This window comes from Myiozetetes cayanensis, unplaced genomic scaffold (assembly GCF_022539395.1).
Source record: "Myiozetetes cayanensis isolate MyiCay16 unplaced genomic scaffold, myiCay2020 scf4, whole genome shotgun sequence".
In the NCBI taxonomy this organism is placed as follows: domain Eukaryota; kingdom Metazoa; phylum Chordata; class Aves; order Passeriformes; family Tyrannidae; genus Myiozetetes; species Myiozetetes cayanensis.
In genome coordinates this window covers 12,606,944-12,679,032 of record NW_026087631.1, presented here as the reverse complement: position 1 = coordinate 12,679,032, position 72,089 = coordinate 12,606,944, and the positions used below count along the sequence as shown (strand labels likewise).

At 42.0% G+C, this 72,089-nt stretch overlaps 1 protein-coding gene across 1 annotated transcript; it reads right to left on the bottom strand.

Moving 5' to 3' along the window:
- Positions 1-41,854: 41,854 nt before the first annotated feature.
- UGCG (UDP-glucose ceramide glucosyltransferase) lies at positions 41,855-71,791 on the bottom strand. Its single transcript, XM_050329356.1, has 9 exons — positions 71,683-71,791; positions 54,401-54,542; positions 50,767-50,869; positions 49,763-49,864; positions 49,258-49,370; positions 46,624-46,802; positions 46,269-46,355; positions 45,670-45,859; positions 41,855-44,319 (listed from the first exon to the last, which is right to left on the bottom strand). Exons 1-9 carry the CDS (start codon positions 71,778-71,780, stop codon positions 44,149-44,151), a joined length of 1,185 nt encoding a protein of 394 aa, XP_050185313.1. The 5' UTR covers positions 71,781-71,791; the 3' UTR covers positions 41,855-44,148.
- Positions 71,792-72,089: the final 298 nt, after the last annotated feature.

The window sequence follows — 72,089 nt, the reverse complement described above, 5'->3', positions numbered from 1 at the left end:
ATAAACATCCACCCCAGCCTGAAGATAAGGCTTACACATCCTCTGCAATGATCCTCTCCAGAGACTTGGAAGGAAACAAAACAAAATAAAACAGGAGGGGAAGAGACCTTGGGAGGTCTGTAAGACCAACCTCCTGCTCCAAGCAGGGTCATGCATGAGATCAGATGTGGTTGTTCGGGGCTTTATCCAGTTAAGATTTTAATATCTCCCTTGGTTTCACCTCCCTGAGCTGTCCATGCTACCCTCTAGGGTGCAAGTTGGCCCCTTTCTTGACCTGTCCCAGCCTCTCCATAGGGCAGCCCTGCCCTAGTGCATATTGACTGGTCTGTTTCCATTTGGGGTCATCTGCAGATAACCAGTATTTCCAATGAGTGTTTTTTTTCTTTTTTTTTTTTAAAGTATATAAAATCAAGGCTAAGAAACTTCTTCAGAAACCTGAAAGAAAATAAATAAATAATTAATTAAAAAAAAAAAAAAAATTAGAGAAAAAAGAAGGCAAAAGCAAATCACTTCCTTAAATGTGTCATTCATGACCAATTGCCTATTCACAACTACAGTAGTAGACATATGAAAACTTGTATGTTTTGAACAGAATCTATGCAAGCAATCTTGTAAAAAAAACCCAGGGGACCAGAACTCTATCATATAAATTCACACATATAAACTAAAGGCAAGAGAGCCATGTTGAATTTGTATATGCTACAGAAATGGCCACAAGAACTCTGTGAAATTCTGAAAATTTTCTTCCTTCTCCTAAACAAGCAAATCTCCTTGAAGGTAGTGTTCCTAGTTTAAGAACAACATTCTTAGCAAGCCTGTCTTCCAGTCTGAGAGATCTCATGAGAATTACAGCAGCTACTCAGAATTTCAGGAGGGCAAAAAGGCAGACACATAGAGAGGTATGGGCAGAAAGGGATCACTAGAAACCTCAGATCCAGCTTCCTGCACAGAGGTGTGTTGCCTTCAGCACCAGGTCAGGTTGATCAGGGCTTTATTCAGGCTGGTTTTGAAAGCTCCCAAGGGAAATTCCACTTCCTCTTTTGGCACTGTGCTCCACTGCTTCACCATCCTCAAGGCAAATTATTTTGCATTTGTGTCTAGCCAGAATTTGCATTACTGCAACTTTTCACAGTTGTACACTGCTGAAAAGTGTGTGGTTCTGTCTTCTTGGTAATGCTCTTTTAGGCTTAGCAGAGAAGACGGTAGTCACTGCCCCTGATCCTCTGGCTCTATTCCTGCCTGTACAGCCTTCATGCAACCATAAAACTTGAAGATATTCAAGGAAAAAAGCTCAAAGTCTTGATAGCAACATGCAACCTTGGCTAGAAGTTCCTATCTAAGCTCCTGTTTAGTACCCTACCTTCAGAGGGACGAAGTGCCCATATATTGAAGCAATGTTATTCCTTTCTGTGAGCAAGGACACATCACACCTCCTTGATCTAGAGCAAGCAGCCCTGGGAGCTGGGAGATCTGGGAGCCTGGGCACAGCGGGGTGCATTGCTGCTGGCCCTGTAACTGTGCTGCAAGACCAAGTAGTCACAGTTGTACAGTAATCATTCCTGCCCAGAAAATGGGAGAGCTTCACAGAGAACAGGAATGAAAAAGCTCAAATCCTTTACTGTCCCATCTCCGCTCATGAGCTGCCATATTCTTTGCAACAACGAGACAGGAGAGACAAGTGTTTCTTGTAAGGCATTTCCTTGGCCAGGAGCTGCAGAGGATCCAGCTCTTCAGTGCGTCCCCTGCCACCCCTGCCCAGGATCCAACATCTGCAGAGATACAACCCAGGATCCAATACAGCAGAGTTGTGCCTGGCCTCTTAAATCTCTGTGTTCCTGCTAGAGAGGGTTTGGGAACTCACTATGGCACTTTGAAATTACTGGAAGATGGCATTTAGTTGTACAGTCAGTCCTTGGACAAAACTCCTTTAGACTTCAGAAAGGGTTTGTTCCTGGGAAAGGGAGACAGCACACAGCATTTGTTAGTGCTGTATGTCTATGTCAGCCAAAAGAGGTTCAGTAACTCCATTTTTTTGAGTAGCAAGAAGTATGGAAATTCACACATTCCCTTGCAACTCACACGGCTTTCGAGGTTTCCTCAAAGTTGCAAACAGAGGCAACAACTAGTGATCTCTGTCTTCATGATCCTTCTTAGCTGTGGCAGGCTTAGGAGTCAGTAGCTGTGTGTCCAAGGTCTCGGATGTCTTGCTTCTGCAATAGGCTGTTCCTCATGTGCCATGACCCACATAGGAAGGTTCCCGCCTATCAAGTAGCCTTTTGTAGCTTTAGCCTTCCAGGTGTGAACATCCACTTAGTCTCCCTGCTGTCTGTGTAAGGCAAGCACCCATCTGCTATTCAGAAATGACAACTCACACATGTGCAGGTGATGATCCAGTTGTTGATGGTCCTTTCCCATGACTAGCTGCTGAGGTGTCACAGAGGGCTTGATTTCTGGATCACTGAGCAATAAGGGTGGCAGGAGACAGCTCTCATAGAGAAACTTCACACTGTGGGTATGCAATTGTGATTTTGCCACTGAGGAAATGGCAGAGATTTCCAAATCACAGTTAACTTTAAACACAAGCTTGAATTTCTTCTTTCCGCTCCCTCAACAGACAGAAAAAGAAGGTACCTGATTGGAAGACTTTTACAAGGATACATAGCAATCTGCTAAAGAGTCGGGCTCCTGCCTGCATGTGTACAGCCAGCCCGGCATTTTAACATCTTCCCTGTATAAATATCGCCTTTCAAATCCCGCAGACTCCTTCTGATCTTTTAGTAGAGGATCTTTGTTAATGAATTCTCTAAGGACTTGCAAACATTTCTGCACTTCATTATTTGCCGCTTCTGGATAGAAGTCTGCTTGGAGCTTCATTAACAAAGATTATCATTGTGAACCATGACTAATTCCTCCCCAAGCACTTTCATCTCTCATGATCATTTCTAGGTTTAAAAATAAATGCCAGCTGTCCTTTTGCTGGAGCTTGTGTAAAGTACAATGGCAGCCTGATAAGATTATTGCAGGGCTGATCACATGGTTTGTGCCAGAGGTTCCAAAAGGGGCTTTATTTTGCTTTACAGATTAGAGAAGAATTTCTTGAAGCTCTACAGGAAATAACAAGCTTGCCCTTTTGCTACCATACTGTCATGCTGTTGTTATGTCATGTTGTTACATGACCTTGTAAATTTGTAAAAATGGAGGGACCGAAAGGTAAACAATTATTGACTCACTGGAAACAAGACAGAAAAAACTGTGACTAGTTGGAGCATGCAATAATAATTCTTAAATTTCAGTTTGCAGTCACCATTATCCAAACCAATCTAGAACATGGAAAAAAAACCCATTTTGCTTTCTCACCTGCAAAGCCACAATCTTGGGCTTTATATTTTGCTATTGTTTTTTAAAAGTGCAACCTACATAACTACGTACAGAAGGTTAAGCCAAGCAGATTACACAGTGCCAGTTTAGCTCAAGTTCTTCACTGCCTGTAATTCAAGAATTGATAAGTTTGGGTAGAAGGGGTGCCCCACACTGTCTGCAATAGCTGATTTAACAGCAACTGAGTTGTCTCTTCTTAAAGTTGCTGTAACCAGGCTGAGTGATATCAACAGGGACGAGCATCTCCATTTTAAGATGCTCTTCAGCACAGATTTTCTGTTTCTTTGGAGAACTGATTCAAAGTTCCTCTCTGTCATCAGCTGCCACCTGGAAACAGGAAGCTGTTTCCTGCTGATGTGGAGATACCCATGTGGTTCACTGACAGACTCAGTGTACAGAGGGCTCTGTGCAAGAAGCCTGAACTTGAACGCCTCTCCCAAAAATCTGTGATGTTTAATCTTTCTTTTCGGATGTTTGCAGAAGTAATTTTCCCCACTTGTAAACATGAGTAAAACAAGAAAACTTGTTTTCTCCCACTACTTCAATAGAAACTTTAAAAAGAAATCTAAATCCTTTTTCTAAAGTCACAGTTTTCCTCTGGGATGGCCACTGTGAGATTTTCACCCTTCCAATTAACCTTCACACATTTTCAGGCTGTAAAACTCATGCTGAGTATTGAGGTGTCATGGTGCTGGATGGATACAGCAGAGTAACCTGTATCTCTTATTTGTTCCCTTCTTACCAATGTCTCCTGCTACATGCCACCCCCCAGCTCATGTCCAACCTTTGCACTACCCCAATATCTGCACAAACAAACCTTACCAGCCACCAAACAGGTTCTGTTATCTAATAACAGATATGTAGCTCTGTAACACAAACACAGCCTCTCAAGTTTCAGGAGGCTCACAAATTGCTTCTGCTCTCTCCTAAATAGCTCTTCACCACGTTTTCCTACTCTTTTTTTCCCATTTTAATTTGATTTATTTGTTCACTTTCTCTGGGGTGAGCCTTACGCTGCAGTGCTGAAGACTGTTCCTGCAAGTGAAGATGAGACACAAGCATGTTCAAGTGCTGTGGCTTCGATTTCCGCACCTGCAACAACTGCAAACTTTTCTCCACTTTATTATATTACTCCCTTTTCACACACACACACACAAAAACAATAACAAGAAAACTGTTTTCAGACCAGTTCTTTCAGGTTATCTCCCTTTCCCTGTTTCAGATCCACCTCTTCTTCTCTGCACTTATTTTCCCCCCAAGATATTTTCTTTCCTGGGAGAGGATCTGGAAGGAGTCATTTTCCTTGTAGATCTTTTAGATCTTGGTGTTCTTAGACATTGTCAGGCATCTCAGGGGAGGTTGAGAGAAACTACCAGTCCCTCTGGGCTAAATGTGCTAAAAGTCTTTGCTTCTCTAGCAGGCACTTGAGGCTTGGCCCTCCCGACTTGGTGCAGTGGGGCAGACTGTTTTCATGCACATGCGCCACATTAGAGGCTTGTGAGGGACTTGAACATCTATTGAAATAGCAATTTGGAGACAGAACAAGTGGACATTGTTAGCTTGCACTTTGAAAACACGGGCAGTTATGCAGGCAGAGAGGCAGGCTCTGTACCTTTGTACATGCCCTGGGAACTGTATTACATACATATATAGAGAGAGAAAATATACTAAGAGCTGTGATAGTGGGCAATCAGAAAGAGCCATGAAAACCAGCTCTTTCTGAAGCCAAGGTAGCCTCTGCCTTTGGTTGAGATGTAGGTAGGATCACTGAATCTTAAAAGAAGGCAGGTGAGCACCAAAATCACATCTGCCATTTATTCTGCTTTCACTGCCATGCTAGGATCAAAAATCTGGTTTGGACTCTGTGGCAAAAAGAAAGTGGTTACTTTCTGAAGATTTTCCGCTTTTACCACCTAAACAAGCCTCTCTTCTTAAACATCTAAGATTTTACTAACTTCCACATTGTTCTTCTTAAGTAGGTAAAAAAAGGCCTGTCATCTATTTCTCTGTTCTCTCTTGATTTTTATTTGTTTGTTTTGTTTTTGTTTGTGTTTTGTTGTTTGTTTGTTTTGTTGTTGGTGGTGTTTTTTTGTGTGGTTTTTTTTGGGTTTTTTGGTTTTTTTGGTTTTTTTGGGGGTTTTTTTGGTCAGCTTGCAGGAGAATTAACAGATTTCTGCTTTCTGTATTAACGCAACTCCATCCAAATGCTGGTTAGTACCCAATTCCCCCACATCCTTTTTCCCAGTCATCTGTTTTGTTTATATTTGTTTTATATTTGTTTCATATTTGCTTATCTGTTTGCGATATTCTCCTTTGCACAATAAAATTATTCTGTAAGATCAAAACATTATGAGTGACTCAATTTTCCCAGTTTAATCAGTCTCAGAGATTTGTTTCCCGTTTCTCAGAGTACCAGGTCTTACTGTACCACTCACTTACAGAGATGACACTGAGATTCAGCTGTGCAACGATTTCCTGATGTGAACTGGAAAGAAATCTCTGAGCAAAAGGATGCCATGGTGGGGGGAAGGTTCAAAGTCCCAAGGATGTTTGTGAAATGAAATTGTGTTTGCTTCATGACGTTGCAACTCATTCTTGCTTTCTGTCCCTAGCAGTGGTTCCAAACCACCACACAAAAAATTATGAAGTGGGAAGCATTTAACTTCGTCGCACAGCAAAATTCTTCTCCTCATTTCACAGAGTGCTTGTAAATTACATTAAAAAGCCTATGCAAAAGGGTGGGGTTGCTTCTTTTTTTAGAGGGGTGTGTTTGCTTTTTTTTACCTAACGAAGTTCAAGAAGGATTTCCTGGGGAGTTGCTAACTGTCCACACAGGTCCTTTTCAGCTGCTCCACACTCCTTTCTGCCTGGCCCCACCAGGGCTGGAAGCGCTGCAGGGCAGTCTCAGGCTGCTTGGATCCTCCAGCTCCTGTGGTACACACAAACACCTCTGCACTCTGGTAATTGCAGTTTAGTTGAAAGATATGCACTGTTGGCAACACAAAAGTGTTGTATCTGTACACAGACACCAGATCAGGTATATTGCAACATGGAAAGATCAAAAGCTCAGCTATCCCTAATGCCTGGCTTCAGTTTCATGACACCTCCCTGTTGATCCCAAGCTGCAGCTGAATGCAGATGCTTTGGGGAGATATCTCACCTCCACACTTCCAGCCCTCGGGTCCTCCTGCGCCCCGGGCACCTCCGTGCCCAGAGCTCGTGTGCCTTGCTAACGCTGCAGAAAACTACCCACCTCTAGGAGTACCTAACAAGCAGAAACCAAACAGCTTCCCTGACAAGACCAGCTCTGGGGGAGGGACGCCTTTTTAGAAACATTCAGAAGTTCTTTTGTTTGACTGGGAGGAAACCCCCAAGCTTTTATGTGCTTAGACAACTGACTTCTCACTTTTATTCTGGTCGTTTTAACTACTCCCTTGCTCTTCAAACAAAGCAGTTTTGAGTCTATGGAAATCTATGCTCTTTCAGTTTCCTTAGTCTCAGGAAATCTATGCTCTTTCAGTGTCTGTTTATTTTGGGAGCTGCCCAACATCACAGAAAACATTCATTAAAGATCCAGTGATTTCAGGGAATCTGGGATGGTCTGGGATTTTACTTCTCCCATATGGGACATTTAGGAATAAATTTTTGTGGGTCAGTCAGAAGAGTGATTCATGCACAGTGAGTCACCTGCACGTGCTTCTCTCTGGGACAGACAAGGGCAAACAAATGCAGATTGAAGAAAAGTCCTTGAGAATATTCTCTGTGTGACTGTAACAAACCAGAGTGCCAATATGCACTGACAGTGTCCTGGGATCTTTCACCTTTCATCCTTTACTAGGGGTCTCAGTGTCAGCTTGTGGCAATGTCAGCTTGTGACAGATGCTGAACAGTGGCTGCTGACTTCTGCTGTACCTCTCCTTGCAACCATCATCTTTCCCACTGAAACAGCATGATGGTGTTTGGACAGCCGTGCTATCACTTAATTAGCAGCCTGGGACGACTCATAACTAGGTTGTAATTTTGCCCTGCTTTCTGTACGAGGTTTCTAAAAGGTCTATTACAGTAACAGAGCCCAGGTGGCAGCAGGGCAGATATCTTTCCTGGCTTCACAATGATTAACAAGTTGAATCAGTGAAGCTGTCAATCTATCTGCCTAATGGTTGAGCTACTTTGTGAATGCTGTGATGACTAATGTAGGCTAAACACATTTTTGAGTGGGGAATGCTTGGGGAAGATTATGCTATTTTTAAGTGAAAAAGGTAAGAACTTACATTGCTTGGGACTGTAGACCCTTCGACAAATGCAGTCAACACTGCCAAGATGTGTTCAAGACACACGAATCATCAATGGGTCTCTGCCATTGTGTTCATCCAGTGTTAGACAGTAATGTGAAAACTCTCTTCTTTTTCCTTCCCCTTCTCCACATGAGAAGCTAAGAGAATTATTTTGCTTGTCATGTTTTTATTTGCAGGTTACTCCCTGGTGGGAGTCTCTTGCAGTGCCTAGAGCCATTAGCAACATACACTCCCCAACCTAACCCCCATTTATATTTTAAGAAAATCCTGTTTTGCTTAACCCCTGACTATAATTAACTAAAATATATGATGAGGATATTTTCATCTGGCCTGGACTTCTTCCTAGTCCACTGAAGAAAATTGTAAATACTTGGTGAGCTACGTAACCTGAGGACCCAGATCTTCAGCAGAAAGAGATACTCAAAAAAGATTGCCTTGAGATCACAGAATCATAGCGTATGTTGAGTTGGAAGGGACCCACAAGAATCACTGAGTCCAGCTCCTGGCCCTGCACAGGATTATCCCCAAGTCACACCATGTACCTCACATATCTGTCAGGCCTGATGCTGTGACCACTTCCCTGGGGAGCCTTTCCCAGTGCCCAACCACCCCCTAGGCAAAGAACCTCTTTCTAACATCCAACCTAAACTTCCCCTGGCACAGCTTCAGGCCATTCCCTCAGGTCCTGTCACTGGGCACCACAGAGAAGAGATCTGTGTCTGCCCCTCCTCTTCCCCTCACAAGGAAGTTGTAACTGCAATGAGGTCTTCCCTCAGTCTCCTCTTCTGCAGGCTGAACAAGTCAAGAGCTCTCAGCTGCTTCTCATACAGCTTCCCCTCAAGGCTCTTCACCATCTTCATTGCCCTGCTTTGGACACTTCTCTAGATCTCCAAGGTATTGTGGCTTCCAGAAAGGAAAGGGTAGAATTCATACATTAATCAATCCTAACTTTACTTACTGTTGATACAGCCTGAAAAGATGTAAATTAGTCCAGCTTCATTATGACTCTCAATCACTTTCATGCACCTCGACACCACAATTTGTAAGTTTCTTTTTGTTAAATCACTGTTCCAGCTGTGAAGGTCTTTCCAGCATAGATCAAGAACAGAAAGCACCTACATCAGACACTGACAGGAGTTAACTGCTTAGATTGTCAAAGCATTTCATTAACACAATTTAGAAAATGGTCTCCTTCTGAAAAAAAATGGTCCAAGACACAACCAAAGGTGTGATGAATTGCAGGTGTCCTCAAGAACTACAGGGTAGTCAGAAAAGAAAACTTACTGTACAAGCACATAAATACTAAACTTCGTGCCAGTGTGCACACATTAAATCAGTAGTTTTGTGCAACAGAAATGTACAAAGGCACATACACATTCAAGTTCTACCATACCTTTTGTTTAGCAAAGGAATGTTGTGTTTTGCAGTGTGGTAGCTAGGGAACTGCTTGGGGTTTACTGTCTGTGTACCACACCATTTCAAGGGGCTGCTAACTGTAGCCATTTCTGAGAGAAGATTAACTGACAAAACCTGTGGAAATAAGTGTATTCTATGCTTTTTCCAAAGAATTAGTTTCTACCTTCTCTGTTTTTTCATTTACTTCTTTTTTCTCAACCCAAATAAAAAAATCTTTCATGTAGAGGGTCTTACCCATTGCCTTGCTATGATTTTGGGGCACGAGATATTGCATAGCTATTCTGTGGCACTGGGCTTCTTCTATATATTCCTGTATTTTTGATTGCTGTCCTCTGATTTTGGCTCACACATGCCTGAGATCATGTTGCCTTGGCACAGCAGCAGCAGCCCTGTGGTGAGGATAAAGGGGGCCTGGCAGTGAGCTGTTAACATAATCCATATTCTGGTTATATTGGATCCTGTAAATCAGAGCCTGTAAATGGAAACGCGAAACTGCTGAACACTGCAACTGCTGCCATAATCCTTCCTTCAAACAGAAAACACAGGGTAGTGACAGATCTGAATTACATAGCTTGGACATCATCCTGACCAGGTTTGTATCTCATCCAACTTTTGTTTCTTTACTTGCCTATTTTACATCTGATGCATAATGTGGAGATAGGTCACAGAGCACAAAAAAATCCTCACTGAGATCAGCTGGATCATGATAAAACAGACTTTGTCCAATTCTTGAACTCTGTGGCTCCTCCTGCCCTCAGGGATGAGTATTTCTTTAGGTAGTGATTACAGGTGACACAAGGAAGCAGCAAGCCTAGTTTTCCTAGGAAGAGCAGACTGTGTTAGGCATGGGGCTCTGTGGGTTCATGAATTGCCTTGGAGAGGTTCCTTTCTTCTTTGGCATGGTTTTCAAAAGCACATTGTTCTTCCCATGCTTCCCATAGCACTTGGAAGAACCTAAGGGTCAGAACATGGACAGGTCTGGAAGGCCAACTGGATCACCCATCTGCTTCTTAAATTTCTAGCATGTAAAAAGTAAACAAACACAAACAATTAAATTCATCATCCTGGCGGCTGCTCAGGGAGCACAGGACTGGCATGGGCCTGGTTCCTGCCACCCCTTTGCTGTGTTACTGCTATAAGCATAGTGTGAAACTCATCATGTGAAGTCTGAAGGTGCATAAGGCTCTGCAAAACCCAGATTCACTCAGACAGCATAACTGAGAGCTGTTGTTAGCAGGTCTCTGGACTACAAGTGCATCTGGCAGAGCAGGAAATCTCCTGCAGTGAGGAACAGCTGTGCACAATCCAGCTGTTTTAGCACAGACTACACAAGAAGTGTTTGTGTGACACTGCATTACAATGCTTCTGGGAACAAGATACCACCAGAGCCACACCAAAAACTGTTTTATGCTCAGACATCTCGGACAGGAGGAACAGGATAGCATGTATAGGATCTCCCAACCTGAGATTGGGAAAGTCCAGATTGTTGCCCTGAGATCCTGTGGTCTCCTTATTCCAAAGAAACCTGCATGCTGGAATATGCCATGTAAGGTCCACATTGCCCTCACTTTGTGCAGTAGTGCGTGCAATTTTCCAGCTGGAGCTTTGGCGGAGCAAAGGCGGAAACATTAAAGGGTTTACGGTTCAGGTTTGGCTTTCTCACTTATTTTCTGGGAGTTGATCCAACACTACTGGATAAATCTTTGATTTACAGCAAATGCACAACCTCCCAACCTCAGACCATCTGTTGATTGAAGTCCTTTATCTCCACTGAATTGGTGGGGCAACACTGACTTGCATCGATCAAGTCGTGGTTTGATCAAACATAGTAGCTGGTGTCAGGCCCCATGGGACACCGAAAATGGACAGAGAACTCCAGATGACCCTATCAACTTCATCATAGATGTTACTAACAAACCACTGTGTTTTTTTCATGATGTCATGAAAGCTGTTCCTATTTTGCATGTGTAGCTCCAGAGATGCTCTGCCGCTATCTGGCATGATAGCAACAAAAGCTGCTTATTTTTAACCAGAATGTTAACTTTCTGTGATGGCTACCCTCTCTGGCACTCTTGTGCCATTTTTTCAGTGTTTGGCTCTGCTTGTTCTCCCTTGACAGAAAAAGTGGAGGCTGTGATAAGTGGATGGATAGATGAAGAGGGCTTAACAGCTCCAAAGAGGCATTTTTTTGTTCCCTAAGCAGAAACCTGTAGATTTTGTAAAGACCTGCTCTGAGTATGGATTAGCATCTCAAGTTTGTTGCTCTCACACAATCTGGACATTCCACCTATGCGGGTTCCACGACCTGCAGCACTTTGGGATTTGTTGTGACAATAAAAGATTGAAAAGGCTTCCTGCAACCCAAGGTTTGCCTAGATTACCTGCTCACCACAGGCCACGTGTCCTGTGGAAACCATGAGCACCTGCCCGCCTGGACCAAGATAAGAGTTGCCCTGCTTTTGGGAAGGGAAAGCCAAAGCGTGTGCTTAGGCTTCACTTGTACTAGATGCAGTTAGTCACCCTGGAAAGGCACAGTGTTTTCTGCAGCTCCATCCACCAGCTGGAATTATCAGTTTGCCTTTGTACCATGCATACAGTGGCTCTGCAGACAGCAGCTAAAGAAGACCTGGGAAGATCTTAAAGGGAAATGTAGACAGGCTTTGTAGGCTTCAAAACCTGAAAACTTGAAGTTGCTAAAAGAAAAAGAAAATTAACTACAGCACTAATATCTGGGGGCAGGAGTGTCCTAAGCTTGTTTATACTGTTCCAGCTTGACACTCAGTAAGATGAATTGAACCCATAGTTTGCATTTCTGATACTTTCACAAACACTTGTATTTGGCAGGTCACTGCCATTATCCATCATTCCAAGTTTCCAAATTATGAGCTTTGCATATGATCCTAGAAACAGCAGTTTTTCAAGGGAGGGAGGAAAAACATTGCAAGTGAACCTCTGAGTGCTGAGCCGCTTCTCTCTGTTGGTGGCAGAACCTACAAGCCTCTGAGTGAGGTGTTCCCGTGTCCCTGGGTGTTAGTGGGTTGGGAGAGGGAGCAGGCAGGACACCTCCCTGTTGTGATCACTGTGCGGAAAGTCTTTGGGGAAACAGAAAAGCAGTAACAAAATAATGTAAAGGAGCAGCCAAGTGACCAAAGTCATTGGGGCGGAACGGGAGAAGCAAATCAGTGACTGGAAAGCTGTGGCCAGCACATGCTGGTGCTCGTAACATCCCAGGCCAGCTTAGTGCCTCTGTTGCAATGTTGCCTTTCAGCCGCAAAATGAAAAACTTGTTTATTGGCACATTTAAATAAAACACAGCTCATGGTAATGGCTGCTGGCTTAGCAGAACAATTTATGGGATCAGTGTTGAGCCTGTGGTTAGCTGTTCTGTGTTTGTTGAACTGAGACCAGGGCTAACCTTCCTCACTGCACTGAGATAGCTGTTTCTCCTAATGAGTCTCAGTCACACCAGTGTAGGCAATTTGGAGATGACTGTCTTGTCCCTTCCTGTGATGTATATTAATTCTGTGGCTAAAGTGGGGACTTCCTTCCATCTGCTGGGCAAGGAGCTACAATAGGCAATAACACACAGGTGTAATGTGCATTAGCTGCTGTAAGCATGAAAGAACCCTCAAAATGAATTAGTCGAGGACCATAAATACTCCCAGTCCCTGCTCTGCTTTCCTCAGCTCAACATAATCTGACATAAAGTATTTCAAAAACCATGTGAGGTAACCTGCTTGGACAGGCAAAGTTAAGAAAGGTCAAGATCTGGAGTTCCCCTGGATTTGCATGCAACAAAGGAAAGCAGAAGTGAGACTTGCTAAAAACCTGATGATTAAAAAGATACAAATAGGAGGCAAAGATTAAACTCTTTTTGTTTGTTTGGTTGGTTTTTTTTTTTCAGCACTGACAATGGAAATCACCTCTGTTTTTTATAGGGACTGGATTTATATAGCTGTTGCTAAAGCAGTTTGGAAAGTAATACACTTAACACACAGAACGCCTTATCACCCCAGGCAAAAGGCAAACTGTGGGGAAACCCATGGGGCTTTTCTCGAGGATCTGTGATGCACCTAAAATCTACAGCAGGTCTAACCAATTGCAAAGTCATTGCCTTTGACAGTTCTGGGTCTTTGAACCTTGAATCACAGGGGGATACCCTGAGGACTTGCTGGGCATGGGGAAAGGGTGTGCTCTGTGAGAAAGGTGGGTGCAGAGAAGACAAAGAAGGACTGCTGCTCTGCTGCAAGTAAGCAGGGATGTGTTAGGCAGGGTAAGTGGCCATTTGGGGGAGGAAGCGTGCCCAGGAGCTGCACTGGGTGTGTGCACATGCCCCCACCGCGTGCATCCATTTTGGATGTGCACCTCCTCAAGGTAACAGCCATGGAAAGGGGTTTTCAGCTGTGTTTGTGCTTTTTGTGCTCTACAGCACTTATAGTCAAGAAGAGCAATAAGGATGTGTACCACAACGCTGCCTGAGAGAGGGAAAGCAACTGTGTTGGATAAAAGCCTGAGCCCAACTGATGTTGGAGAGATGGCAGCCCTGGGGGCTCTGGCTGAGCTCTGCAAAGAACCTCTGGGGTCAGACTGTCATAGTTTTGCCTGTGTCATGCTTGCTGTCCTGTACCAGTAGCCGCTGAGTGTTTGACAGGGATAACATTATTGGTCTCTGCAGCCTTAAAATCTCTGTTTCACACAACAGAGTCTGGACTGGTGTCCTCACAAGGAAAACTAGAATGTGTGGGCTAGTCCACACTCCGTGGCAGGGAGGGGATCCCACCTCGCTGATGGTGAGGAGACCAGCGTGCCCTGAATTGCTGCATCCCCTCTTCCTTCCTTCACCTGCAAAATCATCCTCTCTGTTGCCTGAGTCCCAGGAGCATCACTGAGGGGCAAGGCAGGAGTGCCAGGGAGCTGCTGTTTGCCAAAGGTAAAACAAAGGGACCCCAGGGAGCTGACGCTCCTCCTACCACCCCTTCTGCCTTCCTCCTCCTTTCTAGGTTAGCATCCCAGCCTTCTGCCCTTCCCGGACCTGCTGCCCTCTGCTGCCCTGACCATCAGGGTGGTGATGCACACAGAAGAGCAATGATGGGGAAGGGAGCCAGGGAGCTCCAAAAAGCACAGAAATATGTACATTAAATAGCTCAAGTGAAATCTGAAATCCTGAAGATTTATTTCCCAGTTTCTCCCAAGACTTCTTGTTCTTTCAATTTTCCTCCCTCACCAGGGTAAATGAGGTGCTTTATGCTTGTATTTATGAAGAAAAAGTCTGATCTTTCCCTCCCAACCCAGTTTTCAAATACAACATAATGAAAAAAAATCTTTTGTGCTTGTCCTGGGACTCGTGTTTGCAAAGGGAGGTGTGTGTTGGAAGCAAGCAAAGCAAATAAACACAAACGGAGAAAGAGGAGGAGGCAGGGAAATGCATGTTAAACTCTGTGGTGTTTCCTCTTGATCCTCTTGCAATCCCTCTCTTGTTTTCTTTTTACGTCCCTTATAATTTCAAAAATCTCTTTAAAATAACAAATTTTGGCTCAGTCAAATAAAGAGGCCTTGTAAAAACCAATAAACCATTTTAGAAAGATCAGATCTTTTCTGTTAACAAAATAAGTCACATTTCTTGAGTTAACAAACTTATAATCTTTTTATACCCCATGCCTTATAAATAGAAAGTTAAAATCTGAGAAAAAACATATAGGTAGGAAAATCAGAAATATTACAGGTAGAAAAGTTTGCTTGCCAATCCAGGTTATAACTTGTGATGAATATTTATCAGTGTTTAGACTGGCTACAATAAAACATGTGTGCCTTAAAGAATGAGAGCACATTAGCTACCCCAAAGGTTTTCTGGTGCAAACTACCCTATGACCAAACAACTATGGAAAATGGTACTGTTGCCAAGCTTGTAAGCCTCTCCTTCTTTTTATTAGTGCTTATGTTTCCTTTGAGTCATGCCCATAACTCACAGTGAAGCATCTACCTGCTTGTGAATCACAGAAATAAAAATAACCAAGGAGGATAATAATGACAGATAGAGCATGTCTGCCAGCTTTGCCATGCAAAATGGTCTGTTCTTCTAAGGCAAGCTAACAGGGAGCTTTAAAATCCCTGTAGATACACCAGAACTGCTTTACTCCACCAGAGGAAATCCCTGTTAATTTGGTCATGCCTGCCATGCACGGCATGTGGAGGGTGTGAGGGTATGGGGTGGGCAGCAGGTGGGCACATACCAGTGGAGCATCGTGGGTGCACCCTGCCCAGCTCAGCCAGCACTTGCTGCTTGCTGGCTCTGAACCCCAGAATATTATCCTTCCAGGGTTTGCTTTTCAAAACACTAGCCACAGTCCCTCTACAGCTCAAATATGTATCTGGTAGACTGAGGCATGTAAAAACCCTGTGAGGATGTGGCATTGCCCCTGTGCATGTGTGAAACTACTACCTTGTTGTTCAGCTCTGGCAAAGGCTGCCTGAAAACCTCCCTCTGGAGGTTCAGCCCCTAGGGCTCCACCCATGGGAACATATCTAATTTCCTCAAGCTGCCCAGGGCAGTGTTTACATACCACATCAGAATGATTTAGCAAGTCTCCTTGTGTGTTTGAAAGTAAAATAGTTTCATTTCATAACATTTGCCATTTTATACACATGGAATTGATTACCAGCTATTAATGCCTAATTTTTTCTCCCCCTTTGGATGATTTTCAGTGAAGACATGGACAACTTGGTGCCCCTCAAACAACCTACATGGGAAACAGATGGTGCTAGAAACAATTTTTCAGCAGCCATCTGTCAGATAAGTCCCATGTCTCACATTAAAAAGCTGCTGCACATAGTTGAGGCATCTTAGGAAGTCAGTATCTGAAAATCTGAAAAATCTGAATGTCACTGACGTGCGCAGTATGCATTCCAAATCCAGAGTGCCAGGGCCCAAGGTTGTGCTCTTTGGGGTGAAGCGTGAAGGCCCCAGCTTTCTGACAGCATCAAGGGTGGACCAGGTACAGTAGATGATGCTGCAGAGCCATGAATAACCCCACATAACTCCTTGCAGCCACCATCAAGCTGGGATGATGATTTCACTGTGCTCCCTGTGGATCACTTCCATTCTCATCCTGGTCTAGTCAGGTCCATGTCAGGTGGCTTTGCACCAGCTGGGAAAGTTCATCCTTCCTCTATCCCCCTGAAAGTTTTGATCCTTTAGGGGCAGTGTCCTGGAGTAAGTGGTGGAGTTTTCCCTCTGGAGACCTGCCCATACATCTCAGATGTGCTGCCCCAAGCCAGGCAGCCAGCAGCAGAGGTAATCCAGAGGGAAGATGCTGGTTTACTCTTCATCAGCCATTCTGGTTTGCATTTCTTCTCCATAATTTTGAACACACATTCACTGAAATCCTTGCTGAAAGCACCATTTGCCAGAGAAAGATGGTCATGCCCTTTTCATTATCTTTTCTGATAAATGTGCGCAAGAAGAGATTCAATTTTTCATACATATTAATTGATTATATTTCAGTCCATTCCTAAAAACACTACAGGTAGCAGAGCGGGAAGAGGGGTAACTGGTTCCCCATGCTCCCCTTTTCCAGTATCAGTAAACTTGTGAGGAGAAATGTAGTGGGTCCCAAGCTCAACAGAGTTTACACTATGAAATTTCCAGAATGCAAGTGCTGCATGCTGTGATGTCATGTCAGAAAGTATTGCAATTTCAGGTCATCTGGGCAGTCATTTTTATTTTAGCTGCTTCTTCAAGGTAAGTTTTAAACATTCTCACACCTTTTGTGTTCATATTGGAAGCAGTTCTGAAAAGTGCTGGTGCTGTGTAGAAGCAGCTAAAAGCTGGTGTTTCTGTGAAACGCCATGTAAAATTGATGGGGGAGATCTTGAGCTGTTTGTTAAAAAGCCTGATTGTTTTCCCAAGCCTTAGTTCCTTTTGACATCTCTTATGTACGTGGCATTTGTGTATTTTTGAGAAGTCATTGAACAATAAGAATAAAAAAAAAAGTGGTTTTTATTTTTTTCTGAACACACCCATAAGGATCCCCATATAACCACATTTACAGTGAGCAGCCTATCCCTGAATCTAAAACTCAGCTTACTACTGACATCAGAGAAGGAGGATACAATGTTATAATTTAAAGATTTTAGAAATTACAAACACTATTGAGCTGTTTTCCTTCCTCTGTCCCTCTCTTCTTCCATTGTTCTGAATTTGCAGGAATCTGCAAGGTGAAGACAACCAAAATCTTAAATCCTGCTGACAAAGAAACTTCTCTCAGTTTTCCTTACTGACACATCCTCAGTGACAGCTCAAATAAAAGAGTGGCTTGTCCTCCCTTCCTCCTTCTCTCCCTTCCTCCCTTTCTCCCTTCCTCCCTTCCTTCCTTTCCTCCCTCCTGCTCTGCTGCTCTCCCTCCCTTCTCCTTTTTTCTTCCCACACCACTCCCAAGCACTCTGAATCAAAGATAGGCTTGACTTCTCTGCAGAAATTTGTCTTTCTGTTTTATATCAAGCTCCTGTTTTTTAAATTTCAGTAATACAGTGTGTTCTCACAATAGGATCTTGCGATCTGGTACTTATTTTTCCAAACCATAACTGCAGAGACTTTCTATGTTCTTGCCATTGCTTCATGCATAAAATCAACATTGAAGTTCCTGTTGGCTGAAGTTCCTGTTGGCCAAAGTTTCTGTCTACAAGTGTGGTTTTAGTTCATCAGTATCACAGCACTGAGCAGGAGCCCAGTAGTAGGATTCTGTCATTTGTTCAAAGGAACTTTGGGGGTTAAAAAAAGTATTTGAAGAAAGACAAGTCAAGGCCACCAGGTAAACCCTTGGTGCCCTGGTGCTAGCAAAGAGGCAGTGATGTGAAAGGAACCACAGGCATGCAGAGAGCAGTGTGCTTCCTTTTCCAGGATGTGTTTTATGAGAGAAAGTTCTATGCGCACATCCAAACCTCCCAGTACCTCTCTTGGAAAATAAGGGCAGCACCTGGGAACTGACTAATGACAGCCAGGACCAAACCTCCACCTGGATTGCCAACCTGGTTGTTTTACCACTCTCCTATAATGTACAGAGACTAAATGACCAACCCCCAAGCCTCGGATGATCCCTTCCTGACCAAATCACCAGCTGGGCATGTGTTTGAAGGCTGTCCTTCACAGCAGTAAGAGGGCAGGACAGGGTTCCTCTTACTGACACAGAAATATCCATGTAAGTGATGAAATACCAGTACTCACCTGGCACTGTTCCAGTGTAGTGCCTGTTCTATGACCCTGACAACATGCTGTCTTCCTGCCAGGGTGCTGATTTTTTGGGATTACTTAGAAAGAGAAACCTTAGCTAAGGAACAAAGTTTCTATAGAAAACTGTTTCAAAACACCAGCCAGTAGGGAAGATGTCTTGGGATGAATGGCCCACAAAATAAGCATATTATAATGCTGTTGATAGTTTTGCTGGAAAAACCACTGAAGTCCACTTTAAGGAAGTGACAAAAGACCAATGTTTGTGCAACAGGAAAGATGGGGAACAAGTAAGCCAGAGACAGCCAGGAAAACTCCCTTACTTGGACAATAGTTTCAGTGCCACTACTCTTTCTGATTTCTTTTTTCATTTTCTCTCTCTCTCTTCCTCTGACATATGATCTTCCTGCTTCAGCAGAGCGACTGTGACTTCAGCTGAGATGATCTGAATTGTGAGGCCCTTCTGTATCCTTTATCCTGTTGCAGACCACAAGGGCCTCATCAGCTCAAAACACAAGCTGGAGCAGCGCTGTGGTCATTCTAACTTGCACTGATGAAGGTATCCCGCCAAAAAGCCACTGCATTCCTGCACACAGCCCTACCTGGCCCCAGGTCACAAAGAACAGCATGGTAAGGCAGAAGTGGCAGACATCACATAGTGATACCACCAGAGACATTGAGAGTGCTGCAACACCAGCAAATTCCTGCCTTGCTGCTTAAAACCACTTCAATACACTTTTTTTCCTGCACCACACTTCTCTTAAGCCTCCAATACACAAAACCACAAGAGGTAAAGTCTAATAAAAACAAAAAAGGTCTTCAAAGTTCAAATTTTTCCCAATAGCTATTAAGAAACATTAATTTGACAAAAGGACTAAAGCACAGTGAGGCCTTTAGGATTGATTTAGGGAGCATTTTTAATCAATCAGTTTTACTGACATCCCCACACAGGCCTCCATAGCTGGGTTTGCCACACTTTTTCATAAGAACTGGATGTGAGCCACAAGCTCAGGATGCTGTGCTTGTGCAAGTGAGAGGTTTTGGCTCCTGGTTGGAGCACCAGAATCAGAGCTTGCAGTTTGCTTGAGGCAGGGAGCCCTGCAGGAATCAAACCTAAAGGAAAGGGGTGGATGAGACTCCAAGGAGAGTCAAAGCTGAAGGCTAGGCATTGAGGCATCATGCTTTCACAGGGAAACTTGCTCAAGTTATTGCTTCTCAAATGGTTGGTGTATTGGTAAGGATGGGAAAGGGTGTGTGGGAAAAGATGCATGGGCGTTGTCCCCTGAAGGAATGCTGGAGCACAGGCCAGACACACTGTGGTTTCAATCCCTGCTGCAGAGGAGCTGCAGGGATGGGCACAGGAGGCTGCTGAGAGCCAGTATGCACCCACCTTTACCCCTGCAACACCCTGCAGGGGTGCACCCCTGCAATAGCTAGAAGACCCCTTGTACCCTGTTGCTTTTCTCCATTCCCATCCTGCTTCACTGCTTCTTCTACACTGCAGTGACATGAACCTCCCATGCGTGGAAAGGTCAGCTGTCCAAACCTGTTCATGAAGAGGGCCCAAAACTCAGACACACTAAAACAGTTACTGACACCTGGGGTCAGGAAGGAAAGCACTGATGCATCCTACACCCAAGTGCCATATGTCTTCACAGCATGGCATGGATGTTTTCTGCTGCTTAGACTCCTGCAGTCCAAAAACCAAAGAAAAGCATCTGAGGGCTACTGGTCTCCCAGAAGAGTTGAAATGAAGTCAGTTCTGCATTACTGTTGGCTGTTGCAGATTGGTAATGCTATTTGAGCTGTGCCACCAGTAACAATCCTAATTTCTTAATGATAAAAAAGACTCTATTGACCTCCAGTCTCCCTCATCCACCCGATACACCAGGGACCACCTGGAAATTGACTAACTCAGGAGAACTCAGTGGACGAATTTTTGCTGCCGTTCTTGATGTGATTTTCAAACTGACCATCTTTCTCTGGTAAACCAGCACTTGGAGCAAAACAGAGTATTTCTTGGGCTGCAGACACACCAAGGATTGAAAATGGGTGACAGTACCTTCCTTACTTCTACCAGGCTGCATCATCCCACCCCCATGATACTGAGCCACGGCACTGAGTCATGCTGGGGAGGTGTCAAGGCAGTAGAGAGATTGTGTCACTGATAATCTGTTCTAGTGAGAGAGGTATCCAGAGGTGTATGCAAAATGCTGATGCTGAGCAAAAATAGAGTGAGGAGGAAGGGCTATTATCAAAGTGCAACAACTCCTGTTTCAATTCAGTCAACCAGTCTGAGTCAGGTAAGTCCTTTTTCCAGGTGGGACTCTCCTGTAGTGTGGCAAGAAGTAATTGCACATCTGCTGAGTTGCATCAGTCCAAGCAAAGGGAACACATTTCAACACAGGGTGCTAGCAAAGTAGTGGAAAAAGGCATCCTTACCAGAAGTTATAGGCAAACTCATTATCCACGGTGAGAATTTAAGCAATGTCATCTGGGGAGAAGAAGAAATAGGATTTGCACATCTTTTCAGACTGTTTTAAAATGTTTCACCTGATTAAAGAGACGTGGAATGTGCCTTTGATTAGTTCGGGGTACTTGTCCCAGCTGTGCTCCCTCCCAGTTACTTTTGTGTACCTCCTCACTGGCAGAGCATGAGACAAGAAAAAAAAAAAAAAGTCCTTGATTTAGGATAAACACAAGTTAGGAAAAAACCAAAACAACAGTGTGTTCTCAATACCATTCTCATTCTGAATCCAGACCACAGCACTGTAACAGCTACGGAGAAGAAATTAACTCCGTGCTAGCTGAAACCAGGACAAACACTCTGATGGGTGCTAACTATTAAACGCCTCTGTATGTGGACTTGGCATCATTTATTTTTGCATTACAAAAAGCTTTTTTTCTCACAACCAATACAATGCTGAGAGCCAGTGTTGTGGGAAAGATAAAGAGCAAAACAGTTTTCTGCCAGATTTCCTATTTCATGGCATGTTGGAGTGATACTTAGGGAGAGCCAGCCCAGCCATAAAAGATCCCAAATACCTATTTTTCACATTTCTTCCCATCTTTTGACCCTTGGATTTGTTTGAACAAGGGTCAGAGAAGAAGCAGAAGGAGTAGCAAATGCTCATAGAAGTGTAATGGCAGCAGAAGGGTCCTACAGCACTCCCTCAAAGCAAAGCCACACAAGTTTCAGAGTCCCTTGTTCATTTCACCACACCACTGCTGCTGTGTCTGCAGGCAGTTGGAAAATTGAGATGATGGTATCTATCAGGGACAGGGCCAAGACAAAATCAGTAGAAGTTTTTTTGTCCCCTGAGCCCCCTCAGTCAGAGTCTCTCTTGTACAGAGGCTGGCCTTTGGCTGAGAGATATATCCGAGGCCAGACACTCCTGTGCTGTCAGGAACCTGGTGCTACCAAACACAAATGCTGGTACAAAAATCACTTGCGTGACTTACGGGTTGAGCACTGCTCTCACAGCTCCCCAACCCTGTTTCCCAATCAAGCTGCAGAATCAGGTTAAGGAGGAAAAGGAGGTGACATTAAGGGGAGGAGGTGGCTAAGGGGATCCTGTGTGAGGCAGGAAAGGTGTTGTGTGAGAAGAGCGCAGGGAGTAGTGATCAACAGCAGATATGGAGACCAGCAATTTGTATGGAGACCAGAAGATGGAACGTAAGGATCTGTGTGCATGCATGTTGCTGATGGAAATAAGAGATAATCTCTTGTTAGCTTGGCCTGTAATAAAAGGACATTACACAATGTTGTTCTTCTCATCGGCAGAGTGTGTTCTCTGATATTCACAGCAGCTTGGCTTATGTTCAGTGATTTCACACAAATGTTGCCAATTAACATCTTTCATTCCTGTGCTCAATGTCGGAAACAGCAACAAATCAGCTGTTGATGATTTGCACAGGGTCTAGGTTCATACTATTTGGGCTTTTGGCATTGTTCTTATTAAAAATAGTATTACTTCAGTAAAGAAAATTACCATTAAATTGAGAACCAACTGCTCTAAAGTGTACCACTGGTGATACAGCCACAAAGATACAGATGCACACTACCTCCAAAACACATCACACTGAACAGATAGCATGGAAATACAATAGTGGAAGAGAAAATCAGCAGAATTAGGTATGCTTCTGTTTGTCCAAAAGTGGGAGAAATAGGTCAGCAGGAAGTGGGGACTAGAGAGGCAAAAGCAAAAATAAGTATTTCTCCAGAGTAAAACAAGGTTATGCCTACAGCTGATACTGTAAGGTCTATCCAGCTGGATTAAAAATAGAGATTATTGCACAAGGAAGAAGGGTCTCAAGCAAAACCCGGAGATCCCGGAAGTCCAGAATAGCTTGGCAAAACAGTCTTAGACCATACACAGCTGTTGCACTAGTCTGAGTCTCTCTCTCCCTTCTACATGTGGTCCACATGCCCTTGTCCAGAGCTAAGACAGTGACGGTTTGATATTACAACAGGTGAGGTAAAATTCTGCCTTGTTCAGGTTAATTATGATCTCCTTTGATTTTAATCCACAACTCATTCTTGAGAGCTTTATAAATATTAGCTATTTTAGTCTCACTTCACCTCAGAAGACATTTTTTCAGCTTTATGGAGTTTGGATTCATGATCCTGTATGCCTCAGCTGCATAGGGATTTTTTTTGCTTTGCATTTTGTCCTCAAATAAAAGTCCTCCCTCATGAGACCAGAAGTCATGAGCAAAGAGCAAATACATTCATGCAATATTTATCACACCTGCATTGCTTCTGGTGTGCTCTAATGGTTTTGCCTGTTAACTGCAACCAGACACTTCTCTCTCTCTATGTTCAGACTGTAATCCCTGCTTGCTGGGAGAGGGAAACACCCAGAGAAACACTGTGCTGCCTGAGCTGCTGGGACCATTTAATTTCCAAGGCCAATGTTAGGTAAATAATAGATACTGGTGTCCGTTTCTGCAAGGGCTGAGGATCATTCTCGTGCCTATGGAAGCATCTTCATACAAGCATCACCTTGTGTTTCTGTTATCTGCACAGGTGGGCAGTGGAAGCATCAGAAAACCGTCTTGCAGAGGGCAGATGATAGCAGCTGGCAAGCTGTGGGGAGGATAAAGGATGTCCCAGCTCACTGAAAATGGAGGAGGGGAAATGATGCTTGTAGTTAACACTAACTTGCCTGAAAAAAGAGACTGTTGGTCTTTTGTCATGACCACAGGAACTGGCAATCCCCAAACTGAAGAAGAGCATGTGCTGAAAGGGATGTTTATAAGGATATGGTGGTAGGCCTGGTTAAATGGTCTGGTAATGATAGTGAAGTTCACAGCTATGTGAGGAGAGACCCAGAAGCATGCATTGACAGCTACCTGTACATGACCAGTCCTTGTGCAGGACTGTGCTCACTGCTGCTTACATGTGGGTAGCCCTCCACTGCTGTAGAGGAGAATGCAGTCAATGCTGTGACCTGAAGCAAAGTTAGTGTCTCAAAGTAGGCACCACACTGTGGGGCAGAAGCTTCTCGAAGAAACAGGGGTGGAGTAAGGTAGCTTGCAAAGCCAAACTTTCATTCCTATGAGTCTGTCCTGGTTTCAGCTGGGATACAATTAATTTTCTTCTTAACAGCTGGTACAGTGCTATGTTTTGGACTCAGTGTGAGAATAATGTTGATAACACACTGATGCTTTGGCTGCTATTTGGCTCGTGCTTACCCTAGTGAAGGACTGCTCAATTCAACAGATGGTTTTGAGGCTAGTGACATCAGCAGGATTTGGAGTTTTTTGATCTTGGGATGGTCTACAACACTGGGCTACTGACAGCTGATGGGATGCACCATTCTTAGAAGAGGAAAAAGCTTCTTTTGCACAGAAGTTAGCAGGGCTGATTTTTAGACCTTTAAACTAGATTGGAAGGGGGAATGGGGCAAAACCTTTCCAGTGATATGCAGTGGGACAGTGTACCAAAACCTGAGGGACACAGTGCTAGTGAGATCCTTCAGTCTGGACCACAAGGTTTGGCTACAATGAAACATTTCTATAGCAACACAAGAGCATTAGGAAGAAGCAAGAGGTTTTGGCCCGGTCCCAGAGATGTGACATCATTGGGATAAGAAAAACCTGATAAGGCCTCTGACTGGTGTGCCAGGATGGCATAATAGCAGGCTCTTCGGGAGGGACAGGATGGGCCAGTGAGGTGGCAGGGGGTGGTGGCACGGTATGTAAAGGAGGGGTTTGAGTGTGTATAGAGCTTGCAGTTGGTAATGGCATAGTTGAGAGCCCCTGGTTAAGGACTAATGGACAAATAAATAACGCAGGTGTCATTGTGGAAGGCCCTGCAGAGAGACTTCAACAAATTAGGGGACTGAGCAATCATCAAACATATGAAGTTTAGTAAGGGCAAGGGCTGGATTCTGCACCTGGGATGGGCCAACCCTGGATATATAGACAGACTGGGGAATGAGATGCTGGAAAGCAGTGCCATGGAAAGGGACCTGGGGGTCCTGGTCGATGGCCAGTTGAATGTGAGTCAGCAGTGCCCTGGCAGCCAGGAGGGCCAACCGTGTCCTGGGGGGCATCAGGCAAAGCATCACCAGCCAGGTGAGGGAGGGGATTGTCCTGCTCTGCTCTGCACTGGGGAGGCCTCACCTTCAATATTGTGGCAGTTTTGGGAACCACAGTATAAGAAAGACATTAAACTATTGGAGATTGTCCAAAGGAGGGCAACAAAGATGGTGAAGGGCGTTTTGAGGGGAAGCCGTGTGAGGAGCTACTGAGGTCACTTTGTCTGTTCAGCCTGGAAAAGAGGAGACCTCATAGCAGTCAACAGCTTCCTCACAAGGGGAAGCAGAGGGGTAGGCACTGACCTCTTCTCTGTGGTGACCAGTGATAGAACCAGAGTTAATGTCATGAAGCTGTGTCAGGGGAGGTTTATGTTGGAATTTCACTTTTCTTTTGAATTGTCCTCCCCAACAGGGTCAGGGGAGAGGGAGTGAGCACCTATGTGGTCCTTAGTTGCTGTCTGGGGCTAAACCATGAGATCCACCTGCTTTGCATGTGCTGTTAAAACTGTAATGCAGCTTCACCATCGACTTGTCTCTCTGGGGTGCTACACTCAAACAACAGACATACTTTATGTTTACTCAACTTCTCCTGCTTCTTATTCAGCACACACTTAGCTCCTGCACCCACCACAAGATGCTGAAGGATTCTCTGCCCAGAAAACCCAGGGCTTAAATTTCCCCAGTAAACCTGGTCAGCATGCCTAGATTATGATTAACTGACAGTAGTTGGTCATTGCAGAAAAATCTTGATGGGGCTGTTCAAAAATCTATGGCTTCAGTGGTGATTCATTACAGAAAGACCAAGATTAGCTGGAAATTAGACCCAAACTTTGCATTGATTGTCAGCTGAAAAAAAACCCTGTGATTCTCTTCTGAACTGCAGCAACACCTAAATAACAGACAAGGCAGATAAGACCTAAACCTTGCCTCTTCACATGAACAAAATTAACCTTTGCCAGCTGTACACAAACTATATTAACCTTTGCCAGCTGTACAGAAGGAAGCTGCACACACAACAGCAGTAAGTGATAATGTAAACGTCACAGGAAAAAAGGGAACAGACTGACTTATACTGAAATTATCTTGTTGAGATAAAAATGCCTTTCAACAGAAGATACAAGATTTCTATTTTAATGAGTTCAACACACAGTTTGAGTCTTAAGGTCATCAAACCAAAGCCTCTGTCCTGGAGCTGGGTTCTCAGAGGAACAGCTGGCAAACATAAGCACCAGCAGATGATATTTTGGAGGAATACATAGTAAAACCAGCAGAGAATGAGGCAGCTCTTTAATGGCAGGGAGAACCCAGCACAGGAGAGACAAAAGTCTCTGGCATCACAGAAAAAAACCTGTGGTGATAAAAACACAAACCATGCTGCAAAAGGCTCTGGTGACAATCACTGCCTGAATCATGTCAAAGGTTAGAGGAAGCAGCTCTGGAAATAAAAATTACTTGAGAGCAACTGCAGTCATTGCTTAATCATATGAGGGCACATGATCTTAAAGTTGAATAAAAGGTTTCATTAAACTGCACAGTGCGTGAATCTGAATAGTTGTGCAATCTAACCATAGTGATAAGGAAAACTGCAGCTATTGCAAACATTTTTGGCTTGAGCATATAATGAGTGCAAAACCCAGCTGGAGTCTTAAATCCACCAAGCTACTGCATCTGCAGCAAAGTTATCTCTAGGTAAGTTCTTCTTGCATCAAACACACACATACACCCCCACCCCACCCCATCCACCGCCATCCTCTGGCTACTCAGCCAATGAAGTTCAGCTACAGTGATTATCACATCACATAATGTCACACTGCAGCATCTCAGCTCCAGGTTGCTGTACTTTTTCCACTGAACCTTAGGAAAAAAAAAAAAGCAAGCAAACAAAAAAACCCCATATCCGAGACCATGTATTTCAAACTTTTTTCCACATTTTCACCCTTATGTGCCAAATTCCCTCCACTTTCCACTTTTAGATTCACTTTGTAAACCACTTCAGCTCATTCTCTAGTGTTAACCCCTTCCAAGTAGTATCAGACACAGCTATCAAGTTTTCTTGCACCTACAGGATAAATCAACTTGAAACTAATGTATGGGGAAAAAATAAGGAAACCAGTACACTGAGCTATAAACCCAACAGGATGACAACACAGTCATCCAGAATATCAGTGGACAGTATTATTGGTGCTGTGTACAGCAGGGTTAAACCCAGTACTATAAAAATGTCAGAGAACTTCTGTTAAAAAAAAAAAAAAAAAAGGAAATCAGAGCTTTCTTTATGCTCTTATAAGACAGTGTTTGTTTCCTCATCTTTTGAACTACCTCCCACCATGCTAACTGAAGAAAGAGAATGCTGAATAGTCTTGTCTTTCTCTGGCCAAGACTTAAGTAAACCCTCCAGATCCAATCCAGAGGAGGAATTCAGGGAATGACTATACTCACTGAACTAAAATACACACATATGTGGGCATATATATATATATATATATATACACGTACACACACACAAACACATAGATATAAGTATTATGTATACATCTCCATGCTGGTGCAGGTCCAAGAATTGAAGATTATTTTTGAAGGTGTTTAACATGTCCGCTGTCAAATGACGTTGTTCTAAATCTGAAGTTTAAAACTATATTTCAAACATATTTTAAACATTTTTTTTCGTTTTTATGTTTAAAAACTAAGTTTAAAAGAGCTATCATGGATTGTCCTGCTGTAAATGACACTGGAGCATTGCCACTCCAGAGCAGAAAAGGTAGATCCTCCACCTTCAGCAAGCATGTTTAGACAGGCAAAATGTAGCACAGCATTCAGCTCAGGCTGGCTTCACTGTCAGCCTCTATTTTTTGGTGGTGTGGGGGTTTTTTTTGTCTGTGTGTGTGAAAGCTAATCTCGCACATATATGGTGTTCTCTAAGGGAACATAATGAAAATGTGTAAATTTGTGGTTAGACAAAAACAGTCTTTCTTGAATTAGACAGAGGGTAGTCATTTAAACCATTGTTACGGCTGCCTGCAAATACATTCCTGACCGTGTAAAGGCAAAATGTGCAGCTCTGAGGGTGAGTGCTTTCCTGAAAGGAACCAAAATTAGCAAATTAGCTACCATCCAATCAATTTTGTGAGACACATATTAGACATTATCCCAGAGACAGAAATGCAAATTGAGGCGTCAGCTGCAAAAGATTTTTCCTGAAACTTCCCTCCCCCTTGCCCTCCCCCAAGGAGGTTAACACTGTCTAGAGCTCTGTGCATTCCATGTTTTCAGAGATCAGATGTGGCATTTTTAATTTACCCTTTGGTTTCTCATCACAAAAGATTTGTGCTTTTCTTTTATTCCAAGTTGCTGCAGATTAAAAAAGGTGTGATTTGAAAAATCACATAATGAAATCAGTACAGAACTCACACACCAACGTTGTGAAACAGATAGAGCTTCTTTCAACCAACAAAATCAAAATGAGTTGAAACCTTGGTTTACACTGAATTCAGAACATTCCAGTTCTTAAACAGTGCATTAGAACTAGCCTGAGCAGGCCAGGTCCAAGCCTGAAAGCATGGGATTCAGCTTTCAACAAGAGGAAATTTAGTGTGCATCTCAGTAAGGTGGATCAGTGGCAGCCCTGTTCTGGAAGACAGGCGACACTTAAAGGGAACTTGTTTCAATACAGCACTACAACCTGAGCTGCAGGAGGGCAGCTGAGTCTCTCTGGGGAGCACCAGTACAGAACTGGAGAATTCTCTTTTTTTAAGTAGGTGACAGAATAACTTCTGAACACTGTCCTGCACACTGCCTTTCAGCAATCTCCCCAGGGTGGACAATGGTGATGGTGTGGCAGAGGGACTGCACAGCCACCCACAGAGCAGCATCGTCCCCGATATCACTGCTCCTCAAACCTCTGCAAGCAAGAGGAACCCATTAACATTTTTACCCTTTGCTCTGATGAGGCTATGGGTGTGTCAGAGGGCAGCAGCCTCCTCACCAGTCCTTTGCATAAGGGAGATGAGGGGAATAGTTTGTAATCCTGTACCAGGTATTTCCATTTGCAATCGTCTGGGCTCCTGCACACACATGCACACTGACATGAACAAATACATATATCTTCATACTGCTGTCGTAAATATCACTTGAAGCTACTGAACCTCTTCTTGAGTTCAATGCTAACCTTTGGAAGGGAAAAAGTTTATTACAGCCTGTATTCATAGAGACTGCTTTGTCAGATAATTTGAATCACTAAGAGATGAAGCTCTTTTTAAAGATGTATTTTACTTGAACAGTGCTTTATCTGTTCTTAATATACCCACAGTTAAATACCTATAGATATGCATATGTACTTGGTTTTACATAAGGTTAGAAAGTACATTCCCTTCAGAATGTTAAGAAGTAAACTGTTAGATGATTTGTAAGCTTCTTAAAATTCACAATAAACATTGTAACACAGCAAGAAGAAACAGAAAGACAAAAAACATTTGATTTAAAAATTAGAGAAAAGTGGTAAACCCAGTACAAGGGTAGACAGGTCCTGGCAGAAGCCAGGAAGTGTCTCTCAGACTGTCACACCAGAGTCCAACTCTGAGGTAACAGATGGCTGCAGTGAGTGCTCAGCATTTCCAAGCAGATGAATCAGTAACTCCGAGAGCACGCTGAACATATGCAAGGCCAGCCGTGGGGACAACTAGCTCATACCAAACACTACATAATTTGTAATTTGCCCAAGCCCCAGTGTTTTCATTCAGCTGAAACCATGAAACCAACATAAGCTCCCAGCAGATTCAAAATATTAAGGAGTTAAAGAAGACAAACGTGAATATCCTAGTTACCTTCCTTTAGAACATGTTACATGACATCATGTGACAACATACAGTGTCACACGCAGTTTGGACTCCTGTATGAGATGTGCAGAAAGCTGAAGCTGCCAAAACTGCCTGTGCTGGCAGCCCTTACCCTCTCCTGCAGGAGGGTCAGTACCTGCTGCTGTGGATGGTGCCCTAGTACCTTTGGGCACAGGCAGGACCCTGGCCCCACTGAGCAGAGTGACTTCCAGCCATCCTGGTCACCCAGCCCCTCAGCACAAAGGCCTCTGAGCACCCTCAGACTCATCCAGAAAAGAAAGAAGAAAAAAAGTACTTTTGTCAGCATTTACCAGAAAGCACACTTACTCTAAGGTAAGAGTCTGGAATTCAGTAGAAAAAGGGATCAAAAGTCTTTGCAACCTGCCTTTGAGGACTGCAGCCCATTTCTCCCTCTTCTTGGGAAAGCACAGTGCAGGGCTGCACTGTGCTTCCCATGCCAGTGCTCCCTCCCATTGGTTTTACCCACCCTGAAAAGTCCACCCTCTGCACACTACCCCTGCCCCTCATATCTGTCATCCTCAGCCACCAACCAGCAGACCTCCATCATGATTCTGAAGCTGCAATTTTCTCCACTTCGTTAAGTCAGAATTTTAACTAGATCTTTCCAGATGCATGTTTTTTACTCCTCAGGGCCAGAAAGTTATCCTAAGTGCTTTGCCTTTACTTGGACCCTTGGAGAGAGGTGAGGAAAACAGGGAATTTCAAGACTTCTAGAAAATAGCGGCTTTACCAAGTCCTCTCCAAAATAAGTATGCTTCTCTTTTGAAGTGAAATCATTTGTTAAATTACTCACCAGAGTGAATTTTATATGTGCTCATTTTTTCACAGGAAGAAGTCTTGGGAAGAAAACCCACAAGGACGCTAAGGTATTTCCTCTCCTACAAACCAGCAAAAACACAACTGTGATTTGACACTCAGATAAAAATACTAATATTCCTTTCCTGGAGTAAGCCACCTCAAGTAAGCAGTGTTATGATGTTTGCACAATTAGAAAACTGTACCACTTACAAATTTTTCTGTAGTTGTTGCATACAAGCAAGCTATGACACATGAATGTATCAGAGCAGTTTGCAAAGATGTGTTGTTCAGTAAAGGGCAGGTTTCCTGCTTGTCCCCATACAGTCCATTTGGTGCCACAGAGGCCTTAAACCAAGACTAGGCTGTTTGACGCAGTCTAACTCCTATCTACCTGAAATGATCTTGTCCAGGGTGGGGCATCAAGAGAAAACAATCCTCCATCCCCATTTGCAGAACAAACTAACGGGCCAGTTTCTGCACAGCAGCAGTTAAAACTGTCAATGATGTGACTATTTACAGTCCAGGACAGATGGGAGCAAGAATTCCCAAGATCATCCTGCAGTGTGCCCGAGTTCTTCTGGTAGCAAATGCTGAATAAAACACACAGTGCAACCACAACCAGAGATATTTTGGGTTGGCACATGACTTCTCTCAGGAAGTTTTTTAATGAAAGACCCCTCTATAACATGGAATTGTTAAGCATTGTTCCATAGGCTTGTCCCAGCTCATTGCCATGAGCTAGTATGCAAGAGATTCCTTCTGGGCTGCAGTCCAAAGCTTTTTGACAGATCTGGTTTCATGCAGAAGTTCCAGAATATTGCAGCTTTTTGTGCCTTTTTTTTTTTTTTTCTTTTTGGTTCATTAGCAGAAACATTTATTTGAAACAATTTCCCTCTAAAATTATCTCAGCTTGAGGAATCAGACCACAGGTAACTTCCATGCCTGTATATACTACACACTTACTATTCTCATTCCTTGCACAAAGCTGTCATTTATGCCCCTCCACACTGTAAAACCACGGAGGGAGAAGGCCAAGGAGTCTTTCAAGACAAGTGGCACTAAAGATATACACATGAGGGCTGCTTCCTTTCTCAGGAAGACTATGTTGTTGCTTGTCTCTCTTTGTCTTTCTTTTCCTTTCTGCTCTGTTCAGCAAGATGAAGTCAATCAGTGCTGCTGGTAAAACAGAAATCCAGCAGGCAACGGTAATGACCAGCCACAGACTTCCATCAGTCAGGCTCACTGCTTAAGGAGCTATTTTAGTTTATACTGGAGCATCAGGTCTGACCTCCCGCTCCTTTCTCAGGTATTTTCAATGGAGGGAGCTGAGCTTAGCCATTTTGCATTTCTGTGCAGATGATACAGGAGTCTGTGACAGTAAAATGATCAAAAAAAGCTATGATAGTAATAAAATATTGACCTTTTTGTCCTGGCTGAACATCATGGGAGTTGAAAAACTTATTACAGTGTTCCTAGCCCCTTTGGCCAGTATCCAGAAGACAACATCAGGGGTGGGCCAGCAGCTCATTTTCCCACTGACAGAAAGTCTGTCTCATAGCGCTGCTACCTGTGAGTGCAACTGACTGTGGGATGCTGCTCACATGCCCATGAGTTTGCTGGTCTTTATCTCTTTCCTGACAATCAGCAGCTTCCTGAGACACAAGGTGTTGCCCTTCAGGTGCCAGCCTAGTAGATATCCTGGGAAAACACCTGGAAAACATTTGCTTCATGCAGCTACACCTGAGCTCCAGACTGTGGTCAAACAGTGACTCTCCTAGTGCTGAAGACTTGCTGTTTCTTCTGGCACTTGTAAACAATTTTCATGCTCCAAAATGCAATTCCATAATATTTGAGAATCTCTGCAAACTGATCAGCAGCTCCAGAGAGGTGTGAACCTTCTTCCCAGCTGTAAGGATTACAGGCCTTTGTCAGTTCTCTGGAAATATACAGAGCTTTAGAGGAACTGGACTTGCACAAAACAGATGTGTTATCTGGCAGTGGGTTGAAATAATCTGCTGAGTATAGATGTTTCCTATCCAGACTGCATGGAGGAGATGAGTAATAAGTACACAACAAGAGCAGCTGGGCAGAGGATGTTGTTCATGTGCTTCTCCTAAACAGCACTGATATGTCTGCCATTATTGCCACAAACCTCACTCTCTTCAGTATGCTTCAGAAAGCCCCATCTTCTAGAAATGGCATCGCCTTCTTCCTTTGTAGGGTTGGGGAGGAAATCAGGAAAGAGTAAAACAGACCTTTGTGGCATTTAGCCTGTGCCAGCTGAATAACTGGCAGTCATTTCTCCAAAACGAGCAAGTTGTGGCAAAGGCTGTGCTATGTTACTGCACCATTTGCTGTGACAAGAGTTTGCTGATTTCCCGTGCCTGACCTCGCAGTAGAGACTTCCAGGAGCACGAGAAAACAAAGAGTGCTTTGATGAGGGTCAGAGTAACCAAAAAATTTACCAAAGAATAATCAAGGAATTTACTCCCCTCTTTAGGAGGGGTCCATACATCGAGACCTCTGAATAGTGGGCACCTGATTTTGGCAGCCTGCTGCACCACAAATGGGGCACCCTGCAACACAACACTACTGGTGCCTATGAAGGCTGCAGAGGTCCTTGTTTCATGATCCCTGATGATCAGAGCTAGCACACACAATAAGGAACAGGGTACTCTCTGATACAAGGATACAGGTTGCTCTCAACTCTTCCCCCCAGGATGCTTGAAAAGTGGTAGATGCTTGAAAGTGGCCTTGAAAGTGGCAGATGCTCATACTTCTGCTGTGAAGGGTGTGTTTGAAGGCATGCATACAACTTTCAGTGTCCTGTCAAGCTCAGAAGCTGACACCCAGTGCCTTGGCCTGCTGGAGACCCAGAAGGCATGTTTGTTTGTCTAAGCCAAAAAGTGCACTTCTCAAGGACACATGGTAGGTGCCAGACACACAGCAATTCTTTGCACCAGCTTTCTGAATGCCAGAATAGCCAGGCAAGACAGAAGACATTTAGCTGCTGAATCTTCTGTTTTATTCCCCAACTTGCCTTCCTCACTACTCCAAAGCATCTCCAGAGCATCCAGGACCCCAGTCCAGTAGTCCCTGCCTACCCTTACTAGTTTTTAAGCAGTGGGTTCTGGCACAGAGGCTGGACATACCCTAAACCCAGCAGAAACCCACCATACATGCTGCCCATTCCCACTGCTCACCACACCCCCAGGCACAGAAGCAGTGAGACGGACCAGCTGGTGGTCTTCATAATGGTGGCCATCAGGACACCATGGCTACCTTTGCCTTTATCCTCCAGTGAGGAGCTGGAGGCTCCTGTTGGCTTCTGTGTGAACTGGTGCCTCCTGGAAATGGAGAAGAGGAGCAAAGGCGGAGAGAGCAATGTCAGTCTCTGCACCAAGCACAGAGATGAGGAAACACAAGTCTGTCCCATGAACACATTGCTGGGGAGGGAACAGCAGCCTGCATCTGCACTTGGCTGTGAGGGAAGAAATGGGAAGCAAAAGGGGAGAGAGCAAACCTAGAGGTAAGACAATGGCAAGGGGAAACCTAGAGGTAAGATGGTAGCAGGGCAAAAATTGGGCAGGCAAAGAGGGAAACTTATCAGAGAGATTGGATAGGAGGGCACCAGGGCAAAGAGAAATGTTTGCTGTGAAGGACAGTTTGTTGATTCCCAGAAAAGATGACTCTTACCCAAAATGCAATGAAGGCACTCAGAATCTGTGCCCAGATGCATATATCAGGGATTTACAAAACTCATTTATTTTCTTTTCTCTCTCAGTTATTTCAGGAATGAGTGATGGAGCCAGCAGTCAAAGCCAGTTATTACAATCAGTAATCCATTTGCATTGTTTCCATTTCATATTGAGAAGGAGATATTTTGCTTTTGGTTCAGAGTAATAGAATATTTTTTCCCCTATTTATACTGAAGTAAAATAATTTCAGATTCCTGCTCCCTTTTTACATGGTGCTATTTTACATGGAGGTCATGCTGTTATTCAAAGGGACCTGGTCTGGCTGGAGAAATGGGCCAACAACAGGGACTTAATGAAGTTCAACAAGGAGTAGTTCAAAGTCCTGCATATGGAGGGGAACATCCAGAGGCTTGGGGCTGGGGGCTGACTGTCTAGAAAGCAGCTTGGTAGACAAAGATCCGAAGGTCCTGGTGGGCACCAAGTTGAACTTGACCCAGGAATGTACCCTTGCTACAGAGAAGGCTAATGGTGACTTGGGTTGCACAGAAAGGAGTGATACCAGCAGATCAAGGGTTGTGGTCCTTCCCTGCTGCTTAGCACTGGTGAGGTCACACCTTAAGCAAGTCCATGGAAATGCCACAAACATGATGAAGGACCTGAAGAATCTGACATATAAGGAGAAGCTAAGAGAGTTGGGAATGCTCAGCATGAAGAAGATAAAGCTCAAGGGTATCTTATCCATGTGTACAAATACCTGATGAGGGTAAAGGAAACGGAGACAGACTTTTCTCAGTGGTGCACAGTGACAGCATCAGAGACAAAGGCACAAACCAAAACACAGGAGAACTTCCTGAAACAATTTGCTGTGAGAACGGCTGAACAGGTTGCTCAGAGAGTTTGTTGTCTGTGTGCTCAAAATGTAACTGGATGCAGTCCTGACCAACCTGCTCTAGCTGATCATGCTTTGAGCAGGGGGGCTGCACTTGGTACACAGAGGTCCCTTTCAACCTCAGCTACTCTGTGAATCCAACCTAAACACCTAATTCTCTGTGGGGAGGAGTGCACTGCAGCTCCCTGACAGCAGCTCACTCATTCACTCTTGGATGGACAAGGGAGCGAGAAGTCAAGAAGTTCCAGTGCTATAAGAATCCACACAGTGGGCTGTTTTATACTGTTTGCAGCAGCAGTGATTATCTTCCACTAAAGAATTCAATACTCTTTTTTTCCAAGGAGATCCCTGTGATAGCATGGATCCTCTCTGGTGGGGAGTAGAAATGTCATGCTGTTTTCTTAGACTAGCGTATTCATTGCCTATGGACTTCTGGATATCTGTAAGTAATAATAATGGCCAGTCTTCGCGAGCGAAGATCCGGGGAAGGTCTTTACACCTTCCAGCCTGTGCATTGGATTTTTTAGGTGAGACACAGTGTGCACGGAACTGAGCCCACCCTTTAATCCTAAGGTTCATCTGCCGGGGCCAAGCGAGCTTGGACGGTGGCAGCGAGGTCCTTAGGACGTAGGTGGGTTGCCTTTAAGGGCTAACGAGCCCCACCTGCCCGGGAGTGGCCCTGACCGGGAATCGAACCCGGGTCTCGGCGGTGACAGCGCCGCGCCTTTACCACTAGACCACCAGGGGCTGCCTGTGGATATCTGTAGAGTACTTTTAAAGGACATAGAGGTAGTAAGTAACCAAAATGAGCCTATCACAGAAGAACTTAAGCAGACTATACAGGAAAAAAAGCTTAAGGATTCATCAGCTGGGCACACAAAGGAAAACAGATGTCTGCAATGTAGTCCATCTGATCAAACTCACGTGGGTTGTGATGCACCTTTCTCCTCTCAAAACAGTAGGTTTCAGCTAAGTATGGAGAAAAGCCCAGGGCCCAGGAACTGGAAATATTGTTTAGGAGATGGGTAGCAAGGACTCGTTTTTCACATGAATACCATAGTGAGACTTTTCAAAAAAACCCCTGTTTATCTCTGAATAAATGCTGAGCAAATACAGAAAGGGACTGCCAAGCATCAGTGTATCAGACTTACCTCTTCTGCACCCTGTGGGACATGGAGATAAGGTTCACCAGCCTGGAACTGAATGTGCCCTTTAGTGCTCCCTGATTTCATCCAGCATTGCTAACAGTAGGGAGGAAATGGTAAATTTCTCTTGATAGGGGAAAACAGATTTATCCACTGATTGCAGTGTTGTAATGGGAGCAAATGGCTGTCACAGATGCAGCAGATATCAGATGAGGCTACAGCGAAGCCAGATTAAGGCAGCAGGGTGCAGAGCATTGAAATGGTAGAGCTTCAGTCCCTTCAGACACTTGCCATCTCCCACCAGGAAACAGGAAGAAAACAGTTTCCTGTCTATTTATGATGACAATTTCCCAACTTCCTGGAGATCAAGAAGCTCAAAACAATTCACAGCCTAGAGAGGTGAAAAAAACCCCAACATGATGTTGGAAGCTATAATTTTGATGAACTTCTAGATGCTTTTTTAGAGGAGAAAGCTACTGGGTATTGGAGGTGGAAGAAACAGTTTAGTAGAAAGGGTGTCCTTTAGTCTTTAAGATACTTTGATTTAGGGTGTGATCTGTGTTTAGACTTGAAACAACAGCAGGAAATCCTATCTATGCAGTGCAAAATGGCATGATTTTGTTGCCAGAAAATTGGCTTCTATATTCCCGCAAAACAGCTATCACCACTGGTGCCAGCCATTTGAAGGGCAATTCTCCCTGGGATACCTGTAGCACTTCAGCTTTGAACAAAACATAAAGATATATGGCCTCTGGTATCCATATCTATCTGCTGCTGGCCTTAGGCTACTTCACTGAGACTGCAAAAACCAGACTTGAGACAAACCATATCGACAAGCGTAGTCTTTCCTGCTATATGGTGTTGGTTTAATTACTTTATATGCTGATAAAAAATGGGCCCACTCTTTATCAGCAACAGACTTCCTCAGGCAGAAATGTACCAGCTTCTCTATTAATCATAGAGCAGAGGGCTGGAAATGCCAAATTTCACTTCTGATGCTCATTTCAACTATGTCTTTAAGCTAAATGAAATAATCTCTTTAGTCATCACCTGCTGCATACAAAAGCAATCTGCTTGACAGGCAAAGCATGAAAATATTGTGCAGTTGTATTGTGGCTGCACAAAGATTGTTTTTATGTACATAATACTGAATGTCAAATAAGACTGTTCACTTCAAGCAAACTTAGCATATTGCTGACGCATTATGATGACACCATTTTTTGTGTCAATCTGCACACAGACAAGATACAGTTCATATTCACATGCAGTCATCGTTGCAGGAGGATGTCTGAAACACATCAACATTTTATGCCTGTGCTGTTCTAGTCCACACCACCAGTGTTGCACTTGCAGAACAACATTCCTTCTACCATCTGCCAGGCCTTTTCTCCCCCCTTAGCACGCTGTCTGCTTTACACAAAGAGAGGTCCCAGGTCCCTCAGCATCAGCACAGATCCTTCATGCTAGGGTTACCATACCATACAATACCATATGCAACTTTAAGAGTTAACACTCTCATCTCAAATAAAGCCGTGGCTGTAGACATTCCCAAACTTGGGGAAGGTCCAGACATGCCTGCTGCAACTGGAGCTCCCCTGCTGCTCAGCCAATGGCCCAACAGTGACAAGACGTCCTTATCCTACAGGTCATCGGCAGGAATGAGGCTGAATGCCTCAATACAGGGGAAGCCAAAATGAGAAGGTCTCTGAATGGTCTGTAACTAGGAGGTAACAGCTGCAAGCTGTTGTGTCTTGCTGCTGAGCTGAAGGGTGGGCTGCAAACCCTGCTGACTTGCTTTCCTCCTTTTCCAGTCACACAACATAACCCTTAAACAACAGATCTTTCTGAAAGCCCCATAAAATTCCCAGAAAAAAAGCTTATTCTAGAGATCTAGCCTTGAGGAACATCCCAGCAGTCTCCTGTCTCTCTTTAAGCAAGAACTCTTTTATAAACATTTCTAAAGTTTTGCCTCTGTTATTGTTCCTCGTTACCCAACACGTTGCAAAAGTGCTGAGATTTGCCTCTACTTCACTCTGGCGTTAGTCACAGGCATATTTAACACTGCACTCAATACAGTTCTACTTCTTGTTCTATATTTCTCCTTCACACATGTTTCTCTCTTTGGAAAAACTCTTTTTATAAAGACCTTCAGGCACAAAACAGTTGCCCCAAAAGGGAAGAGCAGAAGCCAATGTAACTGAACAGAAAGGAGGAAAGTGACAAAAATATGTGCCTTGTCTTGCTTGGATTTGGGGGGCTGCCAGCTAAGGAAGCAGAGTCTCTGAATTCTCTCTCAGTGGAACACCTAAAAGTCTAGGTGAATAAAACCTTGTTCAAGCTTATAACTAAAGAGTTCAGGAAAAAAATTAGAGTTTGAGTCTTTTGCTTTCTGCTGAGAGAGTAAACAAAACTGGACACATGAGACACTGGGGCTCCTGATTTAATTAACTTTGAGCTGCTGGTTTTTTACAATAGAAGAATCATTATTTTACCTGTGTGGTCCACCTACAGAAAGAACAGGCTTGTCAAATTCAAGGCTTTTTACAAGGTTTTATTTTGGCATCAGTACATGTATATATAGAAGTTCATAAATAAAAATATATGCAGATATACCTTTATATATGTAGTGTATGTGCATGCAATAGAAAAATAAAAAGTAAATATATCAACAGAATCCCCCAAAGGCTGCATGGCTTCTTCATATATTCTGATTTTCAGGGGGTTAAGGGGTCACTTTTGAATGTGTTACTGCATTTTACCAGCGTACTCTGCAGGCCTTCTGTTGTCTCAACACCTCTCCCAGTATTTTGGTATTAGAGAAAGGACAAAGTGATTGCCAACAAAAATAAGTTACTGTTGAACATGTAAAAATACACTTCCAGGCAACAGGCAAGCCTTAAAAGAGGAAAAGCTGCTCATCGTACAGCAGAGCTTTATATTGACTAGAGCTTGCTTCAACCCTGTAGGCAGATCTAACTTTAACACAGGCCCAGAGGACGTAAAGTCAAGAATAATAACTCACTTCATATCAAAATCCAGTGACAAGATTTCTTTTGACAGCTCCTGCTTTGTGCTCCCATTGAGCTTATTGGCTTCCTGCAGAGGCACATGAACCTGACCTCTCCCGTTCACCCACAAATTGGCTGCATATGAAATGGCCATTAATTCCAGCTGGCACATGGGTTTGGCTGAGGCCCTTCTTTCCTGTCTGCAACGGGGAAAAAGTGCTGGGAGAATGTGTGGAAGGATGAGACAGAAAGAAGCAGCAATACACAAGCTTCCAGTGTAAAACTGTCCAGTTTGCACCTCTCAACTGAGCATCTGCAGTCACACAAACAATTAGGCAAAAATTATTAGATCTGTTTAAGATCACAAAGAGGAAGCATATTCTCCCCAGAAGCAAAACTCCACATAAGCAGCAGTCCACTCTTGATCTGATAAGAATTCAAGAAATCATTCCAAGAGCTGTGTTGGAGAGCATTAGTAATATGACTTTACAGCCTCTTAGTTTACAGGAATAAGCTAGCTAGTTATTTTTACCTAAGCTAAGTGTGAAGATGGGCATCACAAACATCTTCCTCTGAAAAAGTTATCTTCTTTTCAGATACACTCTGCAGGGTATCTACATAGAATATTTGCCAGACACTAAGATAAAACTGCCTTTGAAAAGGATACACTCTGGAGGTAACCTTGCAAAGTTTTAGCTGAATATGATCCTAAAGCCTTAGGACTTAAGACTGGCTGGTTTGCTTATGCTTAACGAGATGGATTTGAAGGGGAACTGGACACTGATCTGAAGGTAGGTCTTACCATAGAAAACAGTAGTGCTACAAAGAAACATTTTCAGAAAAGGTTTGCAACATGATATTGTCAACACGAACTTTCCACATGAAACCAGGAACTAGAATCTTGAACACATCCATGGCAGTGACTAAACTGATCTAAAGCACTTCATTGAACTGTTTGCTTATTGAAAGGTTCAAATTCTAGGGACCAGCCAAACAAGCAAAAGCATATTGTGGGGAATTTAACCTGAAGAATTATCACTTGTTCTCATTTGTGTGAGAGTTGGCAATGGAAACCGGGGTTTGTGCGAAAGCAGTCCAAAGACTCAGGACCTACAGCACACACAAAGGCAGAGGGGTTTTGGTTCCATGGTGGGTGGTTTGTGCTTTGTTTCAGGTGTTTTTTTTTTTTTTTTTTTTGTTAAAAGCACATCCCAAGGCACTGATTTCAATCACAGTGCAGTTCTACAACACTAAGGTAAGAATCCTGGAGATTACTTTGAGGAGGGAAATTCTCATCTGCCCAGATAACTGCCCTATAAAAATAAATTCTGCCTATGTCATGGATTTTAGTTTATTTTAAGAGATAAGAAAAGCCTTAAACTTGTGCAATCACCTGAATATACGAGTAGTAGACCCTTCAGTATAATCTGACCATTAGTTCAAAACTTCTGTTTATGCATTTTCAGAAGCAAAAGCTGGGTAAGGTTTGAAATTATTGCTATTCTGTACACTGCCATCCTCTCTTCTAAGTGTTATTTATACATAGACACTATATAAGCTGAAATCCCTTTGTATAACTGTAAAAACTCTAAGTATTGCCATACACAATTTTAGGCTTGCTTAACCTCAATAGCCAGTGTCACAGCTGCTGGAGGACCAGTTCAAACCAAGAATGGCTGGAGCTCATGCCTACCATAAAATCAGATGGTCAGAAATTAGGTGGGAGAAGTAAAAGCCTTTAAGATGAATGAAACAGCTTTCAGAAGTGATATATGAAAGCAAGTGGTTAGAGACAAGCTTTTCCAGCTGACAAAACAGACTTGAGAGGAAAAGCAGGTAGTCAGCACTCAGCAACAGGAAACAGGAGAGTGGAGAAAGGAATTCAAGTGGGAAAGACTTCAACTGAAAGTACAGAATAAAATGACAACATTATTGAATAGTAGGCAGGAAAACAGTGGAAGGACTCAGGAAAGAGGATTTAGGTATTGTGTTTGGTGGCTGCAAATGTATTCAGCCCAAAATGCACACAGGAACATTTAAGTTTCTATAAATAGTTTTTGAGTAATTCCAGTGGTGTTCGTTTATGCCAGGCCTCCAAGATTCCAACAACTCTGTCATAAACACAGTCTCTTACTAAGTTTCACATGAAAATCTTCATAAAGGCTAGGGAAGAGATAAAAAGAAAAAAAGCTAAGTCAGATGGTAAAGCAAGTGCAAAATGTTTTCTTGGTAGTGTACCTAAAAGCAAAGGATCAATAGTACTTCTAGATGTCAATGTGTGTCATCTCTAAAATCTTAATCTAGACAGACTAGTTACAATAGACAGAAAACTACTCTGTGAGGTTTGTGAAGATTTTATACACTAAAGTTATTCTAAAAAATTAACGATAACTCAAAATCAGATTTAGGCACATGTGAGGTAATTTCAGCCAAATATAAAATCCAAAAGAGATAGTACAGCTATAAAAAAACCTCAAAACAAAATACAGGTATATTTGTTGCTGAAAAGTCTAATTAGAAATTAAATCAATTAAAACTACCATAAATACTTAAAGCTGTCACAGCATCATTGTACAAAGGAAAAAAAAACCTGTAGTCCAAAGAGATTGTATTACAAATTTATTTTTAAATAAAAGAAAAAACAAGACAATTATTTTAAATAAACATGGTGTATTCTACACATCTGTAGATCAACACAACTTTACATTAGCTGTTTATAACTTTTAGAAGTACTGTTGCAGCATCTTCTACAACATTTGACAGTGCTGGTTTCTATTTCATCAACCAAATATCCAAATGAAACCATTTGCTTAAGTGAAGCTTTATTTTTCATAGCCAAAGATGGCTCTACTAACACCAAAGCACCTGTAAAACAATTATCCCCACCTAGTTTTTTTTAAAAGGAAGTCTGTTCAGCCTTTTTTTTTTTGGTTCTGTTCCATTGCCTGCATAGAAATCAGCATAAAGCTAAGTAGCAAGCTAAGCTTCACTTTAGCAGTGCAATGAATGGCATCAAACTTCATGAAACAAATGAAGATACAAACATTGTCAGTAAAATTCAACTATGTCAAAAACAATATCAAAAGAAGAATGTTTTTGTGGGTCACAACTAGACTAGCTTTCAGTGTGCAACTTTCCTCAGGAAAAGCACTTCTTCCTGATTCACATGAAAAGAATGAAGCATGCATCACAAGCCTTTGTTCATACAGAAATGCCCATTAAAAAAGTTCCATGTTATCATAAGGCAAAAGAGATATTAAGGTGGATAAAGCATCTTGGCCCAGAGTATGTTTTACAGCACACACATACATATTATACTTGTGTACCATATGATGGCTAAGGGATTGGCTCAGTAAGGTAAAAAGTTCATTTTTATAAATACATGTCATTATTGCTAATATGCTACACATCATCCTCCAACTTTAAAAGCTGCTTTGTTGATGTAACCTTGTAATTAGCAGCTCACATTCATAGTGACAATAAGCTATTCCATATGAAGAAAAGTAAAGCAGCATAAATACAATTATGAAAACAAAAGGCTTATGCAACATTCTTCTCTAGCTTCACTGTGGGTTTTTTAATTTAAAAGTGTTTAAAGAAAACAAGTCCAGTTCACCACAAATCTGGAAGTTTCACAATGAGGTTGAAAACCAAAAGGTACAGGGAACAGAGAGGGGGGAAAAACATGGCATGCATTATAATCTAGTCCTTTTAGTCATACCACTGGAATACAGAAGTCCAATTTAAAGGCTAGACTAACAGTAGAAGGCAAAAAGCCAAGAGTAGACTTAGTTTGATATCTAAATTAAGACTACAGTTTAATCAGTAACAGCAAACTCACCCGGCCCTTTAATATATTCACAATATCTACTGCAATTGAATACTTAATTATGACTAGTATATAGTATGTATGTTCACTTTAAAAAGATAGTAAATACCTGCATCATGAAATTACATTCTTAAGACATTGTGTAAGAAAATAGCTCATGTGTGAAATGTTTCTGAAATGTATTTCTGCTCCCTTCTATCCCCTATTATGTGTCCCCACACACCCCCCTACACACACACAACCATTTCCCCCCCAGTAAATGCATTCATTCACAGGGAAAAAACAAACACCCCTTAAAAAAGGATGGAAATATTGAGGGGATCAGCTTGGCTAGTTACAGCACAGTGCTTAACAAGGTTCAAGACAGAACCAGATCAGACTTGGCCAAAAGATGCCCACAATACATGCCTGACCAGTAATTCCTTCCAACTCTATCAAACCCAGTCCACTTTTGGTTCACTGCAATGATTAAAGTATTTCCCATATACATATAGGACATATATACACAAGACTCCAGCTTTAGTTTGTTTTTGCAAAGCAGTTTTACCTTTCTATTCATATTGTTCTGCAGCAACTACAAGAGGTAGGCATAAAGCATTTCAGAGCTTCTTTCCCAAGGTCCCATTACTAGCTCAATTTAGTGGGATAAAACAAAAATCAGCTGTACCTCTGTGCTTTTACTAGGTACAACCTTGTGCAATCCAGCTGGAAAATTGCTCTGTGCACCTTAGATTTGCTAGGCTAACACACCATGGAGTAAGAAGCTGTTCACATCCAGGAGGATACTTTTAAAAAAAAAAAAAAGTTTACTGCAGAGCATTCTTACAGAAACTAGATGTCAGGACCAATTCTCTCCATTTCTATTTGTACAGAGGAGCAAGGTACCATTTGGCCAAGACTACAGATGTATTTTCACAGATGCAAGTGCCATGCAAAAATAAATTAAAGAACAGATACCAAACATACAAGTAATAAAACTAATGAAGGTAGATTTTCTTAAAAGTATATAAACAATTTATAATACTTTTCTTTCCCCCTTCTCTTTTGACATTCACAGTTACAAATGTGTGGCTATACGTCAAGAATTTCTTCTGCAGTGCCTCCACAACGTAATCTGTAGCGTCCTGTCCTCCAGCTAATAGTGGGGTCCCACAAAGCAGAGAGGAAAATATAAATTGTCATGGATTCTCTGATGAACCAAGCTACTGCATAATCAAGTTTTGAAAAACAGAGAGCACCACCCTAGAAATATAAAAAAAAAAAGTATTTAAACATACTGGTTATTCAAGAGAAACTTTAGGGTAATTTAAAATATTTGTTACAGATAAATGTCTTCTAAAGTTTACTACGCAGATTAATATATCAGTAGCGGTTTTCTTTAAAAACCAAGAACATTTTCTTCTACAAGATATGATTACCCATATTAAACCTTAGGAACTTGACAGAATGACCCATGAAGTTTGAAAAAGGGACCTATACATAGAGCAACAGGCAATGAAAAGTGTGACAATTGCACATTTTTGAAGCTTTTATAAGCTCTTAAGCTTATAAAACTGTGTTCAAGCAGAGACACCAGGTTTTTGCCACAGACTCCAGCATCTATACAGACCATTCTTGCATGTTCCCAGAGGAATGAAATTCATATAAAGTCTTTGGTCTATTGCATAGGAAGTGTGGGATTGTGAAAAAAGGCTTATAGCCTCTTGATATTTTCTGCTCCTTTGAGAACTTCCAGCTACATGCAGAGCTTGAAATTAAGGAGGCTTCAGAAGAGGAAGAGTAGGCATAATGATCTTTTACATGCTGCTCATGATGAAAAGAGTAATCAAAAGGTGACTATTAGACCTTGTGGAGTCCTACAGAATCAACACACACCTTTACTTTTTTATTATTTCCACCATGTGTTACGACTACCAAAATAATATTTTGCAGTATGATAATTGTTTTGGTAAGTTTGCATACACAAGTAATTATAGATTTGATTTGTAATGCAACATGGTCACAACAGAAAATAGTCTAAATATTTTCTCCAGCATTAGGAGAACAAATGCTGTTCTGATTTGTGACATCTGTCTATGATAACAGTTTTTTCAAAGCCTCACTCCTAATAATGGGAGGATTTTATTTTTACAAGTAGGCTACAGCTGTCCTCTAGATCCATTATTGCCAAAATAGAGTGGAAAAGATACTTAAGAGTACATACACACCTCAATACATATTAGACTATGTAACAACTAAGACAAAAAGAAAACAAAATCTCACAGTTGCTGCTCTTATACTGTTAAAAGAGCTTAAAACTTCTGAATATGCCTAGATAGAGCAGACTGGAAACATGAAGATTAGGAGGAGAGACAAACTTTCAGAGCCTGCCCAGAGGTGAGTGCATACAGAATACCAAACTGCAACCAAGCACACTTGCTCCACTTCATGTTACCATAAATAAAGCTGGAAGACCGAGAAGTAACAGGATTTGACCTGTAATTTCCTTGATGTCAAGAGAATTATTTTATTGCTGTAATTAGTCTTAGCTTTTTACTAAAGTAGATGGCAATAGTAACTTTAATAACCTCCAAAGAAAATGAAGTTACATACCTGAACACCTCTTAGTTGAATGTAGTCAAATATAAACCAGGCCAAGCAGTGACACATGAAAAATACCATTATATCCCATCTAAACACATGATGAGCTGCCCATCCAATAACTAGACTGGCAACAAAGCACTCTGAGATTGGCTCACAAATTATTGTGGCAGGCAACATATTAATTCGTAGTTTGGCCCACCTAGGAAAGACAAAAAAAGCAGTTCTGATTTCATGTTATTCATTATGTCCTCCTCCCCCACATCATAAAATGAGCCATCACGGTATCTTCTGAAAATGTTAACCTCATTTAATTTACACCTCCAAATAAAATACTGCAAAAACTCTCCCTTCCAAAGACACTGCAGATAGCATTCAAAAGGTACTGGGGGTTGGGGGCTTTAATTTTTTTTTTAAATACTTGTGTTAGTCGTATTCCTGTGCACAGTTAGTGCCTCTCTCCCAGCACTAAGACAGAGCTGTGCATTGAACGTTAGTATACTGGGCATTAGATCAAATCAGCTTGGAAAATGTATTTCATTATCAGCTCATTGCCATCAGAAGCATGTGACTGGGATGGGTGGGAAAAGAAGTAAAGATTAAAATTTTACCTGATCATTCTGGACTGAAACTGAGAAATAGAATATGAGCCAGAGTTTTGCATTGCAACTTGTGTGGCCATTGCAAATTTCCATCCCCTGAAAAAGGAATTAGTTATTATAAAAATGTGCAAATAAGAGATGCAAAAACCAGTAACATAACAAACACAAAAGAATTTTATTAGACTTGAAAAGTTTCTTTGGCATTTGTACCATATTATTACAATGGATATAGGGGGGAAAAAAAGTGTTTTGTATCAAGAGTCTTCACTGGACAAAACCCCAAATACTTAAACCAAGTTCTCAAAAACTTTTCTCTAAAGGAAACTGCATTTAAAGCAACAAGCTAAGTTCAGAGTCATCTTACCGGTCAGCTATAGCTTTGGCCATAAAATAATCTTCAGCAATATACTGTGCAAAAGCTATCAGTCCTCCAGCTTGGTCCAAGACATCCTTCCTCATCAAGCATGACATTCCTGTTACACACTTAAAGCCAGTCAAGTTGGCTGAAATATACGACCTTGGATGAGAAGTTCCAAAATAAACCTGCCAAAACAACAATAGGCATTTAAAGCTCTGTATCTAAGTACTACTTACTGACAACTCTTGCTCTGAACACATTTGCAGGATAAAAGTGCTAGACGTGGCCAATTATGAAGGTGTATTTGGAAAGATCTTTACCACCATTCTAAGAATCTTCCACATTCTAGTGTATCATCATATCTGAGAAATCTATTAGTGGTATTGTCTGTGTTTTTACAAATCTATGAGGTTTTAAATTCACATATTGAACTACTGCACCTCATTTGGTATTTAATTTCTAATTGACTGAGGTTGTTCTCAGGGAATATATACATATTAAAAAACCATTAAGTAATGGACTAATCACTAGGATTATTGTATTATCTGGTGATAGCCAACAGACAGGTTCTCTCCTTCCTCTTGTGAAAATTAATTGCATTACTGCATACATGTTCTTAGAAACTTACTATGTGGTTCTACAGAAGCAGGGGAAATTCGTTTACTTAGCATACTTGCAAACAGGAATAGTGAAAAAACTCAAACTGTGATTCAGCTGGGGTAGAATTAATTTCTTCTCAGTAGCTACTACAGTGCTGTGGTTTGGATTCAGAATGAGAATGGTGCTGATAACATACCGATGTTTTCGTTTTTTCCTAAGTCATGTTTATGCTAAGTGAAGGACTCTTTAATTTTCCTGTCCCATGCTCTGCCAGTGCAGACATACACAAAAGAAACTGTGAGAAGGCACAGCTGGGACTAGTACCCCAAACTAACCAAAGGGATATTCCACTCCATAGAATGTCATGCCCAGCGTATAAACTGGGAGGAGTTACTCAGAAGAGGGGTCGATCTGGGTTCATGAAGGGGGGTCTGGCATTGGTCTGTGGCTGGTGAGCAATTGTGTTATGCATCAGTTGCTTTCCCCTTTTTATTATCATTGTTATTATTATAATTTACAATTATTACTGTATTTTACTTCACTTTCAATTATTAAACTGTTCTTATCTCAATCTACAAGTTTTAGTTTGATTCTCATCTCCATTCCATTGGGGTGAGGGTAACAGAGGCTGAGTGGCTGCATGGTGCTTGATTTCCAGTTGGGCTTAAATTACGACAGCAAGGTTTTTTTACAAGATTCAGTGACTTAAGAGTGTCCTACAAAACAGTGGGAATGAGTGCTAGTGCCTCTTGCTACTATTCTTAGTATAGACTGCCTTCACACTGGTCTTACAGTAACTCATTCAAGAAAAGGCATGCTCATCTTGCAGTATACTGGGTCTAGAAGCAAAAAGCTCTTCCAGGAATATAGAAGCAGGAGTTGTAATTCTTGCTTTAACAGATAACCATATTCTTGCTTTAGCAAAGAGCAGTACTAAGAAACTTGTGCTATAGCTCTCTGCTTTTCTCTTGTAAGAGGAAATTCAGACTTTGTACTGTTAAAAAAAAAAAAAAAAAAAAAGGAAAAAAAAATCACATGAGCATCCCTCACTCTCTGCAATAATGGAGTAATGAAAATCACTGCATTTTCATCTCTCACATTTCTGTCTTTCATTCCCATCAGTCAGCTTTGGAGACAAAACGCCTTAATACATGCCAGCTCAGAATAATAACTGATTAAATTACATGCCTTGAGATATAAGAAACAAATAAGAAAACTCAGCATCTTTGTTCTACAAATGAGAACTTACTGAAAAAGAAGAGGGGAGAATAGGACAGAATGAGTGATATGAAGATGGTGGACAGGAATCACTCTCTTACACAAGTATTAGGAGACATGAAATAGCACTATAGAAGAGTAAGAGTCAGAATGAACAAGCTCCTGTGGATCCTGTAACAGATTTGTGCAACTTCCTGGTAAAGTTATAGACATTCAAAATTTGTATGGACTGAAAGAAACAATGGAAATGTTTGTGTAAGCAATCCGTTCTTACTAGAATATTAATATATTAAGGATTAGTAAATATGCAAGTCTGTTTCCCGCTCAGGAAGTCTCTCAGTTGAAGATTGCAAAAAGTTAAGACAGTATTATTGGAAAACAGGATATAAGCCTTGCTTTTATTCTACTCTCCTCAAAGGCTTTGCTTGTAAACCCTGCTGGAAATAAGATACTGGACTTTGAGTTGTCATGACCACTTCTGTGTGCCTTTTCAGACATCAAAACAGAATTAACTGTCCTTTCTGACTAAGCACTGGAAAGTGTTCTTTAGTTTTAATAGTTTTGGAAATCAAACCCATAATTTTTATCCTATAATCTTTATTGTTTGTATTGTAAACTTGAATGTTGAATCAATGTTCAGAGCACATGGGAATTCTGGAGCATTTAGAAGTTATCCTAGATAGTTTAAACTGTGACTGCAGCTGAAAAGAAAGATTTCTTCTCTCAAAAGGTGCAAGAGGCACAATACAGCTTTTAGCCAGCAAGGTTTTGCAAGAAAAAAAACAGGAAACACCAAACGCTCCCCCAGAACATTTTACTCACCTGTTCAAGAGTAGCAGCAAAACCCTGTCTGTCTGCAACATAGGGAAGCCCATGGACCAAGCCTACTTTTTCAGTCATTTGATTGGCCATATCTGTCAGTGTGTCTGGCGTTACTAAAGGACAAATGAAAGACAGACAGGTCATGGAGTAATTCTGTCACTAGCGGACTACTGTAGAGAGACACTAACTCTCAATTTATTACCAGTCTCAAGAGCATATGTGCTCTGATGCCAGTATTTTGCAAGAATAAAGTGGCAGAAAAATAATATTAGTGATTAACATAATTACTGTGATCAACAGTAAGTACAATGGAAAGTTTGAACAGTATTTTTAAAGGTATTTCCACCTTTAATTAGAGATTAACCCCTTTTTATACCATGACAATATTTTTTCCAGACTTTAAACTTTAATTTCTACTTATATTCTCAGTAAAAATCTCCACCAACTGCTTGCCTACAGAGAATAAGTGCAACTTAACAGTCAGAACATTACAACACACACCTACCTCTGATTCCACTATCACAAATCCATATGAGATCATATTTGGCAACTTCATAGCCAGGCATTAAGTTGTTAATCTTGGGGTTGATGCCAACCTTCTTGCCACCTAAAAAATACAAACATCATACACAAATAATTTAAGGCATTTTTTGGAATTCAGACTCAATACTGAAATTATTTCAATATACAAACTGAACCATAAATGTAAACATTTACATTTACATGTAAATTCTTAAAATCCATTTTTATGCAAAGGATTTACATTTTAGATATAACTTCATGTCTATATTTTAGATCTTACTATAATTGGGGAAATAAAAGGAAAAAATATTCAAATGCTTCCTCAAAATGGCAGGGTAACAAGATTATTGTAATTAAAAGTACAATAAAACTACAGAGCTTATTATAACATTCTGTAAGGTAAATATTAATCATTGTTTATTTCTTAAGATTATGATTATGACCCTTATATTCTACAATAATTTTAGTAGAAAAATGAAAAAGGAGCAGAATAAAGAGAGACACGCTCTTTTGCATCCAGCTTATGGACATGGTCCAGTTTGCTTCATATCAGAGAAAAAAACCAACAACATTCTACTACCTTGTTCTAGGCATCCCCTCCCTCCACTAATTCAAATATAAAGCAAAGAAAGAGCCCTACAGTCTAAGCAGAGGAAAAAGTATTGTTGCTGTACCTCAAGCTCAAACACAGCCAAGTCACTTCCTGCACATATAGTTCAGTGCAAAGACAGGAGTTAAACTGCTGTTTTCAAAATTAGAAGGAAAAAATGTAGGGGATAAAAAAAAAATCATTCTTCCTAAAGTTTTCTTGGATTGATGTCACAGACTGTGACTACAAACTTACTTTTTTCCCCAAACTGGTAATTAAGCTACAGAACAAACATGAGCTGAACAAGACTATTTATTTATTTTAGAATACTGTATATAGGGAGTTGAGTACCTAACATTTTACAAGTAAGAGTCCCACCTTCAAGTTGCACTGCTTACCTATAAACAGTCTAGCATCAACATTTGGGTATTTGCCAAGAAGCTTTTTGCACACATCAATAGCAGGATCATCATGATCTTGTACACAGAGTAGTACTTCATACTAGTAAAAACAAAAATGTAAACATTCATTTATATATTTCAGTACATAAAGCTCCTATCCATATGGTCTACAAACAAAGTTTAATAGCATAGCAAACTTAAAAAAAAAATAAAGAGCACTGTTATAGAATTAAAACCGAAGAGGTTGTTTTACAGCTAAATTAGTATTTTTTGATGCACTTGTGAAGAAAGAATCCAGGCTGTATCTCAAACTCTTCTGCTGAAGAACATGACTTTCTCGGTTATCAAAGGGTTTCTATTAGTAATGAGATAAGACGTTCTGGTATACAAGGTAAAAATTTTTGTTTTCCCTTCTATTTTTGTTCACATATGAATCTTAAATCCAATATTATATTCAATGACATTACAGCACTCAAAATATTAAAGGAATGAGGCTGTGATACACTTTGACTGCATGCCTCTGAACTACATCTTCCATTCCTTTACTTTGTAGATTCACATGCAGAACAGACTTGGAAGACAACCCACCGAGACCAGTATATGTACATATGTGCACTTAACCATATACTAAAGCTAAGCTCAGGAACATGTATATGCATCCCTGTATTCCTCATTGATAAAGCAATGGTTGAAAGAACAACAAGAGGTAAGGGAAAACTGTAGCTGTTTCAGCAGTCAAGCTTCATGTTTGCTGCATGAGCTACAGACAGCAAGTGAAGAAATAGCGCTTTAGGAGTCACTCAACGTTGAGGCAGCTCAACCTTTTAAAGGTACTTCTTTTTCTGCATTAACAGCAAATTCCTTGAATACTTCTTACGTAATACAAACAATTATTACAAGCTATTAGAGCTCTAATACAAATAATAAAGCAAATGTAAATTTCTGATCAAGATACCTAGAAGCCATTTTTACAGCCGAAGATTGAAAAGTTCAATCACAACAAGAAACAATTTTCTTGGACCACATCTTTCAGTAGCTGTTGTAAATAAGAGCCCCAACTAGTGATCAAAACAGTCCTTATTCTCCTTTTATACTATTCTATCACCTAATTGGATTTTATCTTCCCCAAACTACTTAAGCGAAAAGTAACCTGAACTTTGAAAGCTGTCTATGGGCTCTGTGATGACAATTTCTGATGTTCTTGTTCAGTAAGAAGTATTTCATACAAAAGAGGATATTACATTAAATACATACTTACTTCCAATTAAAAAAATGGTATTGTCTTACATAAAACACCCAACTACTCTAACTGCATTCAGAATGTTGCGAAAATTTAAAATCACTAACCACTAAATGGGCGTTAAGACTTTTTTTAACTACACTAACACTACAGACTATCAGACAAACACATCTCTACTTCTCAGAAGGCAAACTCAGAGCCAGTCTGGCTAAAGAGGAAGCAGTGTTTGATTTCTACCATCTTATCAGCATGGAAACCAAAGTTTAAAAAGTAAAAGACCTGTCTCATTAAACAGACAGGTCCTTCTATCACAACAGAACAATCTTGGCAGCATGAACACCATAGAAATAACTGAAGAAATTAGTTCCTTGTTGATCATCAAATTAAATTTGTAAAATAAAACTATTTTGCCTGGTAATTAATCTTCAATCCACAGTAGCAATGGCACTTCTATATCCATATTCTCCAAGAAATTCACCAGAAAGAAAAAAAAAATTTTCAGACTCCCAATATTTGAAAACAGAAAAAACCCCACAGTAAATGGCCTTTGTATGAAGTGACAAAGTAAAGAACTACAAAATGTATGATAAAAGCAAATGAAATCCAAAGACACTTATCTACATAAACATTACCATCAGGTTTACTTGGACTTAACATGAATAGAGAGACTTCTGTTGGCAATTACAATACATACAGTACCTAAGAGCTGCTCACTGATAAGAATAGTATGTGCAAGTCCGTCAGTTTAAAAACTGCACAGCCAGATTCTATTCAAGACAAAGCTATTTCACACATGGAGTATCACAGAAGAAAGTTGGTATCGCTGCAGGTTGAATTCAGTTTCACTGGAAAAAGTTTAAGATTAAACTTTGATAATAATTTCTCCCTGGACAGCTGAACTTTGAATACCTGGCAATACTGTTGTTCTAATTTTTGTGGTCAATCTCTTCAAAGAAGTACTTCTGTACAATAACTATGAAAGTGTCTGCAAACAATTTGGGGATCTTGCTTGTGCTGTATAATCTGTGCCCCAGTAAACTGAAGCATTCACACATGTATTTTCACTCTCCTTGATAAAAATATGATTGTCACTATTGTTATCTGAAATTCAGATTTCTGTAGAGTAGCAACATTTTAAGATTGCTACCCATATATTATCAGAATTAAGGATCAAGACTATCTCTCATAAAGCAAGATCCAGGATAACTATTTTTCTGAGTTCTGAAGCAAGTCAAATGTTTCAGCTGCATAATGTTTTGATGCTCACTGTTGTCATAAAATAGCTAAAGATATTGCTGAAAGTTCTTCACATTGTTTGCGATATTGGCATACACAGTATGCCTTAAGTTTGCTTTAAAGAGTGCTTGGCCACACTTTATGGCACTTTGTTGAGTTGAAAGCATTCATATGTTCATGTCTGAACCTTTTCAAAAGGTCCCCAAGCTTCATTACAGAAAAACTATCCAACTTTTAATAAGTTCCAAATGCTGGGGATTTTTGTTTGTTTTACCCTGCCTACTTAGTGTTTAAGTTTAAAGCTCTCACTAAGAATACAAGAAAGAAACTTCCAATACAGCTTTCAAAAACCTCTGACCTTTTACAACTGAAGCAGCAGTGTCAGATGAAGTTTTGAGAAGAACTGAGAAAAGAGGAGTTTTTTATTAAAACTAAATTTCAAATTCAGGGTTCAGCAGACATACAGCAGAAAACGTATTCCTTTTCCCACTCACAGGAGCAAACATCAAATACTGAATGATAAAGAAAGCACTGACAAATTTTTATTTAAGTTGTAAGCTCCCTAGAGCAAGGACACTATCTGACACACTTATCACTTGCATTACAAACTCAAAGAGTGTCTAACAGCAAATGTAAGCTTTTAACAACTATTTGCTTCCCAACCCCAATAAGTGGCTTGGAGACTCTCCTACCTACCAACAGCTTGTGAGGTGTACCACCTCATCACTGAGCAATTCTTCATTAGATGTGCCATCAGCAAGAACCATCAAAAAGGCTATCAGTTAAGAGTTCTCTTTTGGAGGATCTGTTATAGAGAAGTAGTCAACTGAGGAGGATGTCTTGCCTCTAAAATGACCTTTTACAGCAGTATGAAACCTTTTAATCTATAAGCACCATACTATGGGGATAACAATTAAGCAAATCTTAATGAAGTGTAGAATATGTTTCATCCCTAAGCCTTGGATGTGTTTCTCAATAGACAGCTTTTTAAAAAGGCTTAAGTTTTGTTTGCAGCGTATAAAATATATAATTATACATTTGCTGCAGGAGGAATAACAATACCAGACATAATGAAGTTGCATAATTCTCACCCAAGCTTCTTATATGACTTTTTGAGGCATGGAAGGGGAAAAAGATACTAAATAACATACATACTTTTGGATAATCCAGTTCAAAGAAGGTTTCCAAGTTGTTGATCAGGTTAGGATCCACACCTTTCAAAGGCTTTAGAAGTGAAACACCAGGAAGCTTGCTATATGGCTGTTTGTCTGTGGCTTTCTTATTGAGGTGGAGGCGTCTGTAATGAGAAGAGCACACAACAACACTTAAGAAAATACCTTAGAGAATGCCATTCAAAATACACTTAGAACTAAGAAAGTTTGGGAGTTAACACTGCAGCAAAAAAAATAGTTTTAGTTGTCGAAAAAACAGCTATTTTTATATCTGATAGTTGATGTGTCAAAGGCAATGCCTAAAAATACCCTTAGTACGACATGTAGGTTAAATTCAACCTTATTCAACCTATTAGACACTTCAGATTAATGCATTTTGCACTACTTTTTTCAAACCACAACAGAAATAAGATTTTTCTTCCTTCCTCCACAGCATCAAAACCCACAGTATTATAACAAGGTGATAATAATAAAAACCAATGTACTATAAATAAGGCAAAGAATTGAAAGGGTCAGGTGCTTTAGGGGTCCTGCTTTAAGTTATGTAAAATTTCGAGCAAGATGAAAGCACAAGGGGAACAGTTGATTCTACTGATCAATTTGTTAACAAACAATTCCAAGAAAATAAGAAGAATCAATTGACTGTATTATAAAAAAATTGTAGAAACTGGACCTCAGGCTGGGCCAGAACATAGATACACTTTTACACACAATTTAAAACAGTTACTAGTATTTCAGCAATGAAGCAGAATTTTTCAGGTTCGAAAGGACCTTTAAGATCATTGAGTCCAACTGTTAACACAGCACTGCAAGTCCACATGTCCCTAAGCGTCACACTGAACATACAAAATAGATTGACAACAATAGCACAACTCACCAACGTGAACATTTAAGCCCACACTCCTGTGTGAATGAATACAAAATTAAATTCCAAAAGCTTGATAGGCCATTATACAATCAAATTTCCATCAGGTAAATATATATACTCAAGTAACTGCAGAAAAAGTATTTGCTGAAACACGAAATTTGCAAGTTAGCATACATACTGCACAACATAGTTCTCTACCATAGTACTAGTAGTCAGATTGAAAGGCTATTTTATTGCAACACGTACCTAATATAAATTCTTAACTTAAACATTCTCCAAGTGAAATTACTGAACTATGAAGGAACTCCAGCAGGAGAAGAAGAAATTCCAGGAGTTCTCTGGAATTTTTTTCTCTGAAATGAGGCAGTGACATTTGGTTCCTAATCAGGCCCTCCCAGCACATTCCTTTTAGGTAGGTTCACAGCTGCACACTCGGGAATAACGTTACAGAGACTAAACAATGGGTCCACTAAAAAGGCAGAAGGACAAAGCAGATGATGTCCTTGTACTGCGGTTGAGCCCAGGTCTGGGCTCTATAGAGGTAAATGGAAATGCCAAGCATTTAAGAGCCCAGGAATGGTCTAGACCAAAGTATGAAAAGCAATAGTTCATATAGCTACCCCAGACAACGATGGCCTTAGCAATATTCACAAAGATGACTGCAAACAAGGCCTTTAGAGCCATTAAAAAGTAGAATCTCAAGAATGTAACTTGGAGTAGGAAGATCAAAAGTAGATACTGCAAGAGCAAAAAACCAAAACCAGACTGCAGCAAGGCACATAGCTTTGTATAGAGGCAAAAGCCTTGATAAACAGGAAATACAAGAAGGAAGTGCCAGAGTAAATGGAAAAAGGTAAGAAAGGAAACATGAAGACAACTTTGAGGAAGGACTGCGATAAAGAAGCAGTAAGTTATAAAACCACAGAATCTTGCAAGGCATCATATTACAAACCATGCTGACATGGTATTACACAGGTGATTGAATTACAGTAGGAAAAGCCTGCAGACTGTGCAAGAGAGGAAAACCTTGCAAAACATGTAGATAAGGCATGCAGCATTATCACAACCTATTCAGCTACGAAGCACTGCACACTCTTGACAGCAAATGGCAAAACTCTCCCTAACATGCTATCTTTAAGTGAGACTCGAGTTCATGTGCTATTCATAACATTGCACACTGCCATTCTGAAAGCACTGTGGCACTGTGACACTAAAGTAAAGTGATTTCCATGCCAGTTATTGCAGTGCTCTGCTAGACTTCATGTACCAGAAGGTAAGTGAACAGTAAACCAGATCATTTTACATAGTAGGTGGCTTCACAGCCCTGCTCAACCTGGCCTTGAACACTTCCAGGGATGGGGCATCCACAGCTTCTCTGGGAAACCTGTGCCAGTATCTCACCACCCTCACAGTAAAGAATTTCTTCCTAATATCTAATCTCAAACTACTCTCTCTCAGTTTGAAGCTGTTACCCCTTCTAAGAAGTCCCTCTCCATCTCTCTTGCAGGTGGTATTCTAGAGAAAACAAAAACCTTGCTATCCTAGACAGACTGCTGGGTACTGAGACATATACCTTTTAGAAGCAGCTGAAAAGACCTCACTCTTTATTCGCTCATTTCAGCCTTCCCTCAGCAGCTACTTTAAGAACTATCCTATTAGAGGGAGATAAGTAAGTCTTGATCAGAAATGTGTAACAGATATTTAAATATTGCAAGACAGCAAAACAAGATGAAGAAAGCACTGATGACATTCCTTGAAGTCTGTGGTTTCACAGGCCATCAAGATAAGATAGCAGATCATTACTTCTGAAAGGGCCTTGTTTTCCTGCTTCTATTTCTGAATTTTTAGTGAGCCGAACCATACCACACAGGTCTTTCTGGAGTGTTGGTCTGCTACGGAATACCAAACACAAGGCCTCAGTATGAACAGCAGAAAGAAGTTGCAAGATTATTCTCCTTCTTTTGGTAACAGAAACATAGAAAGCGTGAACTCCCTACATCTTCCTTACTTTACATATAAATATAAATACATATATATACACTTTCAAAAGTTGGCATTTTCATCCACAGGAAGAAGAAAAAAAATTAAACTTGCTACTGGTATACCACACTGGTCAGTGCATTCAATACAACTGAAAAAGATTGGAGGATTTCAAAAAACGTTGCAGACATTCTCTAAATTGATGAAAGTATTAGCAGCACCCTTTCTTCATAAAGACTAGTATTATCATATTTTAAATTCTATTATATTAATGTAATGGTAAAAAGACAAGTCCACATCAGAAAGCATGGATAACTAACAAATAAGTTTCAGTATCTCACAGCAGTAACTTTTTATCCAGCTATCTGATCATTACAATTAAGTAACCTAAAACACTTTTTATACAGAGAAAGTAATATGTGCATAATAATGTCCTTGTGACAACTGTTTAAGGGATCAGGAGCACAACTAATTTCTCCTCTATACTTCCAGTTGCAAAGAAGGTTGAGAGAAGAAACAGCAAAAGAAGACTGAGCAGTTTAATACCTGGCTCTGTAACTGGTGTCACTGACAGAAATTTGAGTTTCTTGATCATGGGGTTGGTTTATATGACACCATGCCTGCTGTAACAGATGGGGTACCTGCCTCTAAGAGGAAAAAAAATGATTTTTGCATAGGAGTTAGCAGGGCTCACTGAGAGAACTTTGAACGATATTGTCATAGTTCTGATTTTTGCAAGGAATTTTTCTTTCCCTTCACCCTGCCCGTGTGTGTGTGCGCTCTGTATATGGGCCATCAGGTGAACAAAGGAATCGGCTCAATACACTAATGGCCGAGATTAGTCTCCTTGACAACGAAGGGGGAGGAGTTGTGGGGGGCTGGTGTGTGGCTGGAGGGAGATGGGGAGGTGTGGCTGGTGTGTGTGCTGGTGAGGGGAGGACCTGCTGCAAGCTGCAGAGCTGCTTGGTTTCTTCTTTCTTCCTGTCAGAGGGGAGTTTGCTGCTGTTCTCTTCTCAGCTGTTGCTGGCTGCAGGTCCTGCTTAGAACTAATCCTAACCAGCTGAAGTTCGTGAGTTTTCTTCCATTGGGAGAACTTTTTGTTTTATTGTTGGGTTTTTTCCTTCCCCCCTTCCCACCCCCCCCGCCTTTTTCCCAGTGTGGGAAGGGAAGGGGAATTGAGTTTTTTGTTCTTTCTCCGATATACCCTGGGGAGTGTTGTTTTTTTCCCTTTCCTCCAACCCACCTGGTGGCAACCAGGGATCTCACAGCGCCGCCTGGTGACAGGCACTGGACATTACAAGTTCTGCTCCTCCAGTGACCCGACAGCGCCACCTGGTGAATGGTACAGGACATTACAAGTTTTGCATCTCCAGTGACCCGACGGCGCGCCCTGCTGACTGTGGTTGGAACTGCACCAAAGGGTGCATGAAATTGAACTATTTAATTTTCCTTCTGCCGGTTTATCGGTTTGTTCTTGAAGGGGATTATTGGTGGGTATAGGAGTATTGCTTAGTTATTTTACTTGGGTTTTTTCGTGTTCCTGTTAATACACATATACCTTTTAATAAAGGGTTGTTATTTTCCCTTTTCCATAATTTGTTTTCCTTCAATCAAAGCCTCTTAATTTTGGATTCATAATTGCTTAGAAAGAGAAGTTTGGGTCTTTTCCTCCTAATCCATCCTCAGCAAAAGACCCTTGTCTCATTTAAACTGGGACAGATATTTAAAGGGGGAAGGGATAAAACCAGGCTCACTAGAGATAACCCTGGGGGGAGCACATCCATGTTTGAGGGACAGTGTGCTAGCAAGGTCCTTCAGTCTGCCATCTCAGTGGAGTTAAGAGATTGAGATCCACGTGGACACACAGACACAGGGTTCACTGATGTGCTAGAAAACACTAACGTATCTGGAAACTGCACACAGGAAAACCTCTCTCAATAAATGTGGCAGGATTAATTGCCCAATTGAAGTGCATCTACAACAATGCACACAGTATAGGCCTCAAACAGGAGGGGCTGGAAACCATTGTACAGCTGGAAAACTATGACAGTTATCAATTGGAACATGGTGAGATGACACACAACTGGACTGCTACAATGATGGCTTTAGGGGCCAGTCCTGTTTAATATCTGTATTGATGATCTGGACAACAGGACCAAATGCACCTTCAATAAGCTTGTATATGACACTGAGTTGGGTGGGAGCGTTGATCTGCTGGAGAGCAGGAAAGCTCTGGAGAGGGGTCTGGACAGGCTGGATCGATGGGTCAAGGCCAACTGCATGAGGTTCAATAAGGCAAAGTGCCAGGTGGGTGCCCTTGTGTCACAACAACCCCAGGCAGTGCTACAGGCTGGGGGAAGAGTGGCTGGAAAGCTGCCCAGCAGAAAGGACCTGGGAGTGCTGCTGGACAATCGGCTGAACAGGAGACAGCACTGGGACCAGGTGGCCAAGGTGGCCAATGGCATTCTGGCCTGGATCAGCAATAGTGTGGCCAGCAGGACCAAGGAAGAGATTGTCCCCCTGTACTTGGCACTGGTGAGGTCACATCTCAAATCCTGTGCCCAGTTTTGGATTCCTCACAGCTCTCTACAGCTACCTGAAAGGAGGTTGTAGCAAGGTGGGTCAGTCTCTGCTCTCAAGTGACAAGATAAGAGGAAATGGCCTTAAATTGTGCCAAGGGAGGTTCAGGTTGAATATTAGGAAAAATTTATTCACCAGAAGAGTTACTAAGCACTGGAACATGATGCCCAAAGAAGTGGTAGGGTCACCAAATCTGTAGATAGTTAAAAAATGTCTCAATGTGACACTTATGGACATGGTTTAGTGTTAGGTTAACAGCTGGACTTGATGATCTTAGCTTTTCCAACTTAGACTAAGATTTTTTTTTACTAGATATTATATAATATATATCAATATCATTATATTTCATATAATAAATATGTATGTGAAGGGTTTCACCTGCCTGTGAAGGTGGGAGAGATGGAGTCTATACAAGCAGCCATTATCATAGCTCTGGTCCACCCCACCAGGAAGCAGAACTGGACACTTGTGCATGGAGACAGAGAAACACAGCTAAGGCTGAATAACACACTGTTATCAAGTACTTATTTCTTATACTTTTATACCCAGATTTAAGCATGCAGGCATACTACCGTTGCATTAGTAGGTCTACTACACTCCTCTTTATGGACCTCCTAGACTTCAGAGATTCAAAAAACGGAACACAGGTCAAACAAAAAACAATGACCACGGGTCTATTAGTATATGAAGAGAGTTATTCCTAAACCAAGAATTAAACACCTTGATCTTGTTTTCAGCCTTTTTTCCCCTTGAGTGGAGCTTTATAACGCAGCTGAACCAGTTTAACTACAGGCTACTGCTCCAAGGCACTCCTTCTTTCCTCCTTTCCCCTCCTCTGAGATGTCCTGTGCTTCTCATTGGTGCTGACATTAGTCTAATCCCACAGTAAATTAGATGAGATACATAAACCACCACAAAAGTATTACCACACATGTAATGTTAACATGTCATCAGTTTAATCTAGCTAGTTTCAAAGGATGCAGCAAGATGATCATTCCCCCCCCCCCAAAAAAAAAAAAAAAATCTTTCTCCTGTGCTGCCATCAATATCAGCCAAACAAGATATCTTGTCAGTACTGTTGCCCATACAATCCTGCTTCAATTCATTCACAAAGCTGAGCTGACCATAGATTTAGATCAGGTCCCTGAAAAGTATTTCACAACCAACTATGCATCACAGTTTTCCTTCACAGCATGCATTCCCTTATAGCTTGCTCCTTGCCCCTATTTGCTTGCCAGAAACAGTTAACTAAAGTTAATAAGTAACAAAACACTACCAGCATGCACAAGTGACTCAAAGTAATACTAAATGAATGCCACCCTGATCCCTGCCTTGACTGAAGGAAGACATCAGCCCACAGAGCTGGTCCCAGGCAAGGACACCTTTGCATGGCTGCTGGCCTGGGTCAAACCATTGCATCAGTCACCCAGAGTGCTTTCAGGCAGGCAGTCTTTCCCATCCTCCACTCTTGTCACCTACTTACATTCAATTCAGCAGCCACATGGACACAGGGCAAGTCAATCCACTCACTCAGCAAACTAATAGTTACACAACTGTCAGATCCAACAACAGGGAGGAGCAGAAACAAACAGGTGTGGACAACAGGAAAGAACTTAAGAGGATACCCTGATGTAAGTAAAAACAATTAACGTGTCACTTCGCCTTGATAAAATACTCAGAGATAGAGGGAAGTAGGCAAGTCTGAAAGAAGTACACGAAAGGTAAGATTCAGGTGTGCACTTTGTAGTAGAGACTTCTTATGGCTGTCTGCCAGCAGAGAAACAGTCATAAGTTTGTGTATGCCTGCAAAACCACTGAAAACAAAAAAATGTAACCCTATCCCTTGCATACTAGGAGTTTACATTGAAAAGCACACTGCAATTGGGTACTGCTTTATCACATTCACAGATGAATGTACACAGCAGATTAAACATTTCTTATGCTTCGCACATATTTTCTCCTGTACTACACATCCCCCCATATGAAAAAGAAAAGAAAAGGACCTTAAAATGTAATGCACTGAAATCAGTGGGTAGTGGAGAGAAAGGGCAATGACTGGGGAGGGGGGGAAAGGAAACTTAAGCCCCAAAACAGCTGCCATTTTTTCCACCCAAAAAAAAAAAAAAAAAAAAAATCAAATCAAAGGTCTTGAGCAGAAGCTAATCAAGAAAGGACCCAGATTGTGATCATTGTTATTTTTCAGAAGGTCACTGTTCTCGAAAACCAAACACCAATTTGCTCTTTCAGTTTTGGAAAGTAATAGTTCGATCAGTTGCTAGTAACAAAGACAAACAAAATTATACAATGCAGAACAAATTTTATCTAGTGCTATTCACCGTTTCCAATATAAAATCTCAATACACAACTGAAATTCTTTAACCAGCATTTTCCAAATGTTATCACAAAGTCACGTTCAGTAGACGTAATCCGTAACTTGATATACAGTTTTTTCTAAAAGGGGGCGAGTGGGAAGAGGGGGGAGATGGGGGAGTTAAAAATGCTTTCAAACACATTTTACAGTTTTAAGTGGAAGAAAAGAAACCCTTGTATCTTTCAGGAATAAGAACAACACTACATAACTCAAAACCAGCGAACACTTCCTCTCCTACTCCCCTCCCTGCCCCCACACCTGCACGATAAAAGTTAAAACAAACAGGCTCCCATACAATAGGCTGTGGTTAAACTTGAAGTAACGGGAACCCTTTCACTGACCAAATCCTAGACAGTTTACAATTCAGCAAGCTGAAATGTAGTGGGCTTAACAAAAACACAGCAAGTTGCCTATAACACATCCATTACGGATCATACTAAGCATTAAAATGAACACACCGTTTTTCCTTGTAGTCTATCTGCAGTCTGCCACCAAAACAGCAATTCATTCCCTGTTTCTGCTTTCCCCCACCCTCAGCCCACTGGTGGCTGTAAAACAGTCAGTACCACAACATAAACTGGATCAGGCTGCTGATCAAACAGGGAACTATCCCACAGAAAAAGCTAGCTTGCTGATCTGAGTCACCACATAGCCACATGCTCACTAAAGGCAGATTAGAACAGCAGAAACATTTAGAAAGCTGTAGCAGTAGGAAGTGGATTTGGATTATCCCTTTGAGACCAAATCAGGAGTCTCTAAGGCAAAGAAACAGAAACCCGTTTTGATACAGACTCCTTGCAACAAATTGTGCAACTTCAGAGAACTGTATCCAGCAAAATTTGTGTTTTGTTTATGAAAGCATCTCCAGTGGATGGATGGCTGTAACTCTGGGTCAGATAAACTGACCACCACAGAAAAGCTTTTAGTACAGGATCAGCCCATCAGTGTTAAGTATGGGATCTTCTAAAACACGAAACTTTAAACTATTGTATTGTGAGACTATTCAAATTGGTTTTCTGACTTTTATTTTAAAAATCTGTTAACATTAAAATACCTCAGATCCAATTATTTCATAAGGTAAAAGTTTAAATGACAACATAATTTGCTAAACATTAGATAATATGCTTCCTACAGACCCCAGGCTGCTCCTTACTGCTTGTTTTGTGCCAAAGATTCCTGCCACACAAATGTTTCCCGGTTTTTCTGCCTAAAAGATTCCAAAATAGTTAACTGCCAGAATTATGTTAACGGCTAAGCAGAAACTATATTATCAAATCATAAAGCAGATACCATGCCAACACTTTTTCTTTATTATAAGTGTATGACAGGCCAATTTTTATTTCATTAACTCATCAGCAATTGTTTCTGGAGTACAAGACAGGATACCACTGAAAAAGACGCTCAAATACCAATTCACACAGGTTTGAACACACAGTCCTGGGCCCTATTAATCCCAGCTACAGTAACAGAAAAGCTGTAAACCTTGTCTGGACTACATAGTAGTCAATGAGATAGTGTCAGTGCCCTCGTGCTGCAAATGTCTTGGAAAGCTTGAATAAATCTCCTGTAAGAAACATCAGAAATTGAAGAAAGCAATTATTAAACACAACAACAACCCAAACTTTGAAAGAAAATGCTAAGTTAAAGTACTGCCTCTACACTTCAAATCATGTTTGACAGCATTTCAGAAGGGTAATGTTTTTCTGGGTTTTTTAAATACCTAATAGATACAAACCAGAAAAACTGTTTTTTAATCTAAATTTTATCTAAAGAAACCCAAAAAATTTGGCTTGCAGACTCTCAGAAAAATAGAAAAATTCACCTCTCTCACCACTACACAATCTGCACAAAACAATCTGCTTGGAAATGCTGTTATGAAACATATGTATCGCCTCTGTTAAAAATGCTTAAAAGGAACTGTGATGTAACATAATTTTGATACATATCATTAGTATTTCAAAAGGTTAAGAGGCACAACTCTTGACAATGTATTTCATTCATCCACTGTACCACCTCATATTATGCAGTCAATATCATGGGCAGGGGAAGAAGGAACAGTAAAACATCTCACAGATTCCTGCAGTCTAAAAATTTTGTCTACTTCCCCCTCTCCCCTCATCCATCACAAAGATCTGCAATGCTTTTAACCCTCAAAGAATTTTTGCAGAAAGATACTGCTAATCAGGTTATGAGTTTGCTCCATTCCCTGTTCCACATATACAAGATCAAAGACAACAACCTGTTGTTAGTGTCACCAACATTTTAGATCATTCTTGTCATCAGCTACGTAACTGGGAAAACTATTTACCTTGAGGTAGACAACCTGCATGAAAAATTTCAGTGTAAGTAGTTCAAGTTGAATAAAGGTTCAACTAAGTCACACACCCAAGAACAGACATGCCATTCCACATATGCTAGACATCTTCCAGACAATTCCTGGAGAAGCTCCAGTACCATCACTTTGCAGTTTTCTGCTTAAGTGATTATCAACAGGAGGGAAGGGTACCTCTAATCACATAGATGAGTCTTTGTATTATCTCCAAAGTCTATCAGAATGTTGGTTCACTTATGCCTGGTAACACTTGACAGTAACAGGAGAGGTCTGTGAAGATTGCCTTTTAAATTAAATCTACACTACAACCTACCTGGCTCTTATCTGTAATAAGATGTCTCTAAAGCACAAACCACAGAAAAGGCAACCCTGTGATGGCAATGTGGGTAAATACTGCTGCTCTTAACAGCTACCTTACCCAATCTATTGCCAGACACTATGAAGTATAAGACAGTCCAAGGGAGGAGACAGTCCCACCAACAAACAAAAAGGGTGAAATGAGATTACAAATGAGATGACAAAGAGAAGTAGAGAGATCAGAGAACAAAGCAGGGTAATTCTGGACACAAACCACAGACTGAGGAGGAAGAAGGAGTCAAAGATTTAAAAAAACCCAGTTGACAAGACAAGCAAACCAGACCAAAAGAAATAAAATTATTTTCTTACAAATGGTTATTATCAGTATACAATAATAGATTATTAACTAAAATATCAAAATGACCTTGCAGGAAAAAAAAAAAAAAGCAGAGGTCAAACATAGGCTATGTGGGAGTTTTGTTTAGGTTTGGAAGCCATGTTTAAAAAGTTTTTCAATGTTGCAGGAACCTTGAGTACCTCAGGGAACTTAAATTTTATGCAACCGTGCAAGCTGAATTTCCTCCTTGTGTCCATACACATTACACTAAGGCTATTAATTACTGCTAGTTATATTTGGGTGTTTTATTACATCTATGTGTTCCTGGAAGTCTTGTATTTCACTCAGCAGACAAGGCACAACAGGCCCAGTTACACCCAAATGCCACATAAATGCAGAATTCATTATTTCTTCATTGACTACTGTAACTAAAAGCTTTTTAAAATAATTTGTCTAAATCCAGCAGTATCAATTTGTCTAAAACCAGTTTATCAATTAAGTGACACACACTACCCTTCGCACTTACACCTGGGAACCAAGACAATGAGGAGCCTCAGCATCAACTGACTGTGGCTGCCTTAAAGTGATTTCCATTAAGTGCTATAATTAGAATTGCCACCAACAACTGGTACAAGAACAACGGAGACTCAAAGCCAGAACATGACTTCACAGGAGTTCAGGTTTTTTGAAAAATAAAGCAGCAAAAACAAATAAATAGTTACTAAACATTATCTAATGTTTGTTTTAGTTACCAAACATTACCTAATGTCTTTAGTATCTTTGTTGACAATCTGGACAAGAGGATCAAGTGCACCCTCAGTAAGTTTGCAGATGACACTAAGTTGGGTGGGAGTGTTGATCTGCTGGAGAGCAGGAAGGCTCTGGAGAGGGATCTGGATTGATGGACTGAGGCCAACTGTATGAGGTTCAACAAGGCAAAGTGCCAAGTCCTTCACTTGGGTCATAACAACCCCAGGCAGTGCTACAGGTTGGGGGAAGAGTGGCTGGAGAGCTGCCCAGCAGAAAAGGACCTGGGAGTGCTGCTGAACAATCGGCTGAACAGGAGACAGCACTGGGACCAGGTGGCCAATAGCATCCTGGCCTGCATCAGGATGTCTGGATGTGTATGAACAGTGTGGCCAGCAGGACCAAGGAAGAGGTTGTCCCCCTGTACTTGGCACTGGTGAGGCCACACCTCAAATTCTGTGCCCAGTTTTGGGCCCCTCACAGCAAGAAAGACACTGAGGTGCTGCAGCATGTCCAGAGAAGAACAATGAAGCTGGTGAAGGGTTTGGAGCACAAGTCTTGTGAAGGAGTAGCTGAGGGAGCTAGTGTTGTTTAGCCTAGAGAAGAGGAGGCTCAGGGGAGATCTTACTGCTCTCTATAGCTACCAGAAAGGAGGTTATAGACAGATGGGAGTCGGTCTCTTCTCCCAAGTAACTAGCAATATGACAAGAAGAAATGGCCTCATGCTGTGCCAGGGGAGCTTCAGGCTGGACACCACAAAGAATTTCTTCATGGAAAAGGTTTTCAAGATTTGGAATGGGCTGCCTAGGGAAGTGGTGGAGTCACCATTCCTGGAAGTGTTCAAGAACTGGATGTGGCACTTTGTGATAAGGTTTAATTGACAAGGTAGTCAAAGGCTGGACTCAGTGACCTTGGTTTTTCTAACCTAAATGTTTCTGTGATTGAAATCCATTCAAAGTAAGGAAAGGTAGCAGGGGAAAGAGGTGGCAAGAATCAGATTTTGCAAATGCATTACAGAAGGACAGGCACTCTTCCTCAGTTGAACATTAGATATCCAAACACTGTAACTTTTAAAGCCATTACAGCCCAAGCAAAAGAAATGCTGTCTTGACCTTAAGGTTGACAACTGCCGATAGCATTTCAAGACAAATAAGCTTACTTTCATGAATAACCCCATTTATCTACTTAATCTGCACATGTTCTAAGTGTCTTGCTAAACTGAACATCTTAAATACCAATGGGGAACCACAGCAGGATGACTGTCTAGTCCACAACAGCTTCACTGACAACATTATCTTCACTGTTACAACACTGTCGTAGTACTCCAGTGGCAGAGATCAGCTCTTCCAGCTCACCAGTTCTGCAGGGCTAGGCACAGTACAGACTGAGTACAAGCAACCCCTACCGTGGTGACTTGAAAAAAAACCAAAACAACAATGTTGTCCATAAAGAGAAAACAGAAAGACTAATTAGTTTCAACTTTCCTCTTGGCTTCCTCTAGCAGGTACGATGTAAGTATTTTTCAGTACATGACCAGTACCACGTAATTCTATTCTAATACTGCATCCTCCCACTGACATCAAAAGAAGTTTCTATAAGTGAAAACATCTTCATACCTCAGGGGTCTAAGAAAGAGTGCAGTGTGCTGTGCCTGCTATCCAGGACAGAACTAGTCTCTGTGAGATGAGGGGCACTGGTAACAATGTCCAGACGCCAGAGTTTTCATGTCATAGCACTAACAATCATCATCTATCTGGGGTCCTTTCCCCAGAAACATGTCCCATCATCCGAAGCAGAGTTGATCACCTGCTTCTGCTAATTCCTTTCACAGAGGTACCTTGCTTGCAGGACCAGGGTATTCCTCCATGTACAATTCCATCAGAAAACCCCACAGTCCTCCTCCCTTGCACAGGGTAATGCTAACAAGTGCCACAGGCTCCAAAATCACCAGAGTAGTGCTCTCTCTAGACATCAGCTATATCCCATCAGCTCCAGTTGCCCAGTACCACCACAGCCACTGCAAGGACAGCTCCCTGGAATGTTTTAGGTGTCCAGTGTTTCTTTATTACTTCAAAGGCCAGCTGCATGGTCATACTACAGGAAGCTGTGGTCCTGTTTCCTCAAATCACTGTAACTGAGGCAGCTCCTCCACAACCTCCTGCCAACTCAGCACAAATTTCAATTTGGTCACTTCAGTGCTACCAGCTGTTCACCTCCAACCATGGGTCACCTTTCCACACCGAACATTAAATACCCCTGTTACCATCAGCCCATTACTCTGTCAAAGAGCTTCTGGCTCTAGCCCTGCTGAGACAGTAACTCCAGAGTCCCACCGGAACCACACTTTTCTCCAGGGGTCTCAGAGGCTGAAACTGGATCACCCCAGTTTTTACCATCCCCTTCACAATGGGCAAGTTTTCCACCTGTTAACACATAATCTGCATTAACTCCCCATACACAATACATACATTCATAAGACAAGTTCCCGTTAACACAAAACACAACCCTGTTTAGGTTTCACATGACTGCAAATACTCCAAACCCAGGTCCAACTGCTGCCCGCATTCCACACCAATTTACTGCCACAGGCAAAACTGCCTCAACTCAGGCAATTCTACTCAAATTATTGGCAATTAATGGGCAACTAATTACCAATGTGGGTATTGAGAGACAAAAAAGACAAGCAACTTAACTTTGAGGGAAGTACTTTTTGTCTTCCTTCCCAAGGCTCTGCTTCAGTCAGAGACATTTCCTCCCCTCTTTTCTATCCCAACTGGTCTTTTGCAGTTTCTTAGATTCAGTCCCTCTCCCGCCCTTCAGCAACACAACACAGGAGGCAAAGGTCAGCATGTAAAGGTTTTTCTGCCATGCCTTGCTTCTCATTTATTTTCCTCCACTGCTGGTTGTGTCCTAACTGTTACTCTGCTCTAGCAGGTTTAGCTGCTCAGGAGACTGGCTACAGGTTCCAATCCCTTTGGCTGAGTGTCTGCTCCAGTACAGGCCAGCCACTGACAGTAGTCTCCTCACGGGTGAGTCATCCACAGGCTGCAGTTCCGGAGGGTGGGTTGCTTGACAGGTCAAAGTCCCTTCAAGGGTATCTTACATACAGCCCAGAGCGCATTCAGGAAGGTCCCTCCTCCAGTGTGCCGCCTCCACAAGAAGCAGTACCTTTGAAGGGGTAGCTCCGGTGGAACTGATGGCCCAAAAGTGTACCCTTCTCTCTGGTTCTCCCCTGTTCTTTCTTATCATGTCTCTTAGCATATCTCATCCTTCTCCCTCCTGTTTACCCTCTCGCATGTCTTCCCCTATATCCCCATTTGCATCTCCTGCCCCTTACAGCTGTCACTCTTTCTTAAAGATTTATGAGCAGCAGAACTACAAAGGTTCACCTGAAAGGTTGAGGTTTTAACATGCAATGGACTGTTTTAATCAAAGCTGTGCAAAATCAGCTGTGTCCACAGCAGTCCATGGTTTCATCTCCCATTATGCACTCTTTCTGCTCCCCAGTACTGAAATCCTGCCATCCAAGACAACCCATAGAGGTAGATTTCAAGAAAGAAGTTAATTATCAAAGTGAATATAAGATCTAAGGGTAACTCAATTAGAGTAGAAAAAAATTATTAGATCTTATTAGATTTCACATAAAATAAACAAAAAAAACCACAAACAAACAAACAAAGAAAAAACCCAAATCAAACCATAGGGCAACTAAGACCAAGGGCAAAACAAGCAAATCTCTGGTATCCACAAATGCAACTCTGGAAATATGGACTGGATGAGTGAACAGTGAGGAGGACTGAGAACTGCCTGAACAGGAGATCATAGAGGGTAATAATCAGTGGCACAGGATTTATTTTGAGGCCTATCAGTAGTGGTGTCCCCCAAGGTTCAATACTGGGCCTAGTATTGTTGAACTTATTCATCAGTGCTTTGAATGAAGGGGCAGATGCCTCCTCAGCAAGTTCACTGATAACACAAAGCTGGGAGGAGTGGCCGATACCTCAGAGGCCTGTGCAGCCCTTCAGAGGGACCTTGACAGATTAGAGAGACAGACAGAGAAAAACAGTCTAAAATTCAACAAAGGCAAGTGCAGGGTCCTTACCTGGGGAAGAATAACCCCAGGCACCAGCACAGGCTGGGGACTGACCTGCTGGAAAGCAGCTCTGTGGAGAAAGACCTGGGGATCCTCACGGACAACAAGGTGTCCATGAAGCAGCAGCGTGTCCTTGTGGCAGTGCAGGCCAACAGTATCCTGGAGTGCATTAGGAAAAGCATTGCCAGCAGATTGAGGGAGGCCATCCTGCCCCTGTACTCAGCCCTGGTGAGGCCTCACCTGTCTGTGTCCAGTTCTGGACTTCTTAGTACACGAGAGATATGGAGTTCCTGAAGCAGGTCCAGTGGAGGGCAACAAAGATGATTAAGGGACTGGAGCATCTCTCTTATAAGGGAAGGCTGAGGGAACTGGGCCTCTTCAGTCTCAAGAGGAGACAACTGAGATGGGACCTCATTAGTGTCTCTAAGTATCTGCACCAAGGATGTCGAGGATGAAGCCAGGCTCCTCTTGGTGGAGCCAAGTGACAGGATGAGAAGCAATGGCCTGAAACTGATGCAAAGGAAGTTCCACCTGAACATGAGGAAGAACTTCTTTACTGTGGGGGTGACCAAGCACTAGAACAGGTTGCCCAGAGAGGCTGTGGAGGCTCCCTCACTGGAGATATTCAAGAACTGTCTGGACACAGCCCTGTGCCATGTGCTCTGGGATGACCCTGCTTGAGCAGGGAGGTTGGACCAGACTGATATACTGTGGTCCCTTCCACCCATAGCTATTCTGTGAGACTGGCTTTCAACAATGGCTGAGATTTATCACAGATACCTATCAGATGCAGGGGAACAGCAAGAAAAGAGAATAGATAAGCACAAGCAAAGTAAACCGAAATTCAGGTATTTTCTAATCCTAGGAGTGATGCAAGAGCGGCCTTTTGCTTAAGAGAGCAAAACATGACCTTCTACAAAAAGAAATGCCTTCCTAATCCTTTCCTCACATGCCCAAAAGCCAATGCCTCTTCTAGGTTCTATCTGCTTTGTTTGTCAGTCAAAAATGCAAACCCTGTTCACAAACTCTAAAAGAATTTCTACTTGCACTTATCCAAGAAGGGTCTAATACACTATATATACTTGTTTTTATTAGTACTACCATCATTTCTCAATAGAAAAAAAGCAGCTGAAATGGCTAAAATTTTGTCTCCCTAGCAGAGGATACTGTACTCCTTCAGTTGTTCCGCTGTACAGTCATTGCACAATCAAACATCACACATTTTGTAAGTGCTGTGCACGCTGGTCTCCCACCATCACCGGAAAAGCCTCGCTGTACAGGTGTACCGGCACACAACAAAACCCAAGCCTTCCCAACCAGCGCTGAAGGCAAACAAGCAAAGATCACAGCTCAGAGCAGGAGGCAGAAACCCACAGAGGGCGGTTTTTACCCGAAGAGCGATAGCACGAACCCAGCTGTGCGCTGAGGACGGCGGCGCGACTCCCGGGTCTCCCGGTGGGGGCCGCAGGACGCGGCCGGTGGGCGCTGCGGCTCCGGGTTGGGAGATCCCGGCGGGCCCGGTGCTGACAACCGGGGAAAGAGGAGCCTCCGGCCGCGGGGGAGGCGGTGCGGCGGCAGCGGACGGGCCCCGCTGCCCGGGCGCGACGGCGGGTGGGTGACGGAACAACGCGGCGCCATCCCCCCGCACCCCGGCGCTTACGTGTAGATGATGGACATGAAGTGCATGAGCCACAGCACGACGAAGAGGATGAGCCCGAAGATGGCGAGTCCCTCCAGGGCCAGAGCCAGCACCGCCATCCCTGGGGGGCGGGGGGCCAGGCAGAGCCGGCGGCGGAGCGGAGCGAGGCGGGGAGGAGCGGAGCGGCTCGGGGGGCTCGTGGGCGTGCGGGGCGGCGGTTGCCGCGGGCGGGCTCTCGGGAGGCTCCGGAGGCGCCGCTGCTGCTCCGCACCAGCTCCCGCGCGGCTGCCGCACCAGGAGCCGCCGCCGCCTTTCTGTCAGCGCAGGAGGCGGGGCGGGCGGGCACATCCGTTACAGGCCCGGCCCCCCGCCCGCCGCCGCCGCCGCCGCCGCCGCCTGACCTTGGGTCCGTCCCCCTCGGGCCGCCG

Excerpts from the sequence above, each read along its gene's own strand:
- UGCG (XM_050329356.1), bottom strand. The coding sequence starts at position 71,780 with ATGGCGGTGCTGGCTCTGGCCCTGGAGGGACTCGCCATCTTCGGGCTC. Across the intron at positions 50,870-54,400 it reads TTGAACTGGATTATCCAAAA|TATGAAGTACTACTCTGTGT; the intron begins GTATGTATGTTA and ends TGTTTTTACTAG. Across the intron at positions 44,320-45,669 it reads TTCAACTAAGAGGTGTTCAG|GGTGGTGCTCTCTGTTTTTC; the intron begins GTATGTAACTTC and ends TTATATTTCTAG.